Here is a 72089-nt window from a genome sequence, read left to right as displayed (position 1 = left end):
GGATGTTGTCGAACGGCTTCAACGGCTATTCGATCACTTTTTCCTTTCCCTTATCCAACTGTGGTCCTCTAAGCTCTTGAGCTAATTCAAACAAATATAACTTATTAAAGTCTCATTTTGCTAGCTTATGGCCGAATATGACAAGGAGTTTGATAGGTCATATGGCCACCTTTTAGCTCAAATACACAATGATCATACGCATTTCTAATCACATCAAGCAATTTAATACAATTCATTCGAACATCAAAAGAGAAGCTCAAGGTACTTAGCCCATATATACATTAGACATTAGAGTCACATATGTACGAAATCACTAATCGAATTCAACATACTAGCTAATATTTCCCTTAGCGAATTTTCTAAGTCAAGCTAAAGCCATCAATAAGCTACCTATGGCGAACATACACATCAACTCATGTACTCATTCATGTGGCCGAACATACACATCTATGCTAAGGCCGATTGCAACACTTAATACATTCTACAAGTATGGTCACTTGTATTGACTAAACACCATTTGTTTCAAGTTCAAAACTTGGCTAATACACATATATACACTATTAAAGCATCCTCTCCTTTCCATTAATTCAACACATGCATTACCCATAATATACAAAATTATATTCGCCTTAGAACACAACTTGCTAGCCGATTCTTCTCCATCTAGCAACTAATGCACATATGAGCTCATTAGTTAGACTCTACTTCATCTAACAACAACCTTATTTCTCTTCTATTTCCTACCATGGCCGAATGCTCAAGATACCTCAATATCAAAACTTTTAACTTGGGTTGCTTAAAGAGCTTGGTGATGAGTTCAAATTTATCTAACACCTCAAGCAACATAACACATCCCTTAATCTAGTGAACCACCATAACATCAAACACCAACCAAGAAAACAACACCCAAGGCTGAGTATCATCTTCATCACATAGCAAGATTTAGACCATGGGCTAGGTAGAACTCAAGCTAACAACTAAAACATGCATGCATCTCATGGACAACATCAAACATACCTTAGTCAAGCAAATCACCATAGCCGATTTTCTCAAGCTCCTCCCCTTCCTTTCTTTCCTCTATTCGGCCAAGGATGAACCAAATGATGAACACTTGTTTTTTTTTTTTTTTTCTCTCCTTCAACTCACGGCAATGAGGGCATGGATGAGACCATTTTTTTTCATCACTCCTCCCTTTCATTATTCAATTACCATGCTCATTATTTTATTTTTCCTTACATAATGCATTAAGCCAACATGTCTATGACATGTTTCTTTTAGCTATAACACCTTGTCCACCCATGCTCATGGCCGGCCACTACATATTAGGGGGAAAAATTGACATGCAAGTCCTCCTTTTGATTACATGCACTATTAGATCCTTGTAGATTAGCCTATCACATTTCAAAAGTGTCACACAAGTCCTTTTGACTAAATTCACATGCAATTTACTAAATCGAAGCTTAAAATTTTCGCACATTCATATTCACATATTTTAGACCATAAATATCACATTCAAATAATTTGGTGACTCGGTTTAGCGGTCCCGAAACCTCTTTCCGACTGGGGTCACTTTAGGGCTGTCACAACTGCTACCTCCAATGGCGTCTCAAAAGTCAGATGAAAGTGAGTAACTGTCATGGATCTATTACCTTCAAAAGGCCGATCTCTAGTTGCACTCTAAACTCACTTAGGTATTTTTTGGAAACTATAGAAACAAAAGAAGTGGATGCATCTTAGGTAGTCTCCAACTAGGCCTCTTTAGATCGGACTGATGTACCTTGGCTGTAACAACCCTCGCCCGTATCCCTCACCGGAACAAGGTTCGAGGTGTTACCTGACTTAAACTCAGTCAATCACACAAAAACCGTGCTGAAAAATTTCAATCAATTTAAAACTTTTCTTTTCACATGCAATCTATCCCATATATGAGCTTACGAGGTCCAAAACATTAAAACCCTATACATGCCATAGACTCGAAATACTAGGATTTACTTACATCGATAATGTGAGCTCGACAAGATGATAATATCTCGTGAACTCCAACCCGAAAGTGTAATCAAGTCAACAATCTATAAAACAGAAATGTAACAACGAGTAAGCTTTCATAAGCTTAGTAAGTCTTAAGCAATGCAAACAAATAAACGCAATTATACTTTGATTATTTAATTTCTTAAGAGCCCAAATTCTAGGGATATTGCCATCTGGCCGAATATACACAAGCACATAATGCACGTTCCGCATTCTTATCACACTTAATCTGAATTCATATAACATATGTAAATCAAATACCCTCACATACTTTCATACCCTGACTAGGTGTATCATGATCATAGGTATAGTTTTAACATTTATTCACGTACGTATTACATTACTCACTTATGATTCACTTCAAATCAAACTCACATCTGAGTACATACTGCGTACCTGGCCCACTTTACGTATTAAATGTATTTATTTGACAATCTAGCACGAGGTACCTTAGTCATAGGCTTTTCTAAAATCACCGGCATTTCACCTACTAGGCTCGAGGCCCGATATCATTTCACGGGCTTTATAACCTGCTAGGCTCGAAAGCCCGAATAGTATCTTACCGACATTATAGTCTGCTAAGCTCAAAGGCCCGAATAATCAAATCAACAAGTTCCATATAACATATTTATATCAATTGAGTAATAACATCATTCGAACGTATATAAACATTTGATAGCTTATGCATAACATTTCACTCACATTCATTTCAAACTTATCATTCGATTATAAAAGCACATTGCATATTTACCAACATGTTATACTTGCCATTAGACCATATAAACATGATACAATACATTATCATTTAATCTTTAACATTCGGCTAAGCCCTTATCTTACAAGGAACACCGAATTCACATAACATATCATTTCACCGGCATTACGCCTGCTAGGCACGAAGGCCCGAATACACATCACCGGCACGAAGCTTGCTAGGCACGAAGGCCTGAATACACATCACCGGCATGAAGCCTGCTAGACACGAAGACCCGAATATACATCACCGACACGAAGCCTGCTAGGCACGGAGGCCCGAATATAATACCAGCACTAGGCCTGCGGGATTTATCCCTGATATAATACCAACACGAAGCCTGCGGGATTTAACCCGGGTATTTTACCAGCACGAAGCCTGCGGGTCTTTAATCCCGGATACACATCAAATATCATGCATATTTAATCATATATTAACACATCTCATTCAACATATCACATTTCCATTTCACCATTCAAACTTAACCCATAGTGACCATTCGACTATAAGTCATATGCATAAATTATTAATCGCGCAACTTAGTTCAAGTAGAACCAAAAGGTCACGATTCATCTAATATATACATATTGCTCACTGATTCGCACACAACCTTTCAAATTAGCAATTATAAGATGGTTCCCCACATAGCCCATCCTTATCGATAATTTATGATGGTTTTACCCTTACTCACATATATGTCATAGGCATTTTTACCTATGCTTCTCAATTCACATTCATGATTCAATTCCAATCGATTTAACATGCCTAAGTACATATCGCATACCTGAATAATTTACTTTACGGAACGAATCCACATATTGTATTAGCCCATAGTCTTATAGCACCACACTTTTAATGGTTTACCTCATCGAAGTTCACATTTAATCACTTTAGTGCCAAGCCATATTCGGCTACCACAAAGGACTAATAATAATAATTTTATACACACCATGGTTTCCTTTAAGTATTTAATAATCACAAATCGTGATATCTCCACTAGCACATATATGGCATAGTTTATTCATTGTAACACTAATTTAGTGCATCAAATTTCCAAATCCAATTCAACTTAAGCATAATAGCCATAATCGGCTTATAGCCTTAAATCATTACATATTCGGCACATTAACTAAATAAAATTTACATTCCCTTTACCATATTAATTTAACTCTTGGGCATATAAAAAGGAATCAAGCTTAAACACTTAAGAACTTATCTCGAATGTTGCCAAACGATTACAGCGGCTATTCGATTACTTTCTCTTTTCTCTTATCCGAATTTGCCCCTCTATGCTCTTGAGCTTAAAATTTAAAGATTTTAAACTAGTCATTATTCGACTATTCAAGCATCACTTTAAAAATATAATATATATATATATATTCAACTTTCACACCTACTGATCATAATAAGCTTATAAGAAATCAATAAGCAACTCATTAACAAATTTTTGTCAATGTTTACCACATAATCATAATTTCACTGCAAGTTGTCTTCCTGAGCAACAGTCACTAAATCATTTATAACTAGAGCTACAAAACTCCAAATCAAGTTCCATTAATTTTCTCGGAAAATAGACCCATATATATTTTACCCATAAAATTTTCAGGATTTTTGGTTTGGCCAATCAATACCATATTTTTCTTAAAATTTCCCGTATTTCACTACTTAACTAATCTGACCACTCTTCACTACGAATCAAATTTCTTATTGTACAGAATTCAAAATATGTTCTCGTTTATTTCATTTGAAACTAGACTCATTAAGGAGTCTATGAATATAAACTTCATCTTATAACCATTTTTGTACAATTTATAATGATTTTATAAAAACAGAATAGAGGATCTAGAAGTCATTCTGACCTTGTCCCACATCACTTCAAAAATTTCATCATTGGAAATTCTTTTGCTTACACGGTTTCTTTTATATGAAACTATACTCATTAAGCTTTAATTACATAATTTATTAAGCTTCTAAATCATCTCCAAGAATTTATAGTGATTTTCCAAATTCACGTTACTGCTGCTGTCCCAAGCAGATTTATTACCAATTCACTCTTTCACACATACCTTGCATGCATGTTATTTAAACATGCATATCACAAATCAATCATCACATACCTATAACTTCACTTAAGAGTAATTTTCCTTTCATCATTTTAAAGCACAACATTACTCAATATTATCCAAGTTCACATTCGGCCATAATACACACAACATGTTAGCCGATTTTCCCCCTTTAGCATCTAAGGCACATGCATGCTCATTTGCTTGGCTCAACTTCATCTATTCTCCATTTTTTTATCAAAAGAACATGAAACAACAACCATTTCTCTCATTTCCATTCATGACCGAATGCTCACCACACAACCAAAAATCAAAAATATGCTTCATGGGTTAAGGTAGAAACAAGAAAAACCCATGAACATCAAAATAGAAGCAAAGCACCATGAACTCATCTTGGATTTTCTTCCCCAAGTGACTGAACATTCAAGAGCTCTTTTCCTCTCCTTTCTCTTCTATTTTCGGCTACCATGAACAAGGATGGACAAACTTTTCCCTTCCATCATTTTTTTATTTTTAATCTTTATTTTATGACATAAAATGACACATATCAATTAGTACCATAACTTCATGTCTTAAATTATTATTATCTAATGCACATGTTGCTTCCCACCAACATCATGGCCGGCCACTACACATAAAATGGGGAGTTTGACATGAAAATCCTCCCATTTTACACTACAAATTATTTGCCCACTACAATTTGGCCTATAGCATTTTCAGAAATTTTCACATAGGTCCTATTTCATAATTTTACTCTCAAATGACAAAATCAAAGCATGAAATTTTCACACATGCACTTTCACATATAATAAACACAGAGTATAACATTTAATTATTTCTATGACTCGATTTTGTGATCCCGAAACCACTTTCCGACTAGGGCCAAATTAGGGCTGTCATAACTCTCCCTCCCTTAGGAATTTTCATCCCCGAAAATCTCACTAGAAGAAATAGTTTCCACTCTAAAAACGTTTTCGCAAAATTCTCGGAATCACAATTTTCCATTCTTCACATGTATCTCTTTTTACCAAAAATCCAGAACTTTGGTCTACACCAACAGATCACATCATAGATACTTTAGTCACTTCATCAAATAAAACCTTGCACATGCAAACCTCATCGGATCGATCTTTCCTCGTCAGATGATAAATCATAATCCAATAAGATTTCTCTCTTAGAAAATAATAAAATTTTTGATTCAATTTGGATAGAAATTCTATCTCACAACCACTTCTATAATACCACTGATTTCTTTTATTCCATATACTTGTATAATCTATTACAACTCAGATAAACAAACATTTCACAATCGGAGTTCATATAAAGATCCTTTACATAACCTTTAACCCATCTGTATACTTATTCCATATCAGAACAAGAATAACATCAACAGAAATCTTATATGTCCAGATATCCAAAATCAAATAACTGTTACTCTGAACTCATTTTAAACTATCACATCTCATATACTTTTATAAGATGGAATACCATGTAATAGAAACAGAAGAATAACATCGTATGAATTTATCCTCAAATTTATTCCGATCATACTACAATGAAATCTTATAATAATAACACTGATAAGGGGGTGGGGTCGTTAAGCCTCGAAAGGAACCTTCATATTTGTATACACAGATAACTTTATCACTCATCATAATATTACGCACATTGATTCAAACATTTCAAAATTCCAATTCGTTACAGATACAATTTCACTATCTCAATAATACACGCAACTTTATTTCAAGTGAATATTAGCAAAACATAAGTGAATTTATCACAATTCACACTTTCATTTCTCTTACTCAAATTACCAATAATGTCTTATCAAGTTTCCACATTTAGTATTGATCACTTGTCAATATTTATCACATTGAAAAATGTCTTACGATTTTGAGTACATCGCTTACTTGATTCCATAGTCCAACTATGGTCTTATACTAGCTCTGCTCTGCCCGTGCTGATGCCTATTCCCGATAGGTCTTACACTAGCACTCACTGGGCTGTGCCGATGCCTATCCCAGATAGGTCTTAAGCTTAGCACAAGTCGAGCCGATGCCACGTCCCCTGACGGGTCTTACACTAGCTCATCTGTATCATGTATTGCCATGATCCAACCATGGTCTCTTCCATCAATTTATTAGTGAACGATCGTACTCATTTCCTACGTTCCACCCAATTTGATATTTCATTACCATTTACTTTATACAATCTTATACATATCTTTACACTGATGCACACATATCATAAACTTCTTTTCATACCTTTCAATTCTGTCATAGCACAAATATATTACAATCAGTTCAATAGCATTTTTGGATCAATTAATAATAGCTCGATTGGAACACATCATTACCTGAGCAAAACAATATATAAGAGTCGGGAGATATCACACTATCACACTTTACTTACGGTATGTATAACTAGACTCTTATACTTGCTATGTTAGTCCAAGAATCGACTAAACCATAGCTCTTATACCACTAAATGTAACACCCCTCGCCCGTATCCCTCACCAGAACAGGGTTCGAGGTGTTACCCGACTTAAACTCAGTCAATCACACAAAAACCGTGCTGAAAAATTTTAATCAATTTAAAACTTTTCTTTTCACATGCAATGTATCCCATATATGAGCTTACGAGGTCCAAAAAATTAAAACCCTATACATGCCATAGACTCAAATACTAGGATTTACTTACACCGATAACGTGAGCTCGACAAAGGTGATAATATCTCCAAATAACTCCAACCCGAAAGTGTAATCAAGTCAACAATCTATAAAATAGAGAAATGTAACAACGAGTAAGCTTTCATAAGCTTAGTAAGTCTTAAGCAATGCAAACAAATAAACGCAATTATACTTCGATTATTTAATTTCTTAAGACCCAAAATTCTAGGGATATTGCCATCTAGCCGAACATACACAAGCACATAATGCACGTTCCGCATTCTTATCACACTTAATCTGAATTCATATAACATATTTAAATCAAATACCCTCACATTCTTTCATACCCTGACCAGGTGCATCATGATCATAGGTATAGTTTTAACATTTATTCACGTACGTATCACATTACTCACTTATGATTCACTTCAAATCAAACTCACATCTCGAGTACATACTGCTGCACTCGCCCACTTTACGTATTAAATGTATTCATTTGACAATCTAGCACGAGGTACCTTAGTCATAGGCTTTTCTCAAATCACCGGCATTTCGCCTACTAGGCTCGAGGCCCGATATCATTTCATGGGCTTTATAACCTGCTAGGCTCGAAAGCCCGAATAGTATCTTACCGACATTATAGTCTGCTAAGCTCAAAGGCCCGAATAATCAAATCAACAAGTTCCATATAACATATTTATATCAATTGAGTAATAACATCATTCGAACGTATATAATTATACATCTCAAACACTTTTCTTTCATCTCATTTTCACACTTAACATTTGATAGCTTATGCATAACATTTCACTCACATTCATTTCAAACTTATCATTCGATTATAAAAGCACATTGCATATTTACCAACATGTTATACTTGCCATTAGGCCATATAAGCATGATACAATACACTATCATTTCATCTTTAACATTCGCTAAACCCTTATCTTACAAGGAACACCAAATTCACATAACATATCATTTCACTAAGCATTACGCTCGCTAGGCACGAAGGCTCGAATACACATCAAGACGAAGCACGCTAGGCACGGCGTCGAATACACATCATCAAGACGATGCTCCTGTAGGCACGAAGGCCCCAAAGTACGAAGCCTGCTAGGCACGAAGGCCCAAATATACATCACCGGCACGAAGGCTGCTAGGCACGAAGGCCCGAATATAATACCAGCACTAGGCCTACGGGATTTATCCTTGATATAATACCAGCACGAAGCTTGCGGGATTTAACCTAGATATTTTACCAGCACGAAGCCTGCGGGTCTTTAAGCTTTTGACTATAAGTCATATGCATAAATTATTTATCACATATTAACACATCTCATTCAACATATCACATTTCCATTTCACCATTCAAACTTAACCCATAGTGACCATTTGACTATAAGTCATATGCATAAATTATTTATCGCGCAACTTAGTTCAAGTAGAACCAAAAGGTCACGATTCATCTAATATATCCATATTGCTCACTGATTCGCACACAACCTTTCAAATTAGCAATTATAAGATGGTTCCCCACATAGCCCATCCTTATCGATAATTTACGATGGTTTTACCCTTACTCACATATATGTCATAGGCATTTTTACCTATGCTTTTCAATTCACATTCATGATTCAATTCCAATCGATTTAACATGCCTAAGTACATATCGCATACCTGAATAATTTACTTTACGGAACGAATCCACATATCGTATTAGCCCATAGTCTTATAGCACAAGACTTTTAATGGTTTACCTCATCGAAGTTCACATTTAATCACTTTAGTGCCAAGCCATATTCGGCTACCACAAAGGACTAATAATAATAATTTTATACACATCATGGTTTCCTTTAAGTATTTAATAATCACAAATCGTGATATCTCCACCAGCACATATACGGCATAGTTTATTCATTGTAACACTCATTTAGTGCATCAAATTTCCAAATCCAATTCAACTTAAGCATAATAGCCATAATCGGCTTATAGCCTTAAATCATTACATATTCGACACATTAACTAAATAAAATTTATATTCCCTTTACCATATTAATTTAACTCTTGGGCATATAAAAAGGAATCAAGCTTAAACACTTAAGAACTTACCTCGAATGTTGCCGAACGATTACAACGGCTATTCGATTACTTTCTCTTTTCTCTTATACAAATTTGCCCCTCTATGCTCTTGAGCTTAAAATTTAAAGATTTTAAACTAGTCATTATTCGACTATTCAAGCATCACTTTCAAAATATAATATCTATATTCAACTTTCACACCTACTGATCATAATAAGCTTATAAGAAATCAATAAGCAACTCATTAACAAATTTTTGTCAATGTTTACCACATAATCGTAATTTCACTGCAAGCTGTCTTCCTGAGCAATAGTCACTAAATCATTTATAACTGGAGCTACGAAACTCCAAATCAGGTGCCATTAATTTTCTCGGAAAGTAGACCCATATATCTTTTACCCATAAAATTTTCAGGATTTTTGGTTTGGCCAATCAATACCATATTTTTCTTAAATTTTCCCTTATTTCACTGCTTGACTAATCTGACCACTCTTCTCTACGAATCAAATTTCTCATTTTACAGAATTCAAAATATGTTCTTGTTTATTTCATTTGAAACTAGACTCATTAAGGAGTCTATGAATATAAACTTCATCTTATAACAATTTTTTTACAATTTATAATGATTTTATAAATACAGAATAGAGGATCTAGAAGTCATTCTGACCCTGTCCCACATCACTTCAAATATCTCATCATTGGAAATTCTTCTGCTTACACGGTTTCTTTTATCAGGAACTAGACTCATTAAGCTTTAATTAAATAATTTATTTAGCTTCTAACTCATCTCCCAAAATTTATGGTGATTTTCCAAAATCACATTACTACTGCTGTCCCAAGCAGATTTATTACCAATTCACTCTTTCACACATACCTTGCATGCATGTTATTTAAACATGCATACCACAAATCAATCATCACATACCTATAACTTCACTTATGCATAATCTTCCTTTCATCATTTTAAAGCACAACATTACTCAATATTATCCAAGTTCACATTCGGCCATAATACACACAACATGTTAGCCGATTTTCCCCCGTTAGCATCTAAGGCACATGCATGCACATTTGCTTGGCTCAACTTCATCTATTCTCCATTTTTTATCAAAAGAACATGAAACAACAACCATTTCTCTCATTTCCATTCATGACCGAATGCTCACCACACAACCAAAAATAAAAAATATGCTTCATGGGTTAAGGTAGAAACAAGAAAAACCCATGAACATCAAAATAGAAGCAAAGCACCATGAACTCACCTTGGATTTTCTTCCCCAAGTGACTGAATATTCAAGAGCTCTTTTCCTCTCCTTTCTCTTCTATTTTCGGCTACCATGAACAAGGATGGACAAACTTTTCCCTTCCATCATTTTGTTATTTTTAGTCTTTATTTTATGACATAAAATGACACATATCAATTAGTACCATAACTTTATGTCTTAAATTATTATTATCTAATGCACATGTTGCTTCCCACCAACATCATGGTCGGCCACTACACATAAAATGGGGAGTTTGACATGCAAATCCTCCCATTTTACACTACAAATTATTTGCCCACTACAATTTGGCCTATAGCATTTTCAGAAATTTTCACATAGGTCCTATTTCATAATTTTACTCTCAAATGACAAAATCAAAGCATGAAATTTTCACAAATGCACTTTCACATATAATAAACACAGAGTATAACATTTAATTATTTCTGTGACTCGGTTTTGTGATCCCGAAACTACTTTCCGACTAGGGCCAAATTAGGGCTGTCACATTGGCCCTCTATAGCACAATCGGGCCTAGAAGCCTTCGATTGCCCAGCCAACTTAACCAAGTTTACCTACCCCAACTCATTCGCTTGGGCTGGTTTCTTTCCTTGGCCCTTTGAGCTTACCCCGATATCCCCCAAAGTTAAGCCCCCCACTCAACCTGTGCTCCATTTTTGGACCCCATTACCCTGTTCCTATTCCCTTGGCCCACTAAAGTGGTCTACCCAGACCTCCTCTAAATTGGACAAAAAAATTTCTTACCACCATTAACCCTATCCCCATCGTGACCCCATTCCCTTTAATGCTTGCCTTTGGAGAATCTTTACTCCCCTCTCCCTTTACTTTCTCCTTTAAATTAAAGGCGACCAGCATATTAAATCAAGAATCAACAATCATATCCCCCTGATTTGCAGTTACATTTATATGTGAATCCCTAGAGTTATGCCTTGGCTTCCTCTCAACCAGCACCCATAGTCTATATGCGCATGTTTCCTCCACTCTATCATTGTCCACCATCACCGCATCAACCATCAAAGATTTTCCACTGGTTGGAGGCACACCATCATTTTCCATTAGACAAGGTTCTATATTTGAACATATTTCCTTTACATGTTCATATAGTCCACGCGCAAAACAGATTCTTGGAATATACTTATACTCAACTTGTTGGAGTATTCCATTAATCAAGACCTAGGAAACCAATAGTTTATCTAGATTAACATTCCATACGAGTGAAATGGCCTCGTGCCCCATTATCGATATTAAAATCTAGTTTCGTGACTTTCCCCACTATCTCTCCAATCTCCCATAAAATCATTTTTTATACAAATGCTCCAGAAGCCCTAGAAGACGGATCCAAGACATTACAATGTTTGTAAATGGTTGTACAGGGTTAAAATCTATGGACCACGATTGCATCGTCAAGTATTGTCCAAAAATGATCCAAGGGCCCTGAGAGAACACCTTTTTGAAATTATCATTATTATGAAACTTAGCCAAGAAATAATTATTCTCGATGTCCATAAGTTGGAACAGTATATAGGATCTCCAAATATTAGAAACCCTATTTTGGAAAGATGCATAACCAATGTTTTAACTTAAGAGCTTAATCACTACTGTAGTACCCATTTCTTTGAGCAAGAAATGTAGAACCCTCTTTGAGAAATCAATCGAAGGAATGCCATTTACGATCGATCTTGTGAAGTTCCCTTCCAAAAAATCAAAGTCAGCCTCCACTTTCACCCCTGTTATTGCGATCTCCCTCCTCGAGCCAATAGGGCCTCTCCCCACCAATCTCTCTTTCGAAGATTATGGTGGATCAAGAACCAAATCAACTGCCATCACAACACTCAAATCAACACATTGCTCTTTAAGGTATACTTTCTTGGTAGAACCATCCTCTATGTTTTCATTTTTATTCTTTTTTAGGTACCCATAATTTTCCTTAGCCCACCAGAACATTGACCAAAGATTTTTCAGCATATTCTTAACCAAATTGCAAAGCCTTAACAAGTACATCAAATTTAATTGATGGATTTGATCCTACTATGGTAATGATCATACCCAAAATTTGGTTGCTCAAAACAACAAAGGCAATGGTCTGAATAACATCCTTAACCCTTAACAATTATAATTTTTTGTCAATTTGATCTTTACCCTTTAAAAACATAAAGCAATTATGAATTTTTTTCATATTTTAAATAAAACATTAAAATTCAAAAAAATATTTTTAAAAATAAAAATAATTATAAAAATAAGATCTTTTAAAATTAAAAATTAAAAATATTTAAAATATTTAGAAGGTACAAAATTTGTTGTTATATAAATTGAATCGGTTGAATATAGAATTGTTTGGGGTATCAATCCAATAGGAGTTAAAAAACTGGTTGACTTGCGAACTAGAACGTACTTGTTGAACTGAGCTAAAAAATCAGTTTAATTGATAAGTTAACTGATTTTGAGCTGGTCTTAGTTGGAACATTTTCAAATATTTATAGTGTCCCAATAACTATAAATGAAATGGTGTAATTAATCAAAACTTAAATCTTTTGATTATTGGTCAAGAGTCATATTACTTGGTTTTTGTTAAAATTATAATTATTCAAACAAGATAAATGAAATGGTGTAATTAATTAAAAGTTAAATCTTTTGATTATTGGTCAAGAGTCATATCACTTGATTCTTGATAAAATTATAATTATTCAAACAATATTGTTTTTATAGTTATAATATTAAATGAATAATTATGTGTCTTTTTAAAGACATTATAATTTAGAAACGACACTGTTGAAAGATGTCTCTATGAAAAGACATGAAAATTGCTATAAATAGGAATATGATTTCATTTGGAAAAAACACCAACAAGTTCTAATATTCTTTCTATCCTTGCTCCATTCTTTTAATATTATTTGATTCTGTACAGAATTACTGTAGAAATTCTTTGTAGAAATTTAGTTTCTAGTTAGACTGTAACACCCCGTACCCAAGACCGTTGCCGGTGTCGAACACGAGGTGCTAACAGACTTAATTCCTTACTTAAACAGCTCATACAATTCTTTTTTTTTTAAAATTTCCAGACGAGCTGGCTAACTACATCACAGTCACTCTAAAAATCATATCTCGAGTTCCAAAACTCGAAATCCAATTCCGTAAATTTTTCCTGAAACTAGACTCATGCATATATTTACTAATTGTTTTCTAGAATTTTTGATCAGGCTAATTAGTACAGTTTATTAGTTAAAGTCTCCCCTGTTTCAAGGTTCGACTACTCTGACCTTCATGAATTACGACTTATATATCTCCCTGTACAGGGCTTCAATACTTATGCTGTTTGTTTCTAATGAAACTAGACTCAAAAAGAAATCTGTACATATAAAGCATGACTTCTAATTATCTCTGGTTAATTTATGGTGAATTTCCAAAGTCAGAATAGGGGATCCAGAAATTGCTCTGGCCCAGTTTCACGAAAACTTAAACATCTCATAAAATACGGCTCATATGGTCATTTCGTTTCTTTAATATGAAATTAGACTCATCAAGATTAGATTACATAATTTATTAACTATTTAATTCCATTTCTACTATTTTTAGTGATTTTTCAAATTCGCATCACTGCTGCTGTCAGCATCTATTTTAAGGTAAATTTTACCTATTTCATAGTTTTCCATGAATCAACTAGTAATTTGACATACATTATTTCCAAGTATAATCACGATTAGCCATGACATACGTAGCACCAATAGGACCATGATTGGCCATTCCAATGGCTAATCATTACCAAACATTTCCACACCACTTAATAACCATATCATAAGACCATATATACAAAATGATCATAATGTTATACTCAAAATATACAAGCCATTTTCGCATGGCTATACGAATATACATTACCAAAAGATACTTAATCAACAACAAGGGTCAGCCCTATACATGCCATTATCAAGTTCAACTAAAGAGTACCAAAAAGTGGCTTAGATAGTGTGAATGACTTCGACTTTGACACTTCCGAGTCCGATAGCTGACGAACAAAATCTACAAAACAGAGAATTAAAGCAAAAGAATAAGCATTTCGATGCTTAGTAAGTTTTAAATAATGAAATCATTTAAAAGAATGGCATAATAATATCTAAGTTTGTTTGTTTCATCCTTTGGCCGAATAGAAAATAACTAAGGTACTACTTTTATCATTCATATCACAAAGGTGAAAGCAATATATATATCCAACTAAATTCATTCTATTGTCGAATACGTTCATCTCACATTTCCGTGTCAATCTCATGCATATACACCTACATCTCACATTTGTGAAGTTGAACTCTCTAATTTGGAACTTATACATCATAATCAGATCATAAATGTTCGAATGATTTTAAACAATGGCCTAAGCATCCCCACCAATTTCAAAGTCATAATTTAACATAATCACATTCTCAACGAGAGTAAATTACTTACCTAGTTATCTTACTGTAAGTAGCACATTTGTTAAAATTGTTTCAACATGTATTATATGATTTCTCGTACGAATATTTACGAGTTTTCAGCTCAATATTATGCCGTCACAGACGCCCTTCGAAACCAAGCCCGATTCTTAGCGCCGACTCAAAAGCCCTTCGAGACCAAGCTCGGATTATGACATTGGCCAAGGCCCTTCAAACTAGGTTCGGTTATGATATCTTGGCTCAAAAGTTCTTCGGGACCAAGCTCGGATTATGACACCGGCTCAAAAGCCCTTCGAGACCAAGCTCTGATTTAAACCCCGATTAACATTCACACATATATGCATATATATATAATTGCTTTATCAAATCATAAGCTAAGTTCCATTACTTAAAGACTCACCTCGGATGTTGTCGAACGATTTCAACAGCTATTCGATCACTTTTTCCTTTCCCCTATCCAACTTTGACCCCCCTTGCTCTTGAGCTTTCACTAACCTTTCTTCTCCTTCAATGACCGAAAGTCTCCTTTCTCCCCAACTCTTCTTCTCTTTCGGTTTTTGGAAAGAAACAAGGTGAGTACTTTTTTTTTTTGTTTTCACCCACCTACTATTTTATTACATTTATCCATGATAATATGGCATCTAGCTAATTAAAGTTAATAGAAAATTCATATTTGATTATATAATTTGTAGCATGGCCGGCGACTACCTATAGTTTGGCTAATTTGACATGCAAGTACAAGCACTTTCCAACATATATTAATAGGCCACTTTAGCATTTGCCTAGCACATTTCTAAATTTTCTCATACAAGTCCTATTTAATAAATTTCACATACTATATACAAAATTTAAGCATGAATTTTTTCACACATGCATATTCATATATAATAAGCATTAAATATGACTGTTAATTATTTTTATGACTCGGTTTCGTGGTCCCGAAACCACTTTCCGACTAGGGTCAAATTAGGGCTACCACAACTCTCCCCCACATAAGAAATTTTCGTCCTCGAAAATTTTACCAATGAACAAGTTAGGATATCGTTCTTTCATAGAGTTCTCGGGTTCCCAAGTAGCTTCTTCCATCCCGTGCTTGTGCCATAACACTTTTACTAAAGGAATTTTTTTGTTTCATAATTCTTTCACTTCACGAGTTAGGATACAAATCGGTTCTTCTTCATAACTCATATCGGATTGAATTTCAACCTCTGATAGATTAATTATGTGCGAAGGATCAGATCTATAACGTCAAGCATCGAAACATGAAAACGTTGTGAATCTTTTCGAGTTCGGGGTTAAATCAATCTATATGCAATGGACCAATTCGTTCGGATATTTCATACGGCCCAATGAACCTCGGACTCAATTTTCCTTACGGCCAATCGAGTATCTTTTTCCAAGGTAAAACTTTAAGAAACACTTTGTCTCCTACCGATACTCAATGTCTTTTCGTTTCAAATCCACAGACGATTTTCGACGATCTGAAGCTACCTTCGACTTTCACGGATTATTTTACTTTCTGCTCAGCATCTTTAATCAAATCAACTCCAAAATTTTATTTTCATTGAGTTCGGTCCAAAATAACGGTGTACGGCATTTACGATCGTACAAAGCCTCGTAAGGTGCCATCTTAATACTTGATTGAAAACTATTGTTGTGTTTAATTCAATCAAGGGTAAATACTGTTCCACGAACCACTAAACTCAAGAATGCAACATCTCAACATATCCTCGAGTATCTGAATTATCCGCTCAGATTGACCATCGGTCTGGGGATGAAAAGCGGTGCTGAAATGCAATTTGGTACCCAAAGCTTCTTGAAATTTCTTCCAAAATCGCGATGTGAATCTCGGATCTTTATCTGACACAATAGAAACGGGTACTCCATGTAACCTTACAATTTGAGACACATACATTTCAGCTAGCTTGTCAAGGGAGTAATCCATACGTACAGGGATAAAATAAGCCGACTTTGTTAGTCTATCAACAACAATCCAGATCGCATCTTTTTTGCTTGATGACAATGGCAATCCAGATACAAAATCCATCTTGACTCGATCCCACTTCCATTCAGGTATCATGATTGGCTGAAGTAAACCCGTAGGCACTTGATGTTCTGCTTTCACTTATTAACATATTAAACACTTCGAAACAAAATCGGATATGTCTCGTTTCATACCATGCCACCAAAACTGACGTCTCAGATCGTTGTACATTTTCGTACTCCCCGGGTGAATTGACATTCGGCTACAATGAGCTTCGTTCAGAATCGTCGAGATAAGTTCTGAATTTCTTGGAACACACAAACGACTTCTGAACCTCAAACAATCGTCATCATCAATTTGAAACTTTGATTCCATATTCGAAACACATTCAGCCCGTTTTGCAACCAATTCATCATCGACTTTCTGAGCTTCACGAATTTGATGAATCAACAATGGTTTGGCTTTTAATTCGCTACTAACACATTATCGGATAGAATGCATAAGTGTACATTCATCGTCAGAAGTAAGTAAAAGTGATTTACGACTTAAAGCATCCGTAACCACATTAGCCTTTCCCGGGTGATAGTCAATGACAAGCTCATAATCTTTTAACAACTCAAGCCAACGTCTTTGTTGCAAATTCAAATCTCTTTGAGTCATCAAATATTTGAGACTTTTGTGATCCGAAAATACATGGCACTTCTCACCTAATAAGTAATGCCGCCATATTTTCAAAGCGAATACGATGGTAGCTAATTCGAGATCATGGGTTGGATAATTTTTCTCATGTGGCTTCAATTGCCTCGACGCATAAGCTACAACTCGACCTTCTTACATCAATACACAACCCAACCCAAGTAAGGATGCATCACTGTAAATGACAAACTCTTTGCCTGATTCGGGCTGCACTAGTACTAGAGCTTCAGTCAAATAAGTTTTTAGTTGATCGAAACTTTTCTGACATTTTTCTGTCCATTCAAACTTAACATCTTTCTGAAGTAGTTTCGTCATTGGTGTGGCTATCATCGAGAAACCCTTTACAAACCGTCTGTAGTAACCGGCAAGTCCTAAAAAGCTCCGAACCTTAGTAATATTTCTTGGAGGCTTCCAGTTAAGTATGGCTGAAATTGTACTCGGATCAACTCGAATACCCGATGCAGATACCACATAACCCAAAAAGCTAACTTCTCCCAACCAGAACTCACATTTACTGAACTTAGCATATAACTGCTTATCCCGTAAAATCTGCAACACTAATCTCAGGTGCTCAGCATGTTCGGTTTCATCTCTCGAATAGACCAAAATGTCATCAATAAACACAACTACAAACTGATCCAGATACTATCTGAAGATCCGATTCATCAAATCCATAAATACCGTAGGGGCATTAGTGAGTCCAAATGGCATCACTAAGAACTCGTAGTGATCGTATCTCATTCTAAAAGCAGTTTTGGGTATATCTGAATTTCGAACTCGCAACTGATAATAACCCGATCTCAAATCTATCTTTGAAAACACTGAGGCTCCCTTTAGTTGATCAAACAAATCATCAATACGCGGTAACGGATATTTATTCTTTATTGTCACTTTATTCAGCTGACGATAGTCGATGCACAACCTCATGGTTTCGTCCTTCTTTTTCATAAACAATACTGGTGCACCCCAAGGTGAGAAACTCGGTCGAGCGAAACCTCTATCCATCAACTCTTGCAACTGAGCTTTCAATTCCTTTAATTCCGTCGGTGCCATACGATACGGAGCTATCGAAATCGGTGTAGTCCCAGGTACAAGTTCGATGCCAAACTCTACCTCCGAACAGTGTCGTAACCGGTAATTCTTCGGAAAAACATCCGGATATTCACAAACCACGGTATCGATTCAAGTTTCTTATCTGATTCTTTATTATCAAGTACGTATGCAAGATACGCTTCACACCCCTTTCTCACATATTTTTGAGCTAACATCGAGGATATTATTGTTGGTAATCCGTTCCAATTAGTAGACTCAACTCGGATTATCTCATTATTTGCACATCTCAAATCGATGGTCTTACTTTTGCAATTTACAATTGCATCATGTACGGTCAACCAATCCATCCGGAGCATAACATCAAATTCCTCAAACGGTAAAAGCATCAAATCGGCCGAAAAACAGGAACCTCAAATTACTAGGGGACATTTCTTACACACTTTATCAACAAGCACATAATGACCCAAGGGATTCGACACTCTAATAACGAACTCAGTAGACTCAACAGGTAAAGTCTTACTGGATGCTAAAGTCTCACATATATAAGAATGAGTAGAACCAGGGTCAATCAAAGCAATCACATCAGTATCAAAGAGAGTGAATGTAACGGTAATAACATCAGGCGAAGAAACATCCTCGCGTGCACGTATAGCATAGGCTCTAGCAGGAGCACGAGCCTCAGATCTGGTGGTAACATCTCTAGATCCTCTCTGACCGCCACTAGCATTCCCCACATTTTTAGATGGTCTACCTCGAGCAGTAGTAGCACCCGGTTTCCCACTCTGATTTACATTCTGTTCAGACAGTCTTGGGCAATCCTTGATAAAGTGGTCAGCTGATCCACACTTATAACAGGAGCGGTCATGGAATCTACAACTCCCCGAATGCCATTTACCGCAATACTAGCACTCCGTCCTGTCCCGACGATCATTTCCAACACGGCAACCAAGTGACTCGATACTCATTGTGGGGTCGATCACGATCTCGTCTGGAAAAGCCCAAAGTGTCTTTAGATCGGCCTGGATCACTTTTAAATTTCTTTGATGATTGTTGAAAGGGCTTTCCCGAAGACCTCTTACGAAATTCTCTTACTTCCACTTCAGCTTTTCTTTTCTCCTTATTGAGCTCTTTGGCTTTGCAAGCTCGTTCGACAAGTACTACAAATTCTCTAATTTCAAGAATGCCAACATACAGTTTTATATCTTCGTTCAACCCGTCTTCGAAGCGTTTACACATGATAGCCTCGGACGAAACACATTCCGGCGTATCTACTAAGTCGACAAACTTTCGCTCATAATCAGTAACTGACATAGAACCCTGCTTAAGCTCAAGAAATTCTTTCCGTTTCTGATCGATGAATCTTTGACTGATATATTTCTTGTGGAACTCGGTTTGAAAGAATTCCCAAGTAACCCGTTCTCTCGGCACGACGGAAACCAAAGTATTCCACCAATAGTAGGCAGAATCACGTAACAGAGATATAGCACATTTTAAACATTCATCAAGTGTGCACGATAATTCATCGAACACACGAACGGTATTATCAAGCCAAAACTCACCTACTCAAAGATCATCATCATCAAGAGCCTTGAACTCGGTAGCCCCATGCTTCCGAATCCTATCAACCGGGGCTTGTTCAACCTCGACGGGTCAACTCTGGGAGATATTACAGCGCAGGTTTGTGTTAGTCGGGGTGGGGTTGTGGGACAATCAGATTAGTTCGAATATACCGATTGAACCAATCATTCATCACGCTATAAAAGCCCGCCTAGCTTCATCATTCGATTACTAGCAATAGGTTGAGAGTTTACCGCGCCGTCCCATGTGCAAGAGCAGCGCTACACTCTCAACATCATCGCATCGCTTTCGGTTGGGATCGGGATCCATTACTATAAATAAACACATTTTTAATCGCCGTAAATCACTACACTATCGATAAACACATAATGGCATGTATAGCTATTCCCTACGTACACGGTAGTCCTAGAATCGACTAAACCGTAGCTCGATACCAATTAAATGTAACACCCGTGCGAGACCGTTTTGAGTCGAACACGAGGTGCTAACGGACTTAATTCCTTACTTAAACAAATTTCATACAATTCATTTTTTTTAAAATTTCCAGACTACCTGGCTAACTGCATCACAGTCACTCTAAAAATCATATTTCGAGGTCCAAAACTCGAAATCCAATTCTGTAAATTTTACCTGAAACTAGACTCATGCATATATTTACTAATTTTTTTCTAGAATTTTTGATTGGGCCAATTAGTACAGTTTATTAGTTAAAGTCTCCCCTATTTTAGGGTTCGACTACTCTGACCTTCATGAATTACGACTTAGATATCTCCCTGTACAGGGCTTAAATACTTATACCATTTGTTTCTAATGAAACTAGACTCAAAAAGGAATCTTTACATATAAAGCATGACTTCTAATTATCTCTGGTTAATTTATGGTGAATTTCCAAACTCAGAACAGGGGATCCAAAAATCGCTCTGGCCCTGTTTCACGAAAACTTAAACATCTCATAAAATACGGCTCATATGGTCCTTTCATTTCTTTCATATGAAATTATACTCATCAAGATTCGATTACATAATTTATTCATTATTTAATTCCATTTCTACTATTTTTAGTGATTTTTCAAATTCGCATCACTGCTGCTGTCAGCATCTATTTTAAGGTAAATTTTACCTATTTCATAGTTTTCCATGAATCAACTAGTAATTTGACATACATGATTTCCAAGTATAATCACGATTAGCCATGACATACGTAGCACCAATAGGACCATGATTGGCCATTCCAATGGCTAATCATTACCAAACATTTCCACACCACTTAATAGCCATATCATAAGACCATATATACAAAATGATCATAATGTTATACTCAAAATATACAAGCCATTTTCGCATGGCTATACGAATATACATTACCAAAAGATACTTAATCAACAACAAGGGTCAGCCCTATACATGCCATTATCAAGTTCAACTGAAGAGTACCAAAAGTGGCTTAGATAGTGTGGATGACTTGACTTTGACACTTCCGAGTCGATAGTTGACGAACAAAATCTATAAAACAGAGAATTAAAGCAAAAGAATAAGCATTTCGATGCTTAGTAAGTTTTAAATAATGAAATCATTTAAAAGAATGACATAATAATATCTAAGTTTGTTTGTTTCATCCTTTGGCCGAATAGAAAATAACTAAGGTACTACTTTTATCATTCATATCACAAAGGTGAAAGCAATATATATATCCAACTAAATTCATTCTATAGTCGAATACGTTCATCTCACATTTCCGTGTCAATCTCATGCATATACACCTACATCTCACGTTTGTGAAGTTGAACTCTCTAATTCGGAACTTATACATCATAATCAGATCATAAACGTTCGAATGATTTTAAACAATGGCCTAAGCATCCCCACCAATTTCAAAGTCATAATTTAACATAATCATATTCTCAACGAGAGTAAATTACTTACCTAGTTATCTTACTGTAAGTAGCACATTTGTTTAAAATTGTTTCAACATGTATTATATGATTTCTCATACGAATATTTACGAGTTTTCAGCTCAATATTATGCCGTCACAGATGCCCTTCGGAACCAAGCCCGATTCTTAGCGCTGACTCAAAAAGCCCTTCGAGACCAAGCTCGGATTATGACATTGGCCCGAAGGCCCTTCGAAACTAGGTTCGGTTATGATACTGGCTCAAACGCCCTTCGAGACCAAGCTCGGATTATGACACTGGCTCAAAAGCCCTACGAGACCAAGCTCTGATTTAAACCCCGATTAACATTCACACATATATGCATATATATATAATTGCTTTATCAAATCCTAAGCTAAGTTCCATTACTTAAAGACTTGCCTCGGATGTTGTCGAACGATTTCAACAGCTATTCGATCACTTTTTCCTTTCCCCTATCCAACTTTGACCCCCCTTGCTCTTGAGCTTTCACTAACCTTTCTTCTCCTTCAATGACCGAAAGTCTCCTTTCTCCCCAACTCTTCTTCTCTTTCGATTTTTGGAAAGAAACACGGTGAGTACTTTTTTTTTTGTTTTCACCCACCTACTATTTTATTACATTCATCCATGATAATATGGCATCTAGCTAATTAAAGTTAATAGAAAATTCATAATTGATTATATAATTTGTAGCATGGCCGGCCACTACATATAGTTTGGCTAATTTAACATGCAAGTACAAGCACTTTCCAACATATATTAATAGGCCACTTTAGCATTTACCTAGCACATTTGTAAATTTTCTCATACAAGTCCTATTTAATAAATTTCACATACTATATACAAAATTTAAGCATGAATTTTTTCACACATGCATATTCATATATAATAAGCATCAAATATGACTGTTAATTATTTTTATGACTCGGTTTCGTGGTCCCGAAACCACTTTCCGACTAGGGTCAAATTAGGGCTGTCACATAGACATTGCTCAGTGCTTAGTGGACTATTCTCGTCAGTGCAAAACAAAAATTGTCATCAGCTTCATTGTATCCTCAAGGTTAATTTTCTTGAAACTCTTTTTCACACCAAATATAAGTGGCGGAAAATACAATCTTAAAGATAGTAGCTTGATACACACCTTGGAGATTTGTCCTATTTCTTCATTTTCTGTTTGAGTTTTATTCGTGTGTTCGAGATTTTCCTCACCTGAGTTTTGTACTAACAATTTTAATGTTATAATTCATGATGACTACAACAAAACAAGAAAGTGGAGAATTAAGGGATTTGGCTTCCAACATTGTCAAACTTAATCAGCTTGATGGTGCCAATTTTCAATGATGGCAAAAACAGATGCACTTCTTATTATCAACTTTTAAGATTGCCTATGTTTTGGATACTCCAAGACTAGAAGAGAATGAAAATGTATCAGTTGCTACAATACGAGAAAGGAAAGAAATGGGACAATGTTGATTACATGTGCATAGGTCACATATTGAATGGTTTATCCGATGGTTTGTTCGACACTTACCAAAACGAGGTCACTGCTAAGGAATTATGGGACATATTGGATACAAGATACATGATCGAAGATGCTTTAAGTAAGTAATTTGTTGTTAGTCATTTCAATAATTATCAAATGGTTGATGGTTGTTCTGTTATGGAACAATTTCATCATATTGAAAAAAATATTGAATCAATTTAAGCAATATGATATGAAAATGGAAGAAATGATTGTTGTATCCTCCATAATAGACAAACTACCTCCATCTTGGAAAAACTTTAAAAGAAGCTGAAAACATAGGAAAGATAAAATATCTCTTGATGCTTTAGAAAATCATTTCGTATTACAGAAGAATATCAAATGTAAGATCAGAATTTATATTCTAAAAATACCAAAGTGTATGTTATGAAGGAAGTACAGACTGCTAAACCATCCAAGAGAAAGTTCTAACAGACTGATATGGCACCTAAGTTCAAAAAGAAACAAAATGGCTCATGCTATTATTGTGGTAAGCAGGGACATTTCAAGAATGAATGTTGATTTTTAAAGAAGAAATTATCTTTTAAGGCTGATAATAATGAAAATTTTGCTGCAATTATATCTGAAATTAATATGGAACAAGATGATAATTCATGGTGAATTGATACCGGAGCAACCAAACATGTGTGCAAAGACAAAAGCATGTTCACAAAATTCACACAATGTGAAAATGACAATGTCTTGTAACATGGGAAATTCTTTCACTTCAACAATCAAATGCATAGTGTCTATTGAACTACAATTCACTTCTGGAAAGATTTTAACCTTGAATGATGTATATTGTGTACCATAAGTTAGGAAGAATTTAATGTCTGAAAGTCTGTCAAATAAGTTTGGTTTCAAACATATTTTGAGATAGATAAGTTTATTCTATTCGAGAGAGGAGTTTTTGTAGGGAAAGGGTATGTGTATGAGAGTATATTCAGACTCAATATTATTAATAAGAATAAAAAAACTATTTCTGCTTATATGGTTGAATCTTCTTGTTTATGGCATTATAAAAAATTGAATGACATGCATAAGTTATATTTAATTCCTATTTTTAATAATAATATTGAAAAATGCAATACATGTATGTTGACTAAAATTACAAGAAACCCTTTCCTTAAGATTAAATGGAAAACAAAGTTGCTAGATTTGGTACATAGTGATTTATGTGACATGCATAATACTCTAGCATTAGGTGGAAAGAAATATTTTGTTACTTTTATTGATGATTGTTCTAGATATTGCTATGTATATTTATTGCATTCAAAAGATGAAGCGCTTGATAAATTTAAAGTTTATAAATCTAAAGTTGAACGCAAGTGTGAATCATTTATCAATTGCTTAAGATCAGATAGAGTTGGAGAATAATATAATCCAAGTTGAGATTGGCTACCAAGTTTTTGCTCCTTACATACCACAGCAAAACGATGTAACTAAAAAGAAAAATAGAGTCTTGACTAAAATGGTAAATTCAATGTTATCATATTCAGGTCTTGGACAAGGTTTTTAGGGAGATGCTATTCTAGCGGCTTGTCATATATTGAATAGAGTTTCTAATAAGGAAACTAAAATAACCCCTATGAATAATAGAAGAAAAGGAAACCAAACCTTAATTATTTGAATATTTGGGGCTGTAAAGCTATTGTCAAAGTTCCAAAATCTAAACGTAAAAATTTAGGTGAAAAAGGAATTAAATGCATATTTATAGGATATTCACATACTAGCTAGGCATATAGGTTCATGGTAATTGAACCAAATGATTCAGTTTCAATTAATATTGTTATTGAATCAAAAGATGTTATTTTTGATCAAAATAGATTTAATTCTATTTCAAGACTATTACAACTAGAACAATTGATTCATTCTTCAAATGAGAATGAGATTTCATTGGTACAAATTGATAATAATAACGAATCTTGTCAAGAATTATGAAGAAGAAAAATGATTAAAAAGGTAAAATATTTTGGACCAGATTTCTTTATGTTACTTGTAGAAGGAAAAGGTGAAAGTATATGCAATAAGATACCTTATTGCTATAACATGAAATCTAATCCTATTACATTTGAAGAGGCAATGAAATCTCAAGACTCTTCTTTTTGGAAAGAAGCAATAAATGATAAGATGGATTCAATAATGGGAAATCAAACTTGGATCTTAGTTGATCTTCCACTGGGTTCCAAACCAATAGGCTGTAAATGGATCTTCAAAAAGAAAATCAAGGTCCATGGAACCATTGATAAGTTTAAAGTAAGGTTGGTAGCTAAAGATTTTACAAAATAATAATAATAATAATAATAATAATAATAATAATAATAATATATCGATTACTTTGATACCTATACTCCAATAGAAAGAATTGCTACAGTTATACTTTTAATATCATTTACCTTAATATATAATTTGGTTGTTTACCAAATAGATGTTAAAACTGCATTTTTAAATGTTGAATTGGAAGAGGAAGTGTACATGGAAAAATCGGAAGGATTTGTTATTCCAGGACAAGAGCATAAGGTATGTAAGCTTGTTAAATCTCTAAATAGACTTAAACAAGAACCAAAGTAATGGCACCTAAAGTTTGACAAGGTTGTTTTAGCTAATGGCTATAAAATAAATGAATCTGATAAGTGCATATATAACAATTTTGAAAATGGAAAAAAGTGTCAAAATTTACTTATATGTAGATGACATGCTCATTTTTGGCACGGCTTTGGAACAAATAGAAAACACAAAAATTCTTGACAAACAACTTTGCTATGAAAGATATGGGTGTACCAGATGTTATTCTTGGGATTAAAAAACCCGAGATAAAAGCTTTATAGCTTTGTCACAATCACATTACATTGAAAGGTGCTTAAAAAGTTTGATCTTTTCAACTGTATACCAGCATCTACACCCATAGATCCTCAAATAAAATTAGTATCCAATGTCAGTAGGAAAATTGATTAATTGAAATATGAATCTAATTGGTTTTCTTATGTACATAATGACTTGTATAAGACCAAATATTGCATATGCTGTTGGAAAATTGAGTAGGTACACAAGTAATCCAAGTAGTTTGCATTAGCAAGCTTTGAATAGAGTAATTAGGTACTTAAAGAAAACTATTAACTATGGATTATGTTGTAATGGATATCCTTTAGTTTTAGAAGGGTATTCAGATGCTAGTTGGATTACAAGTTTGAAGATCATACATCAACTAGTAGATGAACCTTCATTCTTGGTGGACGAGTGTAACGACCCAATAGTCAAGGGTGTCGAAAAGTGCATTCCCGGGACTCTGTTCCTATAAATCAGACTCATAAATATTTAAAAATATTTACGAAGCTAGTTGTGTAGTTAATTAGGTTTCAGTTAAGTGAATTTACTTGAATTAAAAGTAATTAGGTATAAGGACTAAATTGCGTATAGGGTGAAAGTTGAATTATAGATTCAAAATTAATTAAAGGGCCAATGTAGTAATTATACCTATGTTATATAAATATGTTATAATATTAAGAAATCTTACTAATTAAGAAAATGTATATATATGTATTATATAATAATAAATTAAAGTATAATAAAACAAAATAAGTATTAAAAGAAAGAATAGAAAAGGAAGAAGAAGAAAGACATACAAAATTTAAGAAAGAAAAAGAGAAAGAAAGAAGAAAGAAGAAAGGAGACGCACAACTAGGGACTTCTAAGGTTCAAACTTCAATTGGTTAGTCAATTTAGTCCCTTTTTTTTTGTAATTTGTATGTTTTTGGAATCCCGGTTCCTAGGGCAACCTGACCCATGTCAAAATTTTAACAATTCTTAAGATTTTAAATGTTGTTATTGTTAAATAGTTTAAGTATTAGGGATTAAATTGATAGATTTTAAACTAGAAATGAAAAAGGATTAAATTGTAGAATAAATTGTAAATTTTGAATAATAGGACTAAATTGTGAAAAATTCAAAATTTAGGGTTTAACTAAAAATATGTAGTTAAAATTAGTTTAAAGTGAAATTTATATAAAAATATAGAATTAATTGTAAAGAATAAAAATTAGTCTCGGTTTAGGGACTAAATTGAAATTTAGGAAAATATTGAGTAAAAATTTTAATATTCAATATTCAATATGAAATTGAATTGTGTTGTATTGATGAATTTTATTTGTTTTAAATTCCGTAGGTAATGTCTTACCAGAATCCTCGACTAAAAAGGGGAAGGATTGAATTGACGTCGAATAGCTCGGAATTCACGATTTGTATTTCTATAATCCGAACCTAATTTTTAATTGTTGTAATTCAATTTAATGCATATGGTAAGTGTTTGAGGTGAGTATTTGACATTTTGAGAGTTGATTGAAATGGATTGAATTGATATATAAATTATGAATGTATTGATTATGGAATTGAAAGGAATATATGTGCTAATGTGAAAGTTGGATATTGATTATGATAGATTGAATTGAATTCATGTGTATATGTGATTATATGAAAATTTTATATTGGATATTTTTTGTTTTTGAAATGTGAAATTAAACCTTATTAATTGTATCGGGCTGAATCGGATATAGATGACATGCCATAAGATAGGAAGAGTTCAAGAATTTCTTCGACTTCGAGTCAATGAGGCATTGGGTGCCAATTTACTTTGATTTAACCGATGAGACACTGGGTGTGAATTTATATAGCGCTGGGCACAGTTACTACTTTGGATTTATCCGATGAGGCACTGGGTGCCAAACTAATGTGTTGGTTGGATCCGTGTATCCGTCCGAGTCCGAGTCATGTTAATAGGGGTAATTAAATAAAACAATACTATGATTGATATTGGATTATATTGTTGAGAATTGAAAATGGGATAGTGATTTGAAACATGAAAATGAGATACATGAGTTATGTACTCATGAAGTGGATATGAAATGGATAATGCAATTGTTAAAATGAAATGAGGTTTGATATGTGAAAAGCTATTTATATAGCAAGTATGGGAATTGAGATATTTGTGAAACAAATTAAATATGATAGCATGTGTAAGTTGAATATAGTATGAAATGATATGCTATTATGTATGAATTCAAAGGGTTGACATATGGTAGTTGTGATTTTTAAATATTAATGTGTTTATATTTCAATTATACATTTGTAATCTCTTGTTTTTAAATATTCGGGTTATAGAAATATCACTGAGTTTTACTCATTGTATGTTTTTTTTTCTGTGCATAGGTTAGCTACTTCACTTTTGATCGCCGATTCAGCATCCAACAACGATCTAGAACTCAAATGTGGTGATGTTTATCTTTTGTGTCGACATGTACCTGGGATGTCTAAATGATAGTTATTTTTTGGATGGATTGTAAATATGGTTATAAGTGTAATATTGGTTTGGTATATATATATATATATAAACATGTGATTGTGTTTGAAGCTATAGTATGGTATGGTAAATTTAACCAAAGCTTTGGTATGTGCATGTGAATTCAAGTTAATATTTTAGGTAGATATGAGCTAGGCCAAATTGGTGGATTTTGGCATGTTTATAATTTTAATTGGAATGATGCATTGATGATATGTTTTGATGATATAAATGTAGTACCAATGAGGGTACATTGGTTAGGCACCTAGGATGATTGTTTTGGCATGTTTTGAATGTGTTAGATCGTGTTTTGAACTAGTTAAACGAATGGTTTTTGAGTTGTTCAATGTCCAAGCTTGTAGGAAATGGTAAATTTGTTGTTTAAGGCACATTTTAGGTCCACACAGCTAGACACACAGGCATGTGACTTGGCTGTGTGAGATACACGGCTAGCACACGGACATGTCGTTTGGTCGCGTAACCCAAGTTAAAGAGTTACACGGGCAGACACGAGCTGGGACATGACTGTGTGTCCCTACTTTGAATGCCCACATGACCAGACACACGGGCGTGTGACTTGGCCATGTGAGTCACACGGCCTGACCACACGGCCTTATGAACCCTGCAGTTAAAATTTTTCAATTTTTTTCTAAAATTTTCAAATGTTCCCGATTTAGTCTCAAATCATTTCTAAAGTGTTTTCAAACTCTTAAAGGCTTAATAAGGACTCTATGCATGTTAATGATGAATCATTTTATGATTTTTTTAAATGTTTGAAATGAATGATTGGATTACGATTACTCGGTAATGCTTCGAAACCCTATTCTAGCGACGAATATGGGTTAGGGGTGTTACAAGGAGCCATTTCTTGGGGTTCCAAGAAACAAGCATGTATTACTAATTCCACCATGGCAGCATAATTTTTTTATTAGTTGCTGCATCTAAAGAATCAGAATGATCAAGAAATTTGTTTTATGATGTACCTTTATGGTCTAAGCCAATTTCACCTATTTCTATTCGTTGTGATAGTGAGGCTACTCTAGCAAAGGCATATAACCAAGTATATAATGGAAAGTCTACACACATTGGATTTAGACATAGCTATGTTTGACAATTAATCTCTAATGGAGTGATCACTATTAATTATGTAAGGTCAAGTGAAAATTTGGCAGATCCTTCAACAAAAAGTCTTGTTAGAGATATAGTCAACAATACCTAAAAAGGGATAAGACTCAAGCCCATTAATTAAAGTCACCCATGATCGAAACTCGACTCAATGCTTGGTATAACATCAAGTTTTGAGTTCAATGAGATAAAGTACATCATTAGTATGTAACTGTTAGGACTATAAATGAACCTATCATAAGATTAAAGTGCTGAGTACGCGTAATGATAAGGGAAGGATGAGTAAGAGTAATCTATAACATAAATATGCTAGAGTGTTATAATTACGAGAACGCTCTCGATGGAATCTACATATGTGAATGGAAGTGTGGCCACTTCTAGGAGCTCAAGGGCTTGGCTCTGACAGTACTCATGAAAATAGGACACAGACACATGGCCATAATAGTGTCCCTAGATACTATTCATTAACTGATGTTGAAATCATTGTGTGAGATGTGTTTAGTTAATCAAATGGAATAGCTGGTTCAAAGTTTAGTCTACCATGCAATTCTGATTAACTTTAACATGTTTTCACTAAATGAAGGTCCAATCATAAGACGCCTTCGTTTATGCAAATTGATTTCCAAGAATATCAAAATCTAAAATATTTTGAAAATGGGGGGAGATTGTTGCAACATTTTCAAATATTTATAGTGTTCCAATAACTATAAATGAAATGGTGTAATTAATCAAATGTTAAATCTTTTTATTATTGGTCAAGAGTCATATCACTTGGTTTTGATAAAATTATAATTATTTAGACAATATTATTTGAATAGTTATAATATTAAATGAATAATTACATGTCTTTTAAAGACATAATTATTCAAAAAGACATCTATTGAAAAATGTCTCTATGAAGAGACATGAAAATTCCGATAAATAGGAATGTAATTTTATTTGGAAATCACACCAACAAGTTCTAATATTTTTTCTATCCTTCCTCCATTCTTTTAATATTATTAGACTAAAATTCTTTGTAGAAATTTAGTTTCTTGTTATACATTGCTCAGTGCTTAGTAGACTAATCTCATCAGTGCAAAACGCAAATAGTCATCGGCTTCATTGTATACTCGAGATTAATTTTCTTGAAACTCTTTTGTACACCAAATATAGGTGGGGTGAATATAGCCTTAAAGATAGTGGCTTGGTACACGCCTTGGAGCCTTGTCCTATTTCTTCATTTTCGGTTTGAGTTTCGTTCGTGTGTTCGAGATTTTCCTCACTAGAGTTTTGTACTAATAGTCTGACCCATTGGTTCTTAAAACGACTGATCCGATTAGTTCAAAGCAAAATAATTTAAAAATTATAAAAATCAGTTTTATTGATTTTTTAGCTCGGTTCAACTAGTCCATATTGATTTGGGGGTCAACCAGTTTTAAAATTTTTAGACTATTTTAGACCTCAACATTTATAGTTTTTCTCAAATTGGCCCTTATCATTTTAAAAATTATGTAATTAAAAAAATTATTTTATAATTTCTTTCATATTTAAAAAATTTAACAAATTATAAATTTTATTTAAATAAAAGGATGAAAAAACCTTTAAAATATAAATATAATATATATGTAGGCACTCAATTTTGCCCGGGCCCAGAAATAAGTCCAAAAACAAAAATAATAAACCCAAAAAAAAAACGAAGTTCAAGTTCAGTCCAGAATTACAAATATAATTTGGCCCGATCGGAATGGCCAATTACTTGAAAAGATTTAAGGTCCATCTACAAGCTTGACTTATATGGAAATATAATCTTCAATGATATGCAATCTTAGATATGATATGCAATCTTAGATATGATACAATCTTAGATATGATATGCAATCCTAGAAGATATGAATTTGTAATCTTAGAGATTTAATTTGTAGATACCTTTAATCTTAACCGTTGATGTAATTGATCTGTACCGTTGGATTTGAGGAGGTTCAACTATAAATAGAGGCCTCTCCCTTCATTGTAGAGACACTGGAGTTTTGGGAAGCAATAAGAATTCTTGAGAGCATTCACTAAAATTTCTCTCCCTCTTGCGTTCTTACTCTTTGAGGTTTGTTCTTATTTTATTCTTCGTCTATCTTAGTTTTTCAACCTTTTTTATTTTAATTTCTTCATTTTTCAAATATGTATATTTATTCCTATCTTTTATACATTTGATTATGTATTTTATATATTATAATATTTAACCTTTTATATAGTTTATTTTCAAATATATATTTTCTATGCATGTATATATATTATATTATCATTTCATGTATTTTGAACTATTGCATTATATTTTTATAATTTGTAAATGTTCTATTTATTCATTTTTTAGTGTATGCCATTTATCTTATTTGTGCATAGTTTCATTTTTATATGCTATGTTTAATTATTTCTTTTATGTGCTATTTTATGATATATATTGTTGTATAATTTTTGCATGTATTATGTTTTTCTTTTAGTTTACTCATGTTTTTATTTGTTTATTATCTTATAGTATGATTTTTTTCATTAAACGTATGTTCATGTTATTTAGTTTTGTCTTAATGATATTATTTATGTTTGTATGGAAATGTTAGAATATTTTGTACATCTATGCTTCATGATGCATTAATATGTCATCTTAAAACGTCATTTAAAATAATATTCCAAAGTTTTTTTTTAAAAAAAATAAAAGGCAATGCTTGATGTTTGGAAACTTCAAGAAAGGTAGTGCCCTAACTTACTGGGTTGCGACTTTTCTCGTTGAATTCGAATAGTCAAGCACCCTTCTAAGTGATTTTGAGTTTTCAAAACTTAAACAATTATTTCGAGATTTCAAAACATAGTGTCCTAACTTACTGGATATGGCATTTTGTTGTTTCGAGATAGAAATTTTTGAAAGACGAACTTAGTTTCGAAGGTTTTAAAATGTTGCGTCCTAACTTACTGGATGTGATGTTTTGACTCGTTTGAAATAAGTGAGCCTTAATTTTCAAAATTGAGACATTCTAAAGAGGTTTGCATCTTAAAACTTTCATATTTCCGACATTAAAGACACTTGATAATCAATTAGGTACCAATTTTAGGGCGTTATGAGGGTGCTAACCCTTCCTCGTACGTAACCGACTCCCGAATCGGTTTTCTCGACTTTCGTAGACCAAAATTAATGTTTTAAAACAAAACATTTTATAAAGTGATCCAATCACACCTAAAAAGATTGGCGGTGACTCCCGTTTTTGTTTTTCTTAAAGTCGATTCCCATTTTCCAAAACTCGATTTAAAGATGGTTTCGACAGCTTGGAGACTCCACTAGGGACTAATAAGAGAGTCAAGCGTGTAATTGATTATATCTTGTCTTAATGTCGGAAATTAAAAATTTTAAAATTTAATCCTCTCTACATTACATGTGTTTGTATTATTGCATGTGTTGCTATATTCTGATACGCATTGCATTTGCATGACCGTTGTGGTCGCACCCTTAAGTGGGAGTGAGAAGCTACGCCTTCGTGAGGTTTTCGCCTCCGTGCAGGATAGCGGATCACTTTCGGGATACATCCGTACCTATGGTTTCGTTAGATTTTCATCTCCGTGTAGCCGTAGGGAAATGTATTCCCCTGAACTGAACTCGATTCAAATGAGCCTATAATGGGTGAGGATCGAAGAATCTGTTGGTTCGGGTACCTCAAACTTTAGAAACAAACCACATATAGAAAAACCATAAGAGCTCAATATAGATAGAATTATACTTAGGTTATCTTTGTGTTTATTAATATCATATGATACTGACTGTTTTCTTTCTTTTGTGCATGTCATTTTGCATTTAAAAGGTATCGATTCATGGTCAGTTTCTAAGTTAGAAAGTTTTATTATGGAGAACGGACTTCTTGATAGAATGAAGGGCAATGTTAACATCCATAAATGGTCAAAGGAAACGCTGAAGGATACACATCAGAATTATGGGGCTACACTCGCATCAGCGTGGCGCAAAATAATCTCCAGGAGTTAAAGGAAATATGGATCAATGGAGTAATGAAGCCAAGCAGTTGTTCTACAATAACTAAGGGGACTTGCAATATTTGCTTGACAGGAGGATAGATGAGCAATTCAAAGTGAGTATGGGAGTATTGATGGACACTTCTACCATTATAGCATTTCTCTTTCATATGAAGACGGTTGCCATGTGGATGGTAAGGGTATTGGAAGAAAAGTAATTGATAGAGTGCATGAGACCTACAAAAATGAGTTGGATGGAAAGAATTTTGCCTATGATGGTAAAAAGCTCATTTACTAAAGGACCGCTACCAAACAACAAGCTTGAGTTTACTGTTGTACTTATTAGAAACAATGGAAATGCAAGCCCCGATGGCCTGGATAGCTCAAGTAAGTGTGAAAGAAAGCGATTAAAGAAGACCGTATCATACAAAGACCTTTAGAGATTAGCTATGCTGCGAAGGTACCGAGGCAGGATGCTCTGCGTGGGTAGAAATCTGAAAGCTCTCAAGAAACATTGAGGATATAGGATATTATTTTAAGGTAGTACACTACAGAACAGGATACCTACCTGTTCGCTAATCTATCTCAAAATAATCAGAACAACTTTACAGGTATTGGAGGAGGTGCCCTTAGCTGCACGGATTACCCCACAGGTGAGGTCGTAGCTCAAACTCAGAAGGCAGCTCATTATTTACAGACATTAGCGGCAGAGGCTGACATATTTAGCACCAATATGAGCTACAATCTGGTCGTAGCCAAGAGTGTGTTTGGTTGTTAAAACTTTAGGCATTAGGGCGAAAGCATATTTGTAATCCATTTATATGTAAAGATATTCTTTTTCTAAATAAAGTTTTCTAAATGAGATTGAATCGAGATCGATACCTTTTGCATTCATTTGCATCTTATAGCATTTCATTGCATCATTTGCATTCAAAATTATAAAAAGACCCTAATTAGTTAAAGTTATTAAAAAGAGAAAGAAAAAGAGAAAGAGAGAAGAGGGTCACGGCTGAGTGAAAAAGAAGTTGAATGGGAATTAACGACGTTCCCTTACATATCCTCGACTTTTGTGTTAGGAGGGATAGCTTACCCGGAGAAGGGGGTGTTTGGAAATGAAAATCATCCCATCAATGTCATGCATGAGGAAAGGACTGAACAAAGAAACCTTGAGGGCATTCGCCCTTACGAACCGGGAAGTTCTTTAAACAATTAGACTGTAGAAGAACTTCCTGTAATCTTTAGGAATTTTATGGAGTAATATTCAGAACACTCTTGTTGCTCTAAAGCCTAGGAGTAATGAGATTTCTTTTGAGAAGTGGGCTCATGTTCAGACATTTTTATTTTCAATAAAACATACTTTTATTATTTATCGAGTAAATATTCTTTCATTCTGATTCTTTTGACCTTTGGCATTCTTTATAAATTTACATTTCATGTAAATAGTCATTCTTGAATTCATTTATTCCTTGTATATTCTTTTGTGTACCTATCATAGATCCCTAGATATCAATGACACGGGCAACGATACTATAGATTCACAGTTCCTTTTGAGTGTGTTATGTGTTTAGAGGAATCTCAGTACTTTGAAGGTGACAGAAACTGTGACTTGTTTCTGAATTTGTTGAGAATGGTTTTTACCCCATGAAGTGGTGGTAGGAAATATAGCCTTAGAAGAAGGAAAGATTGCGAAATTGGAATTAGCTGAGGAGACAAAACAAGACCTTGTTGAGACTATTATGGGAATTCAAAAATGTGGTCCAAAGACGCATGCAGGAGGATCTGCAATTGCCAAGATAAACATGAGGTTTTGGGGCACTGTTGGTCCACCATGGAAAGGGATCACATCAGTTGTACAATGAATGCCAAATTTAAAGGAGTCAAAACTTATGGGGCATGTATGTTATGGGCCCAAGCTCGTCAAAAGTTTCAAGCTAACAATGACTCATCTTTGTGGACGTTAACTACTCCATTAAGAGGGGGAATAGCTTCATATGCCAATATTACAAAGTCAAAAGTCATCCATTTCAAAAAAAAAAAAAAAGAAGATTATATATAACTGCACAATGCCAAAAGTTTGTAGTCTTTTTAAAGATAATGCGCCATACCACAGTACAACAAAGGTTGCCAAAAGAAAAGAAAAAGAAGAAAAAAACAAATTACAGAAGATGACCGAGACTAGTAAAAATTGGCATAAGAAACTACCACCTACTCTCTATGCTTACGCTGGGGCAAACACCTTCAATTCCAGTTGTTTCAAAGGTTCCAACCATCATCCTTGGAATGGGTGCATTGTTTGGCTTTCCTGAGCAGTCTGATGTGGCGTCTGCGATGGTTAGCTCCAGGTGGTGGCCATTGATTTCCAGCTATAGGGCATCAAACCGTACACAGTCTCTGAAGCTTAAAATGATAGATTCTTTCTTCGAAACCAGTTTCTGACAAAGTGGATGATGGTATCATGAAGGAAGCTCTCTTATACTTCTATACAAGTTTAGGGAAGAGGAAACCTGATCAAATCATTATTTTTAGGGATGGGGTTAGCGAGTCTCAATTCAATCAAGTTTCGATCAAGTTATTGAGGCGTGCAAGTTCCGTGATGAGAAGTGGAACCCTAAAGATTATGGTTATTGTTGTACGAAAAACCATCATACCAAGTTTTTTCAGCAGGGATCTCCTGACAATGTGCTACATGGTACTGTCATTGAAAACAAAGTATGCCATCCAAAGAACAATAATTTTTACCTTGGTGCCCATGCTGTAATGATTGGAATCACGAGGCAGACCCACTATCATGTTCTCTTAGACCAGGCTGGGTTTTTGGCTGATGATCTGCAAGAGTTTGTCCATTCTCTATCCTATATGTATCAAAGGAGCACCACAGCCATATTTTTTGTGGCTCTTATTTGCTACGCTCATTTGGCATCTTCACAGTTGGGGGCAATTTATGAAGATTAGGGATGCTTCAGAAACATCATCGAGTCATGGTGGGATGTATGCTCCGGGAGTAATCTCTGTACCTTAGCTTTCCAGGTTGAAGGATAAAGTTAGCAACTTCATTCTTGTCTGCTGAGAATCATTGAACCATCTTTTTGTAGGGCTTGACAAACAACAGCCAGGACTGCTGCTGGGGCAATCCATTTCTCATGGGTTTATGAATCAAGATTTTTCCTCCAAGCTTTGATGGAGTCAAGAATTGAATACCTCTAGTAAACTTAACTTGAAAGTATTCATCCTAATCAAATGTACCAAGAATGGATGACACAGACTTATGACAAAGAAGGTTCGTCCAAAAGAATTTCATAAAGGAAACCTTGTGCTGAAAGAGATCCTTCCCATGCAAAAGGATGCCGAATTGGGAAGGGCCATATGTTGCGAAGAGGGCTTTCTCTAGAGGTGCACTGATTTTGACAAGAAATGGATAGGAAGAATTTATCTGATCCAGTGAATTCGGACTCAGTCAAGGAGTACTTTGTCTGAAGGAGAAGGGAAGCCAAGGTGAAAACCCGCAAAGGGCACTTTGGGACTTCTATTTCGAAAAAAAGAAAAGAAAAAGAGAAAAAAAAGAAAAAAAGAGAAAAAAAAAGAAAAAGAAAAAAGAGAAAAGAGAAAAAAATAAAAAAATGGAGAGGCCAAGGTGAAAACCCGCAAAGGGCACCTTGTGACCAAAGAGGATTTTGAGTTGAAAACCCAAAAGGGCAGCTCAAATTTTGAAGAATAAATGGTAATCTTGCTATATCTGATTCAACAAGGAGCGAAGCGCGTTGCATATCGGGGCATCAACAAAATACTTTGGATTTTTTAAACACATGTTGAACTTAAAAAAAGTCTTCATGGAGCTGGTGTATAGACGCTCAAGCGGTGATATCTAGGGCATCTAACTTTTGTCCTATTTGCTATCTTTAGATTCTCTTTCTTCTCAAAGATAGGCTATCAGATTAATTTTCTTTGTATTTTTGACAAATTCATTCAAAACTAATTATTCTCAAGATTAAATTCATCTTTCATTATTATTAAAAATAATGATAGATGAACTAAATAATTTTCACAAATGAAGTTTTGCTCATTACTCTGGAAATTTCTAGATAATACAAGAAACTAAAACAGAACAATTGTTCAAAGAATTCACGTAAGTGAGGTTTGAAAGAACTCAAGGAAATTCTTTTTTTAGTCCAAAATGATGATTAGACAAATCAAACGATTCGATCCTAAGAGAGGATCATCTTTGGTGGGTCATAGCATTTGAAGAATGGTACAAACCCACAGGCTGAGTAGGAATGATACTTCGCGAGAAATAAGGATAAACTTCGACGAAAGAATGAGTGGTGACGTCTGGAATAGGGGTCATATTCATAAACATTTTGCATTATAATAGGTTTAATTAGGAGCATTTGACTCACTTCGATCATAGCATCCTAATCATTAGGCATAAACTCATACACATTATACAGGTTATGTCCTTCAAGGGACAATAAAGATTGATGCGCCTTAACCCCCTAAGCAGTAGGGTAACAGGCTAAAGAATAGCAGATTTGACCTTCAGGTGTTTACGCTGAAGCAGATACAAGATGATTTAACATCTCTGTATTGTCAGAGAACAAATCAAAGAAGATGATTTGGCATCTCCATATTCGACGGAGAGTATATCGAAGACATAGCAGATCTAACCTTCGGATGTTTTCACATCGAAGTAGATCTAAGATGATTTGGCATCCTTGCGTTTACAAGGAGCAGATCGAAGACATAGCAGATTTGGCTTTCACATGTTTACGCTGAAGCAGATCTAAGATGATTTGGCATCTCTGTACTGTCAGAGAACAAATCGAAGAAACAGATTTGGCATCTCCATATTCGATGGAGATCAGATCGAAGACATAGCAGATCTGACCTTCATTGAAGCAGATCCAAGATGATTTGGCATCTCTATATTAGACGGGGAGCAGATCGAAGACACAGCAGATCTGATCTTCATTGAAGCAAATCCAAGATGTTTTGGCATCTCTGTATTAGATGGGGAGCAGATCGAAGACATAACAAATTGGACCTTCATTGAAGCAGATCCAAGATGATTTGGCATGATTTGGCATCTCGGTATTAGACGGGGAGCAGATCGAAGACATAGTAGATCTGATCTTCATTGAAGCAGATCCAAGATGATTTGGCATCTCTGTACTGTCAGAGAAAAAACTGAAGAAACAGATTTGGCATCTCCATATCCGACGGAGAGCAGATCGAAGACATAGCAGATCTGATCTTCATTGAAGCAGATCCAAGATGATTTGGCATCTCTGTATTAGACGGGGAGCAGATTGAAGACATAGCGGATCTGACCTTCATGTGTTTACATCGAAGCAGATCCAAGATGACAGATTTGGCATCTCAGTATTAGACGGGGAGAAAATCGGAGATAACAGATTTGGCATCTCTATTAGACGGAGAGCAGATTGAAGAAGCAGATTTGGCGTCTCTGTATTAGACGGGGAGCAGATCGAAGATAACAAATTTGGCGTCTCTGTATTAGACAGGGAGCAGGTCAAAGATAGCAGATATCGCCTTCTTGAGTTGCAGTGAAGCAGATTGAAGCCGTCAAGAGGCCATTTAAAGAAGATCAAGGATCAAGAACTCAAGACTCGGTGAGCCCGGGCAAAATTGGTCCTTTTATAGTCTTTGCTCTATTCCTGTTACACAAAAATGAGCAAAGTGGGGCAGCTGTAGACACTCAATTTTGCCCGGGCCCAGAAATAAGTCCAAAAACAAAAATAATAAACCCAAAAAAAAAAACGAAGTCCAAGTTCAGTCCAGAATTACAAATATAGCCCATTACTTGAAAAGATTTAAGGTCCATCTACAAGCTTGACTTATATGGGAATATAATCTTCAATGATATGCAATCTTAGATATGATACAATCTTAGATATGATTGCAATCTTAGATATGATATGCAATCTTAGAAGATATGATTTTGTAATCTTAGAGATTTAATTTGTAGATACCTTTTAATCTTAATCGTTGATGTAATTGATCTGTACCGTTGGATTTGAGGAGGTTCAACTATAAATACAGGCCTCTCCCTTCATTGTAGAGACACTGGAGTTTTGGGAAGCAATAAGAATTCTTGAGAGCATTCACTCAAATTTCTCTCCTTCTTGCGTTCTTACTCTCTGTGGTTTGTTCTTATTTTATTCTTCGTCTATCTTAGTTTTTCAACCTTTTTTATTTTAATTTCTTCATTTTTCAAATATGTATATTTATTCCTATCTTTTATACATTTGATTATCTATTTTATATATTATAATATTTAACCTTTTATATAGTTTATTTTCAAATATATATTTTCTATGCATGTATATATATTATATTATCATTTCATGTATTTTGAACTATTGCATTATATTTTTATAATTTGTAAATATTCTATTTATTCATTTTTTAGTGTATGTCATTTATCTTATTTGTGCATAGTTTCATTTTTATATGCTATGTTTAATTATTTCTTTTATGTGCTATTTTATGATATATATTGTTGTATAATTTTTGCATGTATTATGTTTTTCTTTTAGTTTACTCATGTTTTTATTTGTTTATTATCTTATATTTACCCTAGTATGATTTTTTTCATTAAACGTATGTTCATGTTATTTAGTTTTGTCTTAATGATATTATTTATGTTTGTATGGAAATGTTAGAATATTTTGTACATCTATGCTTCATGATGCATTAATATGTCATCTTAAAACGTCATTTAAAATAATATTCCAAGGTTTTTTTTTAAAAAAAAATAAAAGGCAATGCTTGATGTTTGGAAACTTCGAGAAAGGTAGTGCCCTAACTTACTAGGTTGCGACTTTTCTTGTTGAATTCGAATAGTCAAGCACCCTTCTAAGTGATTTTGAGTTTTCAAAACTTAAACAATTATTTCGTGATTTCAAAACATAGTGTCCTAACTTACTAGATATGGCGTTTTGTTGTTTCAAGATAGAAATTTTCGAAAGACGAGCTTAGTTTCGAAGGTTTTAAAATGTTGCTTTCTAACTTACTGGATGTGATGTTTTGACTCGTTTGAAATAAGTGAGCCTTAATTTTCAAAATTGAGACATTCTAATTAAAAGAGGTTTGCATCTTAAAACTTTCATATTTCCGATATTAAAGACACTTGATAATCAATTAGGTACCAATTTTTGGGCGTTACGAGGGTGCTAACCCTTCCTCGTACGTAACCAACTCCCGAATCTTTTTTCTCGACTTTCGTAGACCAAAATTAATGTTTTAAAACAAAACATTTTATAAGGTGATCCAATCACACCTAAAAAGATTGGTGGCGACTCCCGTTTTCGTTTTTCTTAAAGTCGATTCCCATTTTCCAAAACTCGATTTAAAGATGGTTTCGACAATATATATACAAATCAATGTTATCTAAATTGGAATAGATTGGTTGGACCAATGATCGGTTGAGGTCTTGGTTTAATGGGATGTAAAAAATTGGTTGACCCGTGAACCAATATAGACTTGTTGAATCGAGCTAAAAAATCAGTTGTACCAATTTTTATAATTTTTTTTTATTTTTTAATATTTTATATGTTTTGAACTGGTAGAACTGGTTTTTCTGGGAATCAATTTGTTAAACCAATTCAAAATCTATTCAACTGTTAGTTCAACTAATATTTAGCTTGGCTCAACCAATCCATACTAATTCATGAGTCAATCGGGTTTTTTTCTTTCATCAAATTGAACCCCAATCGATTCCCAGTCCAACCAGTCCTTCTTAAATAACAATGAATTTCGAATTTTTTTTTTGTGTTTTTAAAATAATTCTTTATTTTTTTGAATTTTAAAGAGGTCTTGTTTTTTCATAATATTTTACTTTTTAAAATTATAATTTTTATGTTTTATTTAAAATATGAAAAAAAATTCAAAAGATTCTAATTTTAATGTGCTTTTAAAGGTTAAGGACCAACTTTACAAAAAAAAAATGTAAATGTTGAGGGATAAAAAAATTATTTTACCTTTAGCACTATTAACTTTGATGGCAAATTTAGATGGATGGACTAAGATTTTTAAATAAAAAAGTACAAAGACTCAATGTCTCAAAATTAATGTATAGAGACTAAAATTTTAATTTTAAAAGAATATAGGAACCTTTGGCACATTTAAACCAATACTTTTCATTAATTTGGTTAAAATAAGTGTTTTTAGGTTAAAATATGCTCCAAGTCCCTGTAGTTTTCATACATTTAGAATTCAGTCATCCTTTTATTTTAAGAAATTCAGTCCATCTACTTTTTGGATTTAAAAATAAAAGTTCAATTGTTAACACTGATAAAATTCTCTTGTTAAATGTACGTTCATTACAACATAGTTTTTTTTTTTGCATGGCTACTAAGTGGTCATCTTTTTATTTCAAAACATCACACCAATAGATTTAATAGAATAATTTTAATGGTGTTAGGAATTGAATCTAAATCTTAAGATTTGGAAAGTAAAGAGATTAAATTATTAAAATAAAAGTCAATGGACTACGTTTCAAAGTTACAAATAGTACAAAGACTTGGAGCCTATTTTAACTTTTTTTAAGTTATGTGATAAATTACAGGACACAAATATTTGTATTATCTTAACTAATAATTTTTTTGGAAATTAATTAATAATGCAATAAAAATAGTTTTAAGTCAATTACCAACTGAGTTGGTGATGCCAATTTCTTTTTTTTTGAAGAAAATACTCGCTAATAAAAACCATGAATAATGGTAATACATAGACATGATAGATAGTACAAATAATAAATAAAACACTATAAACTATTATACAAAATTCTACTAACTGAAAAAAGAAATCTTATAGGGGAGAAAGAAAATTGACAACAATTGTAACACAATGAGGTTTAGAAATAAATCAAAGATGTATCACCTAGATAAAGCACCAATAATTGTATTTTAACCCCACTAAACCATTCTGATGATGATGTGGAATCAACTACTAAACCACTATCAAGAGACTCATTGCATCAATGATGCATAAAAAATCAAGTCCCAAATAGAAATTGATGATTGGCTAGTAATAAAGAAAGCAAATTGGTTGACTTTATTAAATAAGAGTTGGCGTTGTTTCAGCCGAACAAGGTAAATAGTTTGAGCTATATAAAAATCCTATAATATGCTCATAAGGGTAAAAGAACATATAAGAGGGTAAATAAGCTAAGATCAATAACCATGTCGTTAAACAAAAGGCTCGGATATCATAGGATCCACTTAATTTATTAACATATTCCTCAAAGATAAATATAGTTTGTTACATTTAAAATATAACTAAGATATTAATTCAAAATTTAGGATAAAGATGATAATAAATATATTTGTATCTTTCAAATGCAATGATTATGTTATTACATTGCTTCTTTCAGACAACTTTTGGATCAATATTTAACATCCTCCCTTTGTGGTGAAAAATTCCCGGACATTTAACTAGAATTGAAATATTTGCCAGGATTTTCCAAAAAAGTGAATTTGCTATATTGACCGGATGTTGTGACTTGTTAATTTGCACAATGTTGCATAACTCTACTAAAAACACTAATCTTTTTCCATGGAAGACGCCTCTGCCGCTGTTGCCGCAGGTATTATATATTAGAAATTTACTCGTATTCTATTTTGTTGGAGTTCTGTGACACAAATTCCTGTTAGAAAAATAGTAAAATAGGGAGATTTGTGAGGGCAAAGACTGACGGCCGAGTTCTCTATGTGATATTTATTTTAATAAGGTGTTCCAACTTTACTGCATTGTTTTTATTTGACTTTGATTAAATAAGATTTTTAAACCTATAAATAAATGTAGTCGCCTCTTCTCTTGTATCATTTGAATTGAACAGTTAGTGAATTTTTCTTCTCCTCTGCTTGTGATTTTTCTCGAAAGGGTTTTTATATAAAATCTGTGTGTTCTATTTTTCTCTATTTCCTTTTGATTCATTGTCATTATCAACGTTTGATTTTTCATACACTTCTTCAAATTCAAAGTTGTGGTTGCTTAAACCATTGTTCTTTGTCTAAGTTGAATGATCTTCAAAAACTCATTAGCCATGACTGCTAGGTAGATGTGAGCAAAACTCGATTCGACATAAAAAAGTTGAAAAAAAATCAAATTTCGAGTTAAATGAACTGAGTTATTTGAGTCCACTCAATTTTTTTTTTAATTTCAAGTTCGAATCAAGTTGAGTTTTCGAATTCAAATAATTCAAATAAACCAAATATAAGACTATAATATTTTACATTTTACCCCAAACCCCTAAACCTTTCTACTTTTCCCCTCAAATTTTCACTCCTTCCCACTTTCCTCCTAAAACTTTTACTCTCCTCCCATCCCAACCCCCCATCTACCCAAATTCATTTCCCACCAATTTCTTTTTAATATATTCCCTCCAAAATTTTACTCCCCAATTTATTTTCCCTCAAAAATTTACTCTAAAAAACCGTCAAAACTTTTTATTTTCTCCTAAAATTTTTATTCCCTCCAACTTTCCCCCTAAAATTTTTACTCTTCTCCCATCCCACCCCCATCTACCCGAAACCCATCCCCCAATTTTTTTAATATTTTCCCTCCAAAATTTTACTCTCCTTCAAAATTTTATTCCCCAAAACTTTTATTTTCTCACTAAACTTTTACTTCTCACCCTTTACCCTCAAATAAAAATCAAAATCATCCAAAAATTCCTAAACCTAAATAGTAATAATTTTATCTATATCATTATTTATATTATTAAATTAAATTTCACATTTTGTATTATTTATATTATTGGATTGTTTAATTATATTAAATATTTATAATAAAATTAAATTATTAATGATGCCATAAAACATTCATGTTAAAATTTTATATTGGTATTAATTTGATATTTTATTTTTAAAATAACTTTTATTAAAAATCACATTTTTATATAGTGACAAGAATCAGAATATAATTGAAGCAACTAAGCAAATAAAGGAACTAATCCGTATAAAAGATTAATAAATAAATTATGAGATGATGAAAGTTAATAACAAATTTGATTACGGTGGGTGACAGTGGTTATAAGGACCCAAATTTTTTTTTAAAAATTTAACTCGAACAAATATATTTGATTTGATTCGATTCAAATTTTATCTCACTCGACTTGATTCGAGAAAATTTTAAATCAAATAAAGATGATAAAATATGATTCATCAACTCGATTAACTCAAAATTTTTTCATTCGATTCGATTGAACGCTCACCCCTACTGATGAGAATCTATGAATCAATTTTCTTTATTTTTTATTAACAAAGGAAACACTATTGGTTTTTGCACATGTTAATGGTGCCATTAGACACCAGTTAAAGATTAATTTCTGATGATAATTAATAAAGCACTTTGTTTTCACCATACTTGTAAATATCTCCATCCAATGACTTCATCCCTGAAAAAAATATGAAGCTTTTCTTAGAATAAAATATGAATAAACTTGTTGAAAGTAGAAATTTAGATCGAAATGGAGATTTATTTTGTATTAGAAACCGAATATACCAAACTTGTCCTAATCAATTACATAATCACTTTAAAGAAAGTCTTATGTGAATGTGCCAATTACTTTCTTGCCACGTGATAGACTAGCTCGGCAAAGTTTGGTCATTACACCAAAAAGAAATTAAATTATCTACAAGTTAATTGTAGTAGTTGAAGATCAATTCATCATAAATTTAAAATAAAAATGCAAAAGACTTTGTAAGTCTTCCATTTCCTCCCTGATAATTAATAAACAAAGACAACTTCAAATACTGTAAGTATAAAAAAGCTTTATACTCCAGCAAAATTTCTCATCCCTTCCAAAGCAATCAAATTTAGGAAAAAAAATTTGAAGCTAGAAAATTACATTTATCAGAACCAGGAATAGAGATATTCCCATCATACCACTGAGCATTCATAGCCGTTTCAATACTATTAGCAATCAAATCCCTTTACTGGAAACTATAGTAAATCCCTCTCGTGCCCATCGAACTCGCATAGATAACCCCGACCATATTGAATTTAAACCAAACCGGGTGTTGAGGAGGATAGAATGGTTCGGTTTAGATTCAATACAGTTGGAGTTATCAACACAATTTTAATGGGGACGAGATAGGATTGCCGTGTAGTTTGCAGTAAGGGGATTTTATTGCTTATAGTATTGAAACGGTTGAGTTCTCAGTGGTGTGACGGAAATATCTGTATCCATGGCTGTGATAAAAATATAATCTTATTGTTGATTATATTCTAGATTGGCTTCAAGACATCCGACAACGTCTCATTACGAAGCCCTTATACCCTGAAGATATATTTGTTTTTCCATTTCATCGCATAGGCATCCAGTTTAACATGGGGAAAATGAGTGCCATTGCCTTGGCTGTTTTGAGAGCAACCAGAATTTGGGTATCATCATTCCCATATTTGGATCAAATCCATCAATTAATTCTGATGTACTTGTCAAGGCTTTGCAATTTGGATAAGAATATGGTGAAAAATCTTTGGTCAAAGTTCTGGTGGGCTAACAATTAAGGCACCTAAAAATGATTTCATGGTAATTTATTTTTTGTAATAGTTAGTACTCAATAATAGTAATTTCTATGTGTTGACTTAATGGTTAGAATTTTCATCATTTTAGGTGTAATTTAGGTTCATGTTGCATTGGTCGTGTTATTATTAGGGCTTTACCCTCTTTTTTTAATTCACCAAAATAAAAATAATAATTTTATTTTCTTTCGGAAAAAGAAGAAATAAAAAGAAAGGGTTTGCTTATCCCATTAGACTCTTGTTAAGTTCAAAATATTATTAGTCATTATTGTTATTTTTGTTTTTTTAGTTTGCTTAATGGTTTGACTTGTTCTTTTCTTATGTTTTAAGTTATATTTCTTGTGTATCCATATGCCACTTGGTTAAGAGATAAAATTGTTGAGCACTTTAGCGACAACCATTTCTTAGAGCCTATTCAAATATAGGAACATAGGCAAGTATGAGCATTAATTGGTGCAAAAAAATTCTATTTGGAATGCAAGGTTAGGTCAACCTTATATAAAGTAATGTTTATTTTTCCTTAATATACTTTTTTTTTTGGCTAAAAGGTCATTTCCTTAATGTCATATACTACACCATAAAGTAAACAATACAATTTAACACACCTTAAAAAAGCAACATTGGATTACATAAATCGGAAAATAACAGAAGAAACACTCCATCACCACTAGTAAGTAAAAAACATGAAAGCCCCAAAGCATCTTGCTTTTGCGAAAGAGTCGGTTATCTCATTAATCACTCAAAACACCATAGAGAGAGACACATCTCCAATCTTATTCAATAATCAATTTTATCTTACTTTTCCAGATTAACTCAAGCGCACATTTAACAGTCACAATTTTAGTATATTTAGATTCTTGAATTCCTATCAAGCCTACAATCATAATACAACACAACCCCACAACCTAAAGTCCCTAGATTTTCGAAAGTGGAACCATCAACATTAAACTTCAAAGCTCCCTCCATATAGGGATCACACCGAACATTGATTTTACTTCTAACCACACAACAGTCTTGTACAAATAAGCTTGAGTCATCCTAAAATGTCCACTCATTAGCGAAACCCGTTCCTTAATTGCCTTTAGCTAGTAGTAAGCCATCTTTTTTAGTTGGAAATGTTGAAACAAGGAAATCTGATTTACTAGGAAACTTATTTTTGTGAAATCAGCCTTTGATTTTTTTCCCTGATATTATGTGAAATAGTATATTAGTTTCTTAATTTTTGTAACACCCCTATCCCGTAACCGTCGCCGGAATAGGTAAGGGGCATTACCGGACTTGTAACTCATGTCAGAACAGTAAAATTTTAAACTTTTTCTTGAAATAAAGATCATTCATTTAAATAAGTACTAAGCATAGCCAGGGATAAAATTTAAACTTCTCTAAGTAAACATTCAAAAGATGCCATTTTCGCATGGCTTATATACATTAACCAAAAATATTCTCCCGCCACTAGTCTATTCTATACATGCCATAAAATAATTCTAAACATAACAAGAATAAGCGGTGGATAGTGATAGTGTGACTAGTTGCTGACGATCCCCGAGCCTGTAGCTTTGCAATGAGACCTATAAGACAGAGGAAACAGAGTAAACGGAGTAAGCATTACAATGCTTAGTAAGTTTTAAGTAGTGTCAACAGATAACAATCAAATTATAACATAGTTGTTCGTATTTTTATTTCACTCTTCCTTCGGGCATACCATCCCTTTTCCAAATATGCACATCTCATCATATACAATAGGCAGATAAACTCTCACATAAAAGTGAGCTCATGTGACATAGATATATCGTATGATTTCACATAACCTTTCACACTAATCCGATGTCACATAATCATAGGAATAGTCCCATAGATTGCTCTCGTATGCATCATATATAAACTTGGGGTACATACCTGTTTAACCTTTCGCATTGAATATATTTATAAGCAATTCTTATTACGAAGTCTTATAGCTTTAACCTCTACTCAGATTATCGGTGAGACCTTTAGCTTAGACGAAATCTCCACACGAAGTCATCGGGTCTTACCCGGACATACTCTCCACACGTAGTCATCGGGTCTTACCCGGAATATATTTCAAAGTTTCATGTACATTTAATCGCATGTTACAACCTTCACATTAGCCATTCGGCTTTACCACATATTCATATCTCATACATATTTCACATTTGCCATTCGGCTTTACGACATATACATATCTCATATATATTTCACATTCGCCATTCGGCTTTACCACAGATACATATCACACATATATTTCACATTCGCCATTCGGCTTTACCACATATACATTTCACACATATATTTCACATTAGCCATTCGGCTTTACCACATATACATATCACACATATATTTCACATTCGCCATTCGGCTTTACCACATATACATATCTCGTATGTATTTCACATTCGCCATTCGGCTTTACCATATATACATTTCACACATATATTTCACATTAGCCATTCGGGTTTACCACATATACATATCACACATATATTTCACATTCACCATTCGGCTTTACCACATATACATATCACACATATATATTTATCTTGCACATCAATTTTAGCCATAGCTTATAAGCAACTCAAATAGTTTGATCAATGTTTACAACAAATTCACATATTCACCACAAGCTGTTTTCCTGAGCAATAGTCACTAAATTATTTATAACTGGAGTTACAAAACTCAAAATCAATTTCCGTTAATTTTCCCTGAACATAGACTCATATATCTTCCATCCATAAAATTTTCATAATTTTAGGTTTGGCCAATCAATACCAGATTTTTCTTAAAGTTTCCCCTGTTTCACTGTTTGACTAATCTGACCACTCTTCACTATGAATCAAATTTTTCATTGTACAGAATTCATAATGTGTTCTATTTGATTTCATATGAAACTAGACTCATTAAGGAGTCTAAGCATATAAATCTTATCTTATAACCATTTTTTTACAAATTATAATGATTTTCCAAAAACAGATTGGGGATTTTGGAGTCATTCTGACACTGTCCCACGCAACTTTAAATATCTCTTTATAGGAAATTTCTTTGCTTCCACGGTCTCTTTTATAAGAAACTAGACCAACTAATCTTTGATTACATATTTTATTCAGCCTATAATTCCACACCAACAATTTATAGTGATTTTCTAAAATCACATTACTGCTGCTGTCCAAGCAAATTATTACAATTTGCTCTTAAATTCCCAAGTCCGAACACTTATGAACTTACCATTTGAGTTTAAGACATATCATGGCCATATCATATCTTATTAAATCAACTCATTATGTCCTATTATGATTGAATCTACTCAACGTTTAATCACTTAAAACTTACCTCGGAAGTGGTCGACGACTAGATATCCACGGCTATTCGTTTACTTTCTCTTTTCCCTTATCCGACTTTGATCCTCTAGGCTCTTGAGCTAAATCAAACAATTTACTTCCCAATCAAACACAATCACACGGCATCCATATACATTTTAGAACCATTCTTAACATATTTACTACTCATTTACAAACAAAATACTCATATCACATTTATAAAACTATCTTTCATAAACACTATGTATAAATATGCATTTCTTCACTATTTACTAAGTCAAGCCAAACCACATGATTTATTAATCGTTGATATATATATATATATATATATATATATATATATATATATATATATATACAGCATTAACAACTTCACTTAAGCTTAAGTATAAAATTTGGTCTTACCAAATTTTGCACATTTTACCAAAATAATAACTACCAATTTTACACATAAGTGCGAATCAAATCATACCATAGTTACAATATCACTTGACTAATGAAATATCCAAAATATCAATCTATCATTTACCAAATTCATAAACCACATATAAGGCACATTTTAAACTCAAGCATGTAACTTAACAACTTAACCATTAGTTGCGAACCACAAACAAAACATATCATAGGCATGTAAAACATATTTTACCAATTGATAGCCAAATACAAATATACAATCCTTTACCATTTTCAAAATACATATGCATGGCCAACCTTTTAACCATATATTCGGTCATAAAATTTATTCTTTAATAATTCAACCAATTTCACAATTTAAATCAAAACTAATTGCATCATTTATAACCGTACCTAAATGAACATCAAATAGTATACAAAACATATTCATACGTTAATATCTCAAACCTTACCTTAACAACCAATATGCAAGATATCACATATACATAACTTAGCTTATGAAAGCATATGTATTATATCATAAACACATCTTTTACCAATTACCTCACTTAAGCCAAATTTTATAATCAACCACAAAAAATATACCACAAATCATACTTCCAAAATGAGCTACTTCCATGGCCGATTATATTTCATCATTAACATATCTCATTTTCGAATCATATAATCGACATCACAAACACATCACCAAAACACAAATCATACCTATCATATAACAAGCATAACAAAATAAACCAACCATGTCAAATATAACCATAATTTGATCAAACCTTGAAACCGAACTTAACAAAATAAACAAGCCATTGAATGATTAGAACTCGAACTAACCACCTTCTTTTACATAATTTTCCAAGAATTTCAAGATACTTACCTCTTCCTAATCCTCATCCAAACCGAACATGAAGCAAGAGAACTCCTTTCTTCTTCCTTTGAATTTTCGGTCAAGAAGAACAAAGAGGATGAAGCCTTTTTTTTTTTTTTTTTCTTCTAGGTACGGCAAAGGGGGAGCAAGGATGAAACAACTTTGGTTTCTCCTCCCACTCCCCTCATATTTTATTGTTCTTCCCACAACATGTTATCACAAATTGTTTTTAATATGTTTTACCCATCACATTTTGTCTATCCTCAATGTCATGGCCGGCCATTACTTCTTAAGTGGGGGAATTGACATGCAAGTCCACCCTTTTGATTTCATGCACTAATTGATCCTTATAGATTTACCTATCACATTTCAAAAGTGTCACACATAAGTCCTATTAACTAAATTCACATGCAATTAACTAAATCAAAGCTTAAAACTTTCACACATTCATATTCACATATTTTAGACAATAATTATCATATTCAAATAATTTAGTGACTCGGTTTAGCGGTCCCGAAACCGCTTTCCGACTAGGGTCACTTTAGGGGTGTCACAATTTTGTTTCCCACTTTAGCATCTAAATAGTTTCTATTAGAATGAAGAAGTTTTTCATTCTTCAAATTCTTCAAGGTATCAATTCCAAAATAGATATCATTAATCCAACTTTTTTCCCAATGACTAGAAATGGCATAATTGAAATAAAATAATAATAGAGTTATCGGTCAATAGCTCACCCAAACATGAAACAATGTCCAAAGGGAATCAGGATGGATTTGAAAGTTTCCATACTCCTATCATAGGTCACAAGTTCAATGGAAACAAATATATTCCACAGTCCCAATAGGTTAAAATGTTCATTTATGGTCGAGGAAGAATATTTTTAGCTAAATAATATTTCTTGATACACTTCTGTGCCCCTTGTTTATTGAATAAAATGTTATTAGCCCTTCAAAGAAAAAAAATTAAAGTGAAATTTTGTCAGTAATACCAAATAAGCAATCTGGACTTGCAGGTTGTGATCTGAAATGATTTGCTAAATAACTTTCAACATATCATTCACTAGATGTATGTTTTTCAAAGCACAAGATCTTAGGACACAGATAAACTGCCTTTACGCTTAGATAATTTGAACCTCCATGCCCTTATCTAACCATTCATTCATCCCTCTCGACAATTCGTCATGTCTTGAATATGATATTATACATCTTGAATGTGCAGGAAAGTGGTTATATATATATATATATGTAATGACCCGAATTTTACCGTTACCAGAAAAATGTATTTTTTGAGTCTCCTTTTCTGAAAAATGGATTCGTAAATATTTATTAAAAATATTTACGAAGTTAAGTAAGTGACTAATTTAAAGTTTAATGAAGTGAATTGACTTAAATTAAGAATAATTAGATAAAAGGATTAAATTGAATTAAGAGTGAAAGTTTAATTATAGAATAAAGAAAAGTAAAGGGACTAAATAGGCAAATAAGCCAAAAGGAGTGTCAAGTGTATGGTAAAAATAAAATACATGTGTAATTAATATAATACATACATTTGTAATACATGTATGTATTTACTTATTTTTAAGTAAATAATTAATGTATTTATTATTATTAAATTGATATTATATGATAAATAAATTAAATATAAGACAAGTGTATGGAAAAATACTTTATATGTGTACCAATAGTATTCATACACTTGTAATATACATATATGTTTTCTTATTATATAAGTATAATATATATATATTATTAAAATTAAAGTAAATAAAAGGAAATAAAAGAAAGAAATAGAATGAAAAGAAACAGAATGTGGAGCGAAATAGGGGAAGGAAGAAAGAAAAGAGAAAAGAAAGAAGAAAGAAGAAAAGAGAAAATTAAAAGTTTGAAGTTTGGAAGTTTAATAGGTAAGTCAATTTAGCCCTTTTTACTTAATTTTGATGTTTTAGAAGCTTTAGAATAAGGTTTTGATGAAGTTAAGTTGATATTTTGAAAGATAGTTAATTATTAAACATTGTTCATGTTGAACAAAAAGATGAATTAAGGGCTAAATTGATAGGAATTCAAGTTAGAAGTGAAATAAGGATTAAATTGTAAGAAATTCATAAGTTTTATGTTGTAGGGGTTAATTTGAGAAAATTTCGAAATTAATGAGATAAGCTGAAAATTTAATAGTTAAATTTGAGATTGGATGGAATTTGAATAGAAATGGAGAATGAATTAAGTTAGTAAAGTGAATGAATTAGTTAGGACCTAATTGGAAATAAGGTGTAAATTGAATAGAAATTCAATTAATTGTTATAATGAGTGCTGAAAGTTAATGGTATAATTATTTTAATTTCCGTAGCTAACGTTGTCTCGGAAAATCTCGGTTAAGCGAGGACAAGGGAAAGGCAAGGCAAAGACAATGGGAGTTAGCTTGGAAACTACGGTTTGTATTTCTATAAACTGAATTTAATAATTATTTGTTGAATTTATTATTTAATATGAATGGTAAATATTATTATTATTATCATTATCATGGTATTGAATTGAATAAAAATTCATGAATTATTAGTGATTATTGATATTGAATTGAATATGTGAATAGTATGTGAATATTGAATGGAAAATTGAAAATGTATATTGCATTGAAATTGATTTGCATGTGGATTGATATGGAAAAATGTATTAAATTTAATTGAAATTAAATTACAAATGAAATTGAAAATTTGAAAGTTTACTGAAATCCCTATTAATTGTATCGGACTAGTCGGATATATTTGGCATGCCATATGATTGAAAGTGTTCAGGGATATTCCAACTGTGTGTCGATGAGACACTATAAGTGTCGACTACTGTGACTGTTCCGGATTCATTCCAAAGAGGTACTCTGTACCTGTCTGTTACTGTTACTGTTCCAGATTTGTTCCGATGAGGTACTTTGTGTACCGCTACTGTTACTGTTATTGTTACCCTTACGGTGTATTTCGGCTTCGGCCGATGAAGCACTGTATACTATCCCTAGTGTGTGGGTTGGATCCGTGTATCCGTCGAGGTTCGAGTCATGTTAATAGGGGTAATGAAAAGTATTAAAGACTGCCTGCTACTGAATAAATGAATATTACTGATTAACCGATTATTACTGTTGACTGACTAGTACTGAACGATAAAGATCAATTGGTTGTTACCAAAGAATATTGATTGTTATTGAAATGAGATAGTACAGAATATTGAATGAAAGGTGGATAATCAAGGATATCAAAGAATGAATGTTATTAATTTATTATTTATTAACTGTTATGTCTATAAAGACTGCTTGATTGTATAACAGATGAAGATTACTGTATAGTAATAAAAGTATATTGAAGATCGATTAATAAGGTTTTAAGGCTAAATAATGAAGAGTAAATGGTTGAAATATTAGGATTCTAAAGTTAATGCTCAAAGTCTAAGAATACATGAATGTTAACTACTAATGAAAATAAATGATATATTAATTAATGAATGATGGAATGAAAGATACAATGGATAATGAAGGTAGACCAAATTAAATTGTAAGGTATATATGTTATGAGATTAAATTAAATGATGAAGTATAGAGACTATAAAGTTAAAATTTAAAGCTCGAATATATATATGAATGACAAGTATTATTTAATGAATTACAAGTTTACTATGATTATTATATGACTTAAGTAAATGTTAAATTCTTTATACTATTCAGTAATTTTGTTTATAGAAATACCACTGAGTTTATACTCAGCGTACGGTTTGTTTCCGCGCGCAGGTTAGGTTAAAGACAGATCGTCGAATCAGCATCTTAAGCTGGTCCCGAACTCAAAAGGGTAAAGGATGTTAATTATTGGTAATGGCATGTACCTATGATGTCTTAAGTGTGTTATATTGGATTGTGATTGTAATAGTGAATTAAGTAAATTGATAATTGATAAGTGTTTAAAAGTCAGTGTTGCACACGGGTTGAGGACACGGGCGTGTCTCAAGCCACACGGGCATGTTAATTTAGCCATATGGGCGTGTGGTACTGTTTTCAAAGAGGAAATTCTGAAATTGTACGAAAAAAATTTTCTAAGCCTCCGATCGAACCCCGATTGGATTTAAATGTATATAGTAAGCACGATGGGCCCATTAAGGATATAATAAGATTCATATCAAGTAACATTACTCAAATATTTCCGTTTCAAGTGTTAAAGGACTGTAAAGATCAATAATGCTCTGTAATCCTGTTCCAGCGACGGGACGGCGTTATGGGGTGTTACAATATATATATATATATAAGAAATAACTTAGAGAGACATAGCAAATCAATTTTTATATTATTCAACTCATTCATGTATTTCGCTTTATTCTAAGTTGAAATGTCTAGCCATTTGATTGTGAAAACTCTTCTTTATTGATGATAAATAGAACAGAGAGAGGCTAGTTGGAACCATAAAAACTTCAATTCTATTTAAATATAAAAAAATTAATAGAAAGTATTAGTCAATGATTAATTTAATAAATATAATTAATTAAGAAATTTTAATTAAATAAGAATTTTAATTTTAATGGTAATAAAAACAATATAAATTTTATTTTAATAAAAATTAAATAATTTAAATTTTATCATAAACTAACTTTTTTAAGTCATAAGAAACCAACTCATTCTATCAATTTAAATACGAAATAATGAATAAACTAGTCCACATTTAATTTAATTTAAAAGAATTTTATTTTAATAAGGATATTAATGTTAATAATAATATATTTTATTTTAATTTAAAAGATTGAATAACTAAATTTTTAAAAAAATTCAAGAATAAATATTTCATTCACTATCTCTAATACGCACATTTATGTATAATTTGATGGGAAGAGGAAAAAGCCTGAGAAATTGCAAAGGGTTTATATAATTTTGAAGGGTGTATAGATGATTCTTGAATTTTGTTTGTAAAAAGTAGTTGTAGTTGAGAAACTAATGAGATAATACTATGTTAGATCCCAATCAGTTTTCAAAAACGGAAAAAGACAACAAAAAAATTAATACAAGATTCATTTCCCTAAATGAAGGTCTAAAATCTAAACTTCGAACTAAAAATAAATTGCAATTGCAAGACTCCATAATGTATGACGAAAATAATATTACGAGAGGCTATAACAAGCTAAGGTACATGAGAAACCTCTTTATTTTTCTTTCAACTAAATTCAAAGTGAAAAGTTAAACATCATCCAAACACTTGGAACTATAGAAGGGCCAATGGTGGTAGGATGGGCAGCTATAAGCGTAATTAATTTGAGAATTCATTTAAAATAGGCAAATAGAGCAGAGAAATCATGAAATAAAAAAAAATATTCAAAGGAGATAGAGAGAAAAGAGTAAACAAACGTAAAAAGAAGGAACTTGGGGCATCAAAATCGGTGTTGTAGGTGGCGCACGGGCGTGGGGGTAGGGCGTGTGGAGTTGCAGCTGCGTTAGGGATTTTTGGGGAGGGAGATGATGAATAGTGATGGGTTTTTATAGATTTTGGGGCACAAGGCCATGGGACACGCCCATGTGTTTCGCGAATTTTGAATTTGGGCGTGTTTGACATTCGGCCTACGCCCGTGTTGCTCGGGTGTGTGAGTGCACACGGTTGGGTCGCACGACCGTGTCTCACTTTTTTCACTTCTCCCATGCCCGTGTTAACTTGACAGGTTCACCCACGGATGATGGGCACGGACGTGCGGTTTCGTCCACGGTTTCAAAGCACGGGTGTGTCGAACGCCCGTGTTGTTTTGGCAGGTTCGCCCACGGCCATGTCGCACGGCCGTGGCGACTTTATCGCTTCTCGTATTGGAAAAATTTTGCCCTATTTTTGCACGGCCTAAGGCACACCCCTGTGCTTGGCTGTGTGGTATTTAGAGAGTCTATGTACCATGATTCGGTTAGTACGTTAGATGTTAAAAACTCAAATTTAAAGAAATTAATACTGTTAGTGCTCGGGTTGCCTCCCGAGAAGCGCTTATTTATAGTCTAAGCTCGATGTACTTCTCTGGTGCGTCATCATGGTGAATCGAGGAGTTTACACTCCTTATCCCTACTATCAATTTTATCAACATAATGTTTAAGACGAGTACCATTTACCTTGAACGTGCCAAATTTGGAATGGTTTACCTCGACCGTACCGTATGGAAAAATACTAATTACCGTAAGAGGGGTTTCTTCATTTGGTTTAGAAGTGGCGATTTGAGGATCTGCTGTATCGAGTAGTACTTTGTCTCCAACTTTAAGTTGATTTTTGGAGGAATTAAGCTCCTCATGGCGTGGTTTTGGTTTATCGTGTTTTCTCGATTTATGTGTCTGCCATTCATCTAGCTCTTCGATTTGTAACCTTCGTTCTTTATGGATAGGTTCTTTGTTGTTTCTTGGCTTATGTATGTTCTTCGAACTTGTTTTCTGCATAGAAGGTTGCACTATATGGTTACTTTTAGCCAAATGATTTGTATAGTCACCTTCAATTTTTGATGTGTTATTCGAATTACAGGCTTGAAGGGTGATTGTTTAGTCTCCCACACGAAGTGTGAGTTCATTGTGCCAATGTCAATAATTGTTCTGGCAATTGCTAAAAAGGGCCTTCCTAAAATTAAGGGGACGTTGCTATCCTCCTCTATGTCTAGAACAACGAAATCAATTGGGAATATAAATTTGTTGATTTTAACGAGTACATCTTCAGTAATACCCCTAAGAAATCTGATAGTTTTATCTGCTAATTGAATGCTTATCCTAGTTTGTTTGGGTTTCCCTAGACCTAGTTGCTTAAATAATTTGTAAGGCGTAACATTGATACTAGCCCTAAATCAGCCAACGCATTATTAAAATCTAAACTACCAATTAAACAAGGAATTGTAAAACTCTTTGGATCTTCTAGTTTGTTAGGTAGCTTATTCTGTAGAATGGCTGAGCAGACCGCGTTCAGCTCCACATGCGATGCTTCATCTAACTTCCGTTTATTTGCCAGAAGCTCCTTTAAAAACTTGACTGTGTTTGGCATTTGCAAAAGGGCTTCAATAAACGGTAAGTTAATATGTAGTTTCTTTAGAAGTTTAAGGAATTTACCAAATTGTTCGTCTAAGTGGTCTTTCCTTGTTGCATTGGGGTATGGCACGTGAGGTTTATATTCTGTAATCACCGGCTTTGGCTTATTGTGGCCGACCTCATCCTTACCTATGCTTACCCCCGTTTCTGGCCTTGGTTCTACAACTAACCCTTCCTCATCTTGAATGGCAATCGCGTTGAGTTGCTCCCTTGGGTTAGATTCAGTGTTGCTTGGTAGGCTACCTTGTGGTCATTCGGAAATCAACTTGGCGAGCTGTCCAATCTGAGTTTTGAGCCCCTGGATTGATGCTTGTTGTTTTTGAGTGCTGTCTCGGTATTCTAAAAATGAGTTTTTGACACTGAGATGAATTTTGTTAGCATCACCTCAAGGTTCGATTTTTTCTCTTGTTGGTAGGGTGGTTGTTGGAAGCCTGGAGGTGGTGGTCTCTAATTCCCTTGGCCTGCCCATGAAAAATTAGGGTGGTTCCTCCAACCTGCATTGCAAGTATTGCTATAGGGATTGTTTTGAGATCGAGGATTGTTACCCATGTAATTTAACCATTTGTTCTCCATGTTGTGGCCATAAGGTGGGTATTCTGAACTGCTTGATCTGCCTCCACTTGCTTCCCATTGCATTACTAGGTGAACCTGTGAAGAACTAAGGAAACCATCAATTTTCTTATTCAAGAGTTCTACCTGATTAGAGAGCATGGTGATTGTATCGATGTTATAAACGCCGGCTATTTTCGTTAGATTTGTCCTCATGACTTGCCACTGATAGTTATTCAATGACATCTCCTCTATAAATTTATAGGCATCTTCAGGTGTCTTATTATTGATGGTTCCACCAGCAGCTACGTCAACCATTTGTCGAGTCGAAGGATTCAGGCCATTATGAATGGTTTGAACCTGTAGCCAAAGCGGTAACCCATGGTGAGGGCATCTTTTTAAGAGGTCCTTGTATCTCTCCCATGGATCGTAGAGTATTTCTAAATCCATTTGCACAAAGGAAGAAATATCATCACGTAATTTAGCTGTTTATCTAGTGAAAAATATTTTAATAAAAACTTTTCGATCATTTGTTCCCAAGTAGTGATTGACCCCCGTGGCAACGAGTTCAACCACTATTTAGCTTTGTTTCTTAATGAAAAAGGGAATAACCGAAGACGAATGGCGTCATCAGAAACACCATTAATTTTAAATGTATCCCATAGTTCCAAAAAGTTTGCCAAGTGAGCATTGGGATCCTTGTCCTGCAAACCATCAAACTGAACAAACTGTTGTATCATTTGAATTGTGTTAGGTTTCAGTTCAAAAGTATTTGCGGCTACAGCCAGTCTAACTATACTCGATTCAGTTCCTGTTAAAGAAGGTTTAGCATAATCATACATAGTACGCAGAGCAGGATTCTGATTAACAGCAATCGCAGGAGGTAGCAGATTTTCTTGGTTTTCATCCATCTCCTCGGTTATGGTTGAAGTATCGTCCTCTTGCTCGTCCTCTGTGTATCTTAGGCTTCACCTTATTTCTCTCCAGTTTCTGCAAACTGTGCAGTCGATCTCACCATAAAAAAGTAGTGGTCCTGACGGGTTTCTTCTGGTCATAAACTAGAAAAGCCTGTCAGAAGGAAATAAGAGAAAAATTAGAAAAGAAAATAAAAATTTTAATTGTAATAAAAGTAAAGTGGCTAAAGTAATAAAAATCGAGTTTTCCTAATATCCTAGTTCCCCGACAACGGCGCCAAAAACTTGATGCCTGATATAAGTAACAGGTTTTAAAGATTTATAAATGAAACATTCTTGAGACTAACTTATTATCACGATTAAGGCAAGTGTACCTATCGAACAGCAATATAGTTCAGCAAGACCGGATTGTCGAACCCAAAGGAACTACGAGTACTAGTATTTACTTCCTTTTTATTATCTAGCCTAAAATTTAATAGGTTTGGTTGTCTAAACTAATTACTAACTAAGAATGCACAGAAAGAAAAACTTAGGAAAATACTTTTGGGAAAATTCGATTGATTGAGACAATACCTAAGGACAAATCCACCTAGACTTCACTTGTTATTTGACTCTGAATCAGACGATTTATTCATTTGACTTGATTCGTAGAAATCCCTAAGTTATATTATTATCTCTCTCGAGACTAATAACGTCTAACCCTAGGTTGAATAATTGAAATCTCTTTCTAATTAACACCTTAGAATTGCATTAACTCGATCTATGGATTCCCTTATTAGGTTTCACCCTAATACGACAAAATCTTGTCACCCTATCTCTAGGCGCGCAATCAACTCCGCTTAATTATGACAAATTTACTCTTAGATAGGGTTTGTTCCTCCTCTGAATAAGAGCTTAACTTGAATCAATATCCTGGAATATCAAAACAAGAATTAAGAGCACATAATTAAGAACAAGTCAAATATTTATCACACAATTCAGATAATAATAACAAGATCTGTCTTAGGTTTCATTCCCCTTAGGTATTGAGGGGTTAGTTCATACTTATGAAAGAAAACATCTCAAAAGCATAAAGATAACAAAACATAAAAAAACCCAAAACTCCAGAAGGAACTTGAAGGGAGATCTCCAGTCTTGATGATGAATCTGACTCTTGAGATGGGTCAATCGACTTTCCTTGAATAATTTCTTGCTTCCTACTCTGCATCCCCCCTGTCCTAAGTTCCTTCTCAAGTGTTTAAATAAGCTTTGGAATGCCTAAGAGCCCTCAAAATTGGCCTTTTCAGAATTGGACTAAACTTGGGTTCGGTAGGGACACGCCCGTGTGTGATTACTGAAGGCTGTGCTCAAGGCTATTAAATGGGCACGAGCATGTGATCCACCCGTGTAAGTCGTGCTTTGATCCTGCCAAATTGACACGCTCGTGTGAGGAAGTCCAGGCCGTGTTGTTTTCCCATGTGGGTCTATTTTCTCCTTTTTCGGCCCGTTTCTCTCTCTTTTTACTCTCCTATGCTCTCCTAAGTATAAAACATGAAATTAAAGGATTGCGAGCATCGAATTCACCAAATCTAAGGAGAAACCATCCATAAATGTGTTAGGCATGGGGTAAAAATATGTATAAATTACGGTTTATCAGCTAGGTAATAGGGGCTTAGAGTACCCAACACTACTTCCAACAGGTGCCATTTTCCTTGGGGTAATGGTTATTATTCCCTCAACTTCCCTAGCAAACAAAAATGCTTCCACCATAGGTTGTGGGTTTAATAGCCTTAGGTATTGCCTTACCTCTATCTTTAAGCTTTTAATGGAAACACCTAAAGCGTAGCTTTTTGGAAGATGTATCTAGTTCAGTAAACTCACAAATTGGTCATGGTATGCATCAATAGTACTTGTTTGTTTAAGTGATACTAACTCGGTCATAGGGCCTAAGTAGGTTGCAGAACCAAACCTCTCCTTGATTCCTTGTGCATAAGTTTCCCATGGTATCCATCTTATCATTTATTGCTTCTTTCCAAAAAAAAGAGTCTTGAGATTTCATTGCCTCTTCAAATGTGATATGATTAGATTTTGTATTATAACAATATGGTATCTTATTGCATGTACTTTCACCTTTTCCTTCTACAAGAAACATAGTGAAATCTAGTCCAAAATCTAAGACCTTTTTAATCATTTTACTTCTTCTTAATTCTTGACAAGATTCATCATTATTATCAATTTTTTCTAATGGAATATCATTCTCATTTGAAGAACGGATCAATTGTTGTGGTTGTAAATGTCTTGAAATAGAATTAAATCTATCTTCATCAAAAATAACATCTCTTGATTCAATAACAATATTAATTGAAATTGGATCATTTGGTTCAATTATCATGAACCTATATGCCTTGGTATTATTTGCATTTCCTATAAATATGCATTTAATTCCTTTTTCACCAACTTTTTATGTTTAGATGTTGGAAATTTGACAATAGCTTTACAACCCCAAATCTTCAAATAATTAAGGTTTGGTTTCCTTTTTTTTTTTCCATTGTTCATAGAGGTTATTTTAGTTTACTTATTAGAAACTTTAATCAATATATGACAAGCCATAGAACAGCTTCTCCCCAAAAACCTTGTGCAAGACCTGAATATGATAACATTGAATTTACCATTTTAGTCAAGACTCTATTTTTCTTTTTAGCTACACTGTTTTGTTGTGGTGCATAAGGGGCTGAAACTTGGTGGACAATTTCAATGGATTCAAAATAACTTGGATTATAGTATTCACCATCTCTATCCGATTTTAAGCATTTGATAAAATATTCACACTCAAGTTCAACTTTAGATTTATAAACTTTAAATTTATCAAGCGCTTCATCTTTTGAATGCAATAAATATACATAGAAATATCTAGAACAATCATCAATAAAAGTATAACAAAATATTTCTTTCCACCTAATGTAAGAGTATTATGCATGTCACATAAATTATTATGTATCAAATCTAGCAACTTTGTTTTCCTTTTAATCTTAGGGAAAGGATTTCTTGTAATTTTAGTTAGCATACATGTATTGTATTTTTCAATATTATTATTAAAAATAGGAATCAAATCTAACTTATGCATGTCATTCAATTTTATATAATGCCATAAACAAAAGATTCAACCATATAAGTAGAAATAATATTTTTATTCTTATTAATAATATTGAGTTTGAACATACTCTCATACATATACCCTTTCCCTATAAATTTCCTCCCTTAAACAGAATAAACTTATCTGCCTCAAAACAACTTTGAAACCAAACTTATTTGATAGACTTTTAGTCACTAAATTCTTCCTAACTTCTGGTACACAATATACATCAGTCAAGGCTAAAATATTTCTAGAACTGAATTGTAGTTCAACAGACCCTTTACTTTTGATTGTTGCGGTGGAAGGATGTCCCATGTACAAGGCATTGTCATTTTCACGTTGTGTGAATTTTGTGAACATGCTTTTGTCTTTACACACATGTTTTGTTGCTCCTGCATCAATCCACCATGCATTATCATCTCGTGTCATATTAATTCAGATATCATTACAATGAACTTTTCATTATTATCAGCCTTAGAAGATGATTTCTTCTTTAAAAATTGGTATTCATTCTTGAAATGTCTCGGCTTACCACAATGATAACATGGACCCTTTCTATTTCTTTTTGAACATAGGTGCAATATCAGTCTGTTTGAACTTTCTCTTGGATGGTTTAGCATTTTGTACTTCCTCTGTAACATGCACTTTGGTATTTTTAGAATCTAAATTTTGATCTTTCTTTTGATAATCTTCTTTAATACGAAGATGATTTGCCAAAGCATCAAGAGATATTTGATCTTTCCTATGTTTTAGACTTCTTTTAAAGTCTTTCCAAAATGGAGGAAGTTTGTCTATTTTGGAGGATACAACAATCATTTCATCCATTTCATATCATATTGCTTAAATTGATTCACCATTTTTTCAATATCACGAAATTGTTCCATAACAAAATGACCATCAACCATTTGATAATTATTGAAACGAATGACAAGAAATTTATTTCTTAAAGCATCTTCAGTCATGTATCTTGTCTCCAATTTGAATGTTGATTTGAGTGTTGTGATGACAGTTTATTTGGTTCCTGATCCGCCATTATCTTCGAAAGAGAGATTAGTGGGGAAAAGCCATGTTGGCTCAAGGAGGTAGATCATAATAACAAGGGTAGAAGTGGAGGATGACTTTAATTTTGTGGAAGGGGACATCACAAGATCAATCATAAATGGCATTCCTTATATTGATTTCTCAAAGAGAGTTCTACATTTCTTGCTCCAAGAAATGGGTACTACAGTAGTGATTAAGCTCTTAGGTTGGAACATTGGGTATACGTCTCTCCAAAATAGGGTTTCTAATATTTGGAGACCTTCTATGCCATTCCAACTTATGGACATCGAGAATGGTTATTTCTTGGCTAAGTTTCATAATAACAATTATTTTGAAAAGGTGCTCTCTCAAAACCCTTGGATCATTTATGGAAAATACTTGATAGTGCAATCATGGACCATAGATTTTAACCCTGCACAACCCTTTCCAAACATTGTAATGTCTTAGATCCGTCTTCTAGGGCTTCTGAAGCATTTGAATAAACAAAAGATTTTATGGGAGATTGGAGAGATGGTGGGGAAAGTCGCAAAACTAGACTTTAATATCGATAATGGAGCATGCGACCATTTAATGTTGATCTAGATAAACTATTGGTTTCCCATTTCTTGTTTAATGGAATACTCTAACGAGTTGAGTATGAGTATTTTCCAACAATCTGTTTCTCGTGTGGACTATATGAACATGTAAAGGAAATATGTTCAAATATAAAACCTTGTCCAAAGGCAAATGGTGGTGTGCCTCCAGGTGGTGGAGAATCTCTGACAGTTGATGTGGTGATGGTCGCTGATGATAGAGTGAAGGAAATATACGTATACAGACCATGGATGCTAGCTGAGAGGAAGCCAAGGTTACCTTTAGGGATGCCCAGAGAAACGTAACTACAAATTAGGGGATATGATTGTTGATTCCTGATTTAATATGTCGGTCACCTTTAATGCAAAGGAGAAAGGAAATGGAGCGAGGAGTGAGGATTCTACGAAGGTAGGCATCAAAGGGAAGGGGGTCACAGACGGGGATAGGGTTAGTGGTTATAAGTAGTTTTTTTGTCTCGTTCGAACGAGGTTTGGGTAGACCACTTTAGTGGGCAAAGGGAATAGGAATAAGATAATGGGGTCCAAAGATGGAATGTTGCCTGACTGCGGGGGCTTAACTATGCGGGAGATTGGGGTAAGCTCAAAGGCCAAAGGACGGAAGCCAGCCCAAGAGAATGAGTTGGGGTCTGTAAACTTGGTTAAGTTGGCCAAGTAATCGAAGGCTTCTAGGCTCAATTGTGTTGTGGAGGGCCAAGGTGCATCGGTTCGAACTGGAAATGCCTAATTGGAGACTCCCTAAGATGCATCCACTATTTTCATTTCTGTAGTTTCCAGAAAAGACCCAAGTGAGTTTAGTAGTGCAACTAGAGATCAGCCTTTTGAAGGTAATAGCTATGTGACAATTACTCTCTTTAGTCAAACTTTTCAAGATCCATTGGAGGTTGCGGTGACATTGAAAGAAGGTGTACTTGACCCAACAAAGCACTCGACAATTATTTTTAAGGAAAATGATCACCCGAATCTGATTGAGTTAGGGTGTGTTCTCCATTGCTTTTGGGATGAACTTTTTCTAAAAAAAGTGTTTTTCTCTTAAAAGCAATGAAGAACACATATCATTGGGGCAACTTTTTTAACTTTTGGAATGAGCTTTTTTAGAGATGAAAAAGCAGTAAATTTTAGCTTTTTCAGCCAAAAAGCACTTTTGGCTGTTATTTTACCTTTTTAACCTTACTTTTTGACTTAAAATGTGTTTGATGCTATTATTTTGTGTTCTCTTTCTTGGTTATTTAATATGAGTTTTACAAATGTATTAAAAGCATTAATTAAAAAATTTTTTTAAATAATACAATTGTGTCAATATCTAATTACAAATATTTAATTATTATATTTAAATATTTAAATATAGTTTATATATTCTAATTAAATTTAATAAATAATTAATATTAATTACTTAGAAATATTTAAAATTAATATTATATATTAAAAATATTAACAATAAGTTATAAGAAATTATTTTTTTATATTTTTACTAAAATATCATAATATTAACTAATTTGAACATTATTTAAATACATATTTGTTACTTTATAATATCATGTCTAAAATGGACATTTTACTTTTCAAAAGCACTTTTTGACAGCAATATCAAACACTTAAATTTTTTTAAAGCACTTCTCAAAAGCACTTTTCCACATCACTTTTCAAAAGCACTTTTCAAAAGCAATGAAGAACTGGCCCTTAGTGGACGATGACTGAACGGACGTGTTGGGAAACTATGATTTGATTTCTAAAGGGCAGATTTTTGAAGGAAAAGTTGGCATCGGCAGAAATGGAAGAAAGCTTAAAAAGACAATACAAGATCAGGGGAGCCATTTCAAGATGTTAGGCAGCTTTCGAGTGTTCCTATCAAAATTGGTAAACAACATGGTTGAACTTATCTCTTTTCAGATTGGAAAGAAAGGTTATATAGGAGGACTGAAGGTGGTTGAAAAACAACTAGAAGTCAAAGATGTCATTCGACATTAAACGTAGGTTTTTCTTTACCTTTTATTCTATATAGATTTGCATTTTTCTGTTTTCTCATGGAACTGTCAAGGGTGTGTGAGTGCAAAATTTCCCCATATTTTCTGGGAACGCCAATTTTGGATTGTTGAGTTGTAGACTTGATAGGTTTTTGTTTGAGCATATGTGTTTTTGGTACAATCTTATTTGGGTTTTTGTTAAGATCTAGTTATAAATTAACTAAAGGCAACGAATAATTATGGTAGTATTTTCCTAAAAATTACAATGTTGGTCACATTAATGTGGTGAGTGAGTTTTGCACGCCAACCATGTGTAAGTTATTGTAAGAGCTGTAAGCTTTATAAGTAAATCTATTATTGTGGGGGTTCTTCCCTTCTCTTCCATTACATTATTTTTACTCTAGTAACCAGTCTAAGAAAGAGTTCTTTCTTAGAAAAAGACCAACAAGTTTTCAATTTATAAGAAAAAGTCTATTATGGGCTAAAGATATGAAATGTGAACAAAAGTGAATCATCAAAGAGTCGAGGTAAGTTTAGTAACTTTCAAAGGTAAGTTAAATTTTGTTAAAGCAATGTGTAGTTGTATGAATATAGTATGTGTGTAAGCATGTATTAATTGAATAATTTTGAATACTATGTTACGATTCATTTACCTATTTATTCTTATAATGCTTACTAAGCCTTCATCAGCTTAACGCATTTACTTTAAGGTGTAGGTACTGTAACACCCCGTAGCCGAGACCGTTACCGGAGTCGAACACGAGGTGCTAACCGACTAATTCATTTACTCTCACAGTCAATTAAAAATTTTCCAGACAATCGCTAACTGCATCACTGTCACCTTAAAATCATAACTTGAGTTCCATAACTCAAAAATCAGATTCGTAATTTTTCCCGAAACTAGACTCATATGTCCATCTACATATTTTTTCTTAGAATTTTGGTCAGGCCAATTAGTACAGTTTATTAGTTAAAGTCTCCCTATTCCAGGGTTCGACTACACTGACCTTCATGCATTACGAATTGGATATCTCCCTGTACAGGGATTCAATACTGATGCCGTTTGTTTCTATAGAAACTAGACTCAAAAAGGAATCTATACATATATGGCATGACTTCTAAATGTCTATGGTTAATTTATAATGAATTTCCAAATTCAGATCAGGGGATCCAGAAACCGTTCTGGCCCTGTCTCACAAAAACTTTAACATCTCATAATATAATGTTCATATGAAAGTTTCGTTACTTTCATATGAAAATAGATTCATCGAGGTTCGATTACATAATTTATTCGCTATTTAATTCCATTCCTACTATTTTTAGATATTTTTCAACTCCACATCACTACTGCTGCCAGCATTTATTTTTAAGGTAAACTTTACCTATTTCATGATCCTCCATGGATCAACTAGAGTTTGTCATACATATACCAAAAGTGATCATGAATAACCATTCCCATGACTAACCGTTACCAACATTTCCATACCTCTCGATGGACGACATACAAAATGATTACAATGCTATGATCAAAGTATACTTAAAGCCATTTTCGCATGGCTTATATACATTAACCAAAATATCCTCCCGCTACTAGTCTATTCTATACATGCCATAAGATAATCCAAAACATAGCAGTACCAAATAGTGGATGGTGATAGTGTGACTAGTTGCTGACGATCCCCGAGCCTGTAGCTTCCAAATGAGATCTATAAAACAGAGGAAACAAAGTAAACGGAGTAAGCATTACAATGCTTAGTAAGTTTTAAGCAGTGTCAACAGATAACAACCAAATTATAACATAGTTGTTCGTATTTTTATTTCACTCCTCTTTCGGGCATACCATCCCTTTACCGAATATGCACATCTCAACATATCAGTGAGGCAAATAAACTTTCACATAAAAGTGAGCTCATGTGACATAGATATATTGTATAATTTCACATAACCTCTCACACTGATCCGATGTCACATACTCATAGGAATAGTCTCATGGATTGCTCTCGTATGCATCACATAACTACCTTATGATTTAGTTCAAATCAAGCTCACATATAAACTTGGAGTACATACCTGTTTAACCTTTCGCACTGAATATATATTTATAAGCAATTCTTATTACGAAGTCTTATAGCTTTAACCTCTACTCGGATTATCGGCGAGACCTTTAGCTCAGACGAAATCTCCACATCAAGTCATCGGGTCTTACCGGACATACTCTCCACACGTAGTCATCGGGTCATTAGAGCTCGGATATAGTACGAGCACGAAGCCTACGGTCATTAATCGGTGATAATATTCTCGCATAAAGCCTGCGGGGTTTTAACCCGGATATAGTACTAACACAATTGCCCTTCGGGACTTATCACATTTATACACTTCCACATCCATCACGTTGGCCACTAGGCCTTATCACATATATACACACTTTCACATTCATCACATTGGCCATTAGGCCTTATCACATATATACACACTTTCACATTCATCACATCGGCCATTAGGCCTTATCACATATATATATCTCATACATATTTCATATTTTTCTTGTACATCAATTTCAGCAATAGCTTATAAGCAACTCAAATAGTTTCATCAAAGTTTACAACAAAATCACATATTCACTACATGCAGTTTTCCTGAGCAACAGTCACTAAATTGTTTATAACTGGAGCTACAAAACTCAAAATCAATTGCCGTTAATTTTCCCCGAATATAGACTCACGTATCTTTCATCCATAAAATTTTCAGAATTTTAGGTGTGGCCAATCAATACCAGATTTTTCTTAAAGTTTCCCCTGTTTCACTGTTTGACTAATCTGACCACTCTTCACTACAAATCAAATTTCTCATTGTAGAGAATTCAAAATGTGTTCTATTTGATTTCATTTAAAACTAGACTCATTAAGGAGTCTAAGCATATAAATCTTATCTTATAACCATTTTTGTACAAATTATAATGATTTCCCAAAAATAGAACAGGGGATTTCGGAGTCATTCTGACACTGTCCCACACAACTTTAAATATCTCTTTATAGGAAATTTCTTTGCTTCCACGGTCTCTTTTATAAGAAACTAGACCAACTAAGCTTTGATTACATATTTTATTCAGCCTATAATTCCACACTAACAATTTATAGTGATTTTCTAAAATCACATTACTGCTGCTGTCCAAGCAAATTATCACAATTTGCTCTTAGATTTCCAAGTCCAAACACTTATGAACTTACCATTTGGGTTTAAGACATATCATGGCCACATCATATCTTATTAAATCAACTCATTATGTCCTATTATGATTGAATTTACTCAACGATTAATCGCTTAAAACTTACCTCGGAAGTGGTTGAAGACTAGATATCCACGGCTATCTGTTTACTTTCTCTTTTCCCTTATCCGACTTTGATCCTCTAGGCTCTTGAGCTAAATCAAACAATTTACTTCCCAATCAAACACAATCACACGGCATCCATATACATTTTAGAACCATTCTTAACATATTTACTAGTCAAGCATGTAACTTAACAACTTAACCATTAGTTGCCGAACCACAAACAAAACATATTCATACGTCAATATCTCAAACCTTACCATAACAACCAATATGCAAGATATCACATATACATAACTTAGCTTATGAGAACATATGTATTACATCATAAACACATCTTTTACCAATTACCTCACTTAAGCCAAATTTTTATAATCAACCACAAAGAAAAATATACCACAAATCACACTTACAAAATGAGCTACCTCCATGGCCGATTATACTTCATCATTAACATATCTCATTTTCGAATCATATAATCAACATTTGTTCAAGACATCAAACCTCTTTAATTTCGGCTATGACTAATATAAACATTCACAAATCATATTCTTAGGAAGACCGATTTCTTTCCATAACACATTCATCATCAATACATAGATGAAACAATCAAAATCCCTTCCTTTATACCCTAGCCGAATGCTCCAATCATCGATCAAAATTACAAATTTTAGCATGGGCTAAGTAAGAACCATGATTATTTACCTAAAACAAGTTAAAAATTTCACCATTTGACATAATATACTAACCTTCTTAATGACTCAAGTGACCAAAAATTCTTCCCCTCCTTTGTTTCTTCTATTCGGCCATGTTGAACAACCAAGAAAGAATTTTGTTTCTCCTCCCCTTTCTCTAGTCACGGCAATGGGGGAACATGGATGAGACAACTTTGTTCTCATCACCCCTCCCATCCATTTCTTTATTACTAACCCTTTGTTTTATTCTTTCTCCCATAACACACTAACACAACATGTTTCCAACATGTTTCACCCCATAACATTTTGTCCATCCTCATGCTCATGGCCGGCCACTACATATTAGGGGGGGAAAATTGACATGCAAGTCCTCCCTTTTGACTACATGCACTATTAGATCCTTGTAGATTAGCCTATCACATTTCAAAAGTGTCACACAAGTCCTTTTGACTAAATTCACATGCAATTTACTAAATCGAAGCTTAAAATTTTCGCACATTCATATTCACATATTTTAGACCCTAAATATCACATCCAAATAATTTGGTGACTCGGTTTAGCGGTCCTGAAACCGCTTTCCGACTAGGGTCACTTTAGGGCTGTCACAGGTACAGTTAGACTTGAAGAGCTAAAGTCAGGCTAAGAGATCTTCCATCTCATCACATCCTCAAGAGCTACATGAGTAGGTACTATATTTTAAGTTAAAATGACATGCACATTGGCAGACCAAATGTGTTCACAAGTGTTAGAAACTAAAATCCAAAATCTTTAAACTCTATCTATTTTGGTTTTTATTTGAAGGATTTTGGTTCTATATGAAATGAAATATTAAGGTTATAAGTATGTCTACAAATGTGGTTTGTTAATGTGATATTTGTGATTGATTTGGAGTTATTTTAAGTAGTTTAAATGCATCTTGAATTGTTCTTAAATGTTGAGTTGAATCCAATATATTGTTGGGGGTTTTAGTGAACTTTTATGTAACTCCCTAAACTCGGCCTAGACGTCATGGCCTAATCTGGCGACATCACATAGAATTGAATTTTGAAATTGAATTACCAAGTCAAAACCGTTCTCGTTTATTATCTTCTATTTATCTTTTATCAAATTCAAAATCATTTTCTCATTAATTTAGTTCATTCAAAACCTATTTTGCAGCGGAAGCTTTCAAAACCATGATGTTTACAGAAAATCGTTTGCTTTTA

At 33.6% G+C, this 72089-nt stretch overlaps 1 non-coding gene and 1 pseudogene across 1 annotated transcript; both read left to right on the top strand.

Annotated features, from left to right (window-relative positions):
* The first annotated feature begins 36704 nt into the window (after positions 1 to 36704).
* Positions 36705 to 37557, top strand: LOC128283637 (protein argonaute 4-like; annotated as a pseudogene).
* A 22059-nt stretch (positions 37558 to 59616) lies between these two features.
* LOC128284425 (small nucleolar RNA R71) lies at positions 59617 to 59723 on the top strand. Its single transcript, XR_008274852.1, has one exon. It is a non-coding gene; the product is annotated as a small nucleolar RNA R71 (small nucleolar RNA).
* The last annotated feature ends 12366 nt before the right edge of the window (positions 59724 to 72089 follow it).

Source organism: Gossypium arboreum, chromosome 11 (assembly GCF_025698485.1).
Source record: "Gossypium arboreum isolate Shixiya-1 chromosome 11, ASM2569848v2, whole genome shotgun sequence".
Taxonomy (NCBI): Eukaryota; Viridiplantae; Streptophyta; class Magnoliopsida; order Malvales; family Malvaceae; genus Gossypium; species Gossypium arboreum.
The sequence above is the reverse complement of the archived record's forward strand: the minus strand, read 5'-3'. Positions and strand labels throughout refer to the sequence as shown.